Source organism: Chelon labrosus (genome assembly GCF_963514085.1).
Source record: "Chelon labrosus genome assembly, chromosome: 1".
Taxonomy (NCBI): domain Eukaryota; kingdom Metazoa; phylum Chordata; class Actinopteri; order Mugiliformes; family Mugilidae; genus Chelon; species Chelon labrosus.
The window spans coordinates 33,734,857-33,806,945 of record NC_140337.1 but is presented as its reverse complement, the minus strand read 5'-3'; the positions used below and the strand labels follow the sequence as shown (position 1 = coordinate 33,806,945).

Sequence of the window (72,089 nt, the reverse complement as noted above, 5' to 3'; positions counted from 1 at the left end):
ATATTAGAGCGGAGAAAATCTATTTTACCGATATATTTTACATTTCTTATCCAAACAACGTCAAACTTAGCAGTGCACATCTTCGTGCCCGTAGCGAGACACCTGCCCAGTTTCAAATCAATCGGGACAACGGTTCGCGACATATGCGTGCCACAGACACACAGACACACAGACGCTTCTTGATAGATGCGCGAAAACTACGGGAGCTCGTCAAATCCAAAAAGGTAGATTTTTGCAACTTGGGTCGGATCGAGGTCGGGCTGCTTTCACACCATAAAGGAACCGCACCAGGGTTCGGTAGGAACCGCTCCGAGACCACCTCCTCAGCTGGGTCTCGGTCCGCTTGTTTGGTCCGCACCAGAGTTCTAGTGATTGTATTCACACCAGTCAAAAAGGTCCGAACCAAGCAGGGAAACGAACTTGAGTTCGTTTTAATCGAACTAAACAAGGCAGGTGTGAATACGCCCTAAATTGGACGTAGGTGTGACTGTCTCTCTGTGTAAGCCCTGTGATAGACTGGAGACCTGTCCAGGGTGGACCTGGATAGAGGGGTGCTGGGATAGATCACCAGGAACACATCATCCTGACTGAACACAGAACGTTCATTAATGGAACTCTTCTGTATTTTATTTTCCAGACAGTGATCCAGCTGCAGTCTACTCAGCAGTAAGGGCAGACAACATCACTTATGGACAAATAGACATCAGACCAAAAAGGACCACAGGTACAGCTGCTCTTTACTTTCTACTGTGGACAGAGATTCCAGTCGCTAAGCTAAGCTAAGATAAGCTAAGCTAAGCACATCTTGACTTGAGTTCTGAGCTGTGAAAAGAGTTGTGATATGAGACTTGTCTTTACATGAAGGTTAATGTCATTAGAGTAATAAACTAAACACTAAACATAAACTGTCTCTGGCAGCAGGTCTCCATCCAAATGTAGCACAAATCTGAACCAGTTTCAACAAAGGTGTTGGAGTCACATTCTTTACTGACATGTCTGGACTGACGGACTTCTGGCTCCAAAACTAGAACAAGATGGTGGCTTTAAACACATTTTTTGTGTTTGTCAAGTGTAAAGACTTTCAAAACATTGACAACTTTCAAAACTGTTTCCTCGTGGTGACACATGTTCAGTTTGGTGTCTTGTTGACTCTTCATTGTAGACAGTTCCTGTTTCTAAGTGTCACAGCTTTTCTGTCAGGGTGCTAGAAGCTCTGACCAGTTGTCTGACCTCATGCAAAGATATTCAGTTTATGGCTCCCACCCAAACTGTCAGGGAGAACAAATGTCACTGTGATGCCCAGGGTGACCCACTCAGTGTGTTAGTTAACATCAGTCAGTGTCACATTTCATGTTCAACATATGAACAGTACCACCTATAACTACTGGATGGCTACCATTTAAATGTTCAGCAGCTTTGGACGTAAGACTAACATACTCGTAAACTACTTTAGTATTAAAGTAAAATAAAGAGACTCCTCCTTTTCAGTTCCTCTCATTTTAGCTGCAGTAGCTCCAGAACAGAGAGCAGAGGACATGGGCCTCGTGATGATATACAATAAATTGACTGGATTCAACAATAACTCACTATTTCAGTGACTTTACTCACAGATATTGAAACTCTCATTGAAATCAGACATGTTCCTGACTAGTTCCCTCTCCATGTAGACCAGAGCATTCAGGTAACAGTCGTCCATGGAACACAGCTTGATGCTGAATGGACTATAATCAGAGGAGTGAGGAAAATGTCAGTGACAGTCCCTGAAAAGTGGACAAACACGTGGACGGTTCACACAGACGGTTGAAGAGAGTGTCTCTATGGAAGCATCAGGATTGTGAGTCTGTGTTGCAGCTGTTCAGGTCTGAATTCATTAATACACAGGATAAGATGTTACAATCCCTTGTGCCAAGATCCCAGGCAAAACACATTTAGAGGCCCTGTTCAACTGAGAAACCCTAACAAACCTACGGTCATGTGACAATTAACCTACAATCTAAATGAACTAAGTAAAAGCTGCTGGCTTGTATGGCCTGCTCAGCATCTAAACAAACAAAGAAATATTGCTACCAACCAACATGAAGACATCAGGAACCTGGCCTAGTCAACAGCAGTATGCAGCATGTCATTGGGGTTTTCAAGTGGGCACCTCCCTTCACCGATGTTTCGTTAAGTTAGGCCCACGACACCTCGAGAAGGCTTAACAGTGAATTCCAGCGTCCTGGAGTCACCCCCCTCCACACTGCCACTGCACAACCCTGTTTATCTCACCATTCAGTGACTATCAACAACTAATATTTCAATCATTAGCCTAGTCCTTTTATGAATCACGACCCAAACAAACAAATCTATCATAATTTACAAATACTAAAGTCACGCAGCCATCCTTACCTTAGCTAGTTCCCCAGCTAGCATGCTTCCTACGTACCCAGAGCCACTCACTCGCTCTCTCTGCTGCCCGAGACATGTTGCTAACCGCAGTCCTCTGGCTTCTTCCACGTATGCCCAGCTCGCTCAGAAGAGCAATCGCCGATTTTGCCACAAATCCACGGCAGCCCACTTCTACCGGGTGGAGATAAGCCTTCCATCTATTCTGCTCTGCATCTGCTGCTAACTCTGCATACTTAGCTCTCTTGCGCTCGTTATCCTCCTCAACTCTATCTTCCCATGGGACAGTCAGCTCTATGAAATAGACTACTTTCTCTGGCTCAGACCACAACAGCAGATCTGCCCGTAGTCGAGTGCTAACTATCTCAGTTGGAATAACCAGTTGTCCATTTAAGTCCGCCCTCATCTCCCAGGCTCCTCCTACTCTTAGCTGTCCCGTGTTATGTCTGATACCTGCTGGTCTAGCCTTTTCTCCCTCCCGTACAAACCTAATACATCTATTCTCTCTGTTAACGGCCATGGAATTTACATTCACCCGTTTTTCCTCAGTTGCAGCTGCTAAACATTTCAGTACCTGGTTGTGACGCCAGGTATAACGTCCTTGGGAAAGACTAACCTTACAACCTGTCAGAATATGTCTAAGCGTGCAGACACAAGTGCACAGTGGACAGGCATTATCCTCACCTACCCACTGGTTTAGGTTCTGGGGAGTTGGCAGCACATCATAAGTAGCCCCTAACATAAATCTAATCCTGCTAGCCTCCATGCTCCAAAGCTCTCTCCACTTCAACTTCCTTTTCTCCACACTCTCCCAGTTCACCCACTGACCCTGCTTAGCCTGCGACACTGCCTTCGAGCATCTAACTGCTTCCTGAATTCTGATCTGAGGTCCATGTTTAATCTGTGGTAGAAACCCTGTGATCTAACAACAGTGTTTGATTTACTCTGAACTAGAGATGCACCGGATCCTGATTTTTAGGATCCTGCCGGATACCGGATCCACTGCTTAAGATCCTGCCGGATCCGGAACCGGATCCGGATCCTACTCCGATCATCAGCTTGTACATTATAATGCAGTAAAACAGCGGAGATGTTGAGTACACTTTAACGTTTTTACCTCGAGACAAACTTTGACAGCAAAGCGTGCATATCGCATGACTTGAATCTCCCTCTACCAGTTTAAAGTACTGCCACACAGCACTTTTTCGGCTCCCTGCTTCCATTTCCGACGAGGACTGCTAACACAATGTAGTGGATGGCTTCTCTAAACATTAACCGCGTAATCACGTTCTTCCGGGTCCGGATCCGGTTGCCACGCTAGGTATCCGGCAGTAACCGGACCCCATAAAAACGCCATTATCCGGCCGGATCCGGATCCGGAACCTGGATCCGGTGCATCTCTACTCTGAACTGTGTGTGTCTGTTTTCAGAGGTTCCACCAGAGCCAGAGGTCGTCTACTCTTCACTGAAGTAGTCCACCAGTCCACCCACTGATGTCCAGCTGCTGGACTCTGACTGGTCCCCTCAGCCTCTCACACCACGTCTAAGGGTCTCAGTAGGTAGGGTGGTCTTGTCAGGCAGCAAGACACTGAAGTCCAAGTAGCTCCCAGTGTTGAATGTGTGGATAAATGTGACTGTACCAACAGGTACACAAGTCCTGTGTACTGAACCAGACTCGTACAGATTAACAGCTTATTATGAACATGTGTTTTACTGCAGTAGTATGTGAATACATACAATGATCATCCATAACATTATGACCCATGTCCTAATATTGTGTAGGTGACTCATCAAGGAGTGTCATTGCTATGGGGTGGGGGTGTCTGGTCTGGTCTAGGTGGGTGCTACATGTCTAAGTTGCATCCACACCAATGAATGCCAGGTCCAGAAGTTTCCCAGCAGAACACTGAACTGTCTCCTCATCATAATGTTGTGGCTGGTTGGGGTATGTCATAGTTGTCCACTCTTTCAGTGCTTTATTATTCACTTATTGTCAAAAATAAACGTTGGTCTCATTTGTTGTTTTGTTCTCGTGTGGTTCTGTGGTTTTAACCAAAGTGTCAGATGGAAAATTTGATATGCTCCATTTTGGTTATGGCTGACCGATACACACTGATACACACTGACACACACTGATACACACTGACACACACTGATTAACACCTCTCTGCAGTGAAGAAAACAGACCCACAGAAACCACAGCTGCAGACAGAAATAGCTGGAGCCTCATTGAGCTGCTGGCCACTCTGCAGAGAAGAGCTTTAGATCTGTGTCCCTGTGAATCTAAATCAATCTTCCTTGTGTATTTCTGCAGCTGTTTGAACAACAGTTGTTCTAAATAAATGTTTTCACTCTGACCTGTTGTAACACTGATCATGTGCTGCAGAGTCTGATCTGTTCTCTGCTTTTGTTTCATTTAGTTTAGCTCCGTCCTCCACAGAGTTCTGATCCTGACATCAACACTGAAGCTAAACCAACTAAAAGCATCAGTTAAGAACACTGAGGACAGTAGTGTGAAGGTCATGTGACTCTGGTCCTGTCTGCTTAGAGACACCTGGACGTTAACGATGTCCTTGTGCTTTGTGTGTGTTAAACTCAGATTAAATGAAAGACCTTCAAACTAGATGCTGACAGTCCTCTTGAAGACTGATCAGACATGATGGATGATGAAGGACCTGTCGTAGTCGTTATTCTACTTTAGGACAGTTAACGTCATTAAATGAAGCAGAGAGACATAGAAACCTGTCCATGGTCCCAGTAAGTGATCCAGGTTTGACTTATGAAGCTTCTCATGCTAAAGCTCCTCCCCCGGTAGACGCCCATAGTGCTGCTGTCACAGGGTGTTTCTGAAGTCATTTCCTGTTTGAAGCCTGTGTCTTTGTCCTCGTGTCTCTTTGTCCTCCTCAGTGTGTACGTGTTGGACGCTCTCTGTTTGCTCCTCCTGCCTCAGTGTCCTGTGTTTGACTCGTGTCTCCTCTCTGAGACACTGAGACAGTAGAGCTGACAGAGTGAGAAGTGATTTGATCTCTGATGAACTACAAACTCCTGAATGTGAGACTCAGACTGGATTCTGGATCTGCTCTCATGCTCAGACTCTGGCCTCTTTAAACAGTGAACCAGGAAGTGTCCTTTAATCACAGGTGGAGTCTGCTGCCATCTCCTGGTGATCCTGAGTATTACAGCTGAGTGCTGTGTGTAAAGTCAATCGGACACTGACTGCAGCTCCTTCAGTCTGTTACTGGTTCTTTGAGCCGTGAAAGCTTTAAGCTCCAATCAGCTCCTTCTGAACAAACATCAGTAATAAACCTGATCACATGGAGCTTCATTAACTTTACTGTTTAAGGTGAATAATAGATCTGTTAGGAGTGAAATGACCACTTTATTAGACTTAGATCTAGATCTCAGAACTTTATTGATCCTCAGGGTAAATGTTTGGTCACAGAGCCTCAGCTCCACATAAGAAACATCGTAAACCTGAAAACCACCAGTAAGAAGAAGAATAGATGTAAGACAGTTAGTAAAATAAAATAAAAATGAAATAAATAAAATACAATAGTATTAGCAAAATAAATTCCAGACGTACAAATCTCCAAGAAATAGAAACAGACTTGGGTAGACTAGTGAAACAGTCCAAGTGTAATCTTCATGAAGGTTCTGGTGTTCAGCTTTAGTTTCTAATAACTGAGAGAAATGATTATCTGTTAGAAGTATTCCTGTTATCTGACTCAACGTGTTCAGTTATACAGCAGATGATGAGAAGTAACTGAACAAACACACATTAACTGAAAAAACATGAGGCGTTGTCACTGTCTGCTGAATTATGAGCATCTAAGCTCCACTCAGAGATGCTGCGATCATCATCTGAGCAGTCTATTGGTTGATCATACTGCTGGACCATAATTTCAGAATAAGGCTTTCTACAGCTCCGACTATGTGAATGCCTATCTCTGGGAAGCTGGTGGACATGGCGGTTACCCTCAGTGTCCCTGTGTGGCCCTTTGTCACCCCCCTTTGGTCTGTTGTGAGGGTGATGTTTAAAGGTGGTAGATCGGGGTGATGCCTTGGTGTTTGAGCTGGAGGGCTCAACTGTCTTCCCTCTTGTTTTGGAAGTGACAACAGTTTCCCAAGCCACCTGTGTCATCTTCATGATGTCCTGCATGGAGGGGTCACCTTGGCGTGTCATGAGTACAACGTGAGTGCGTACACATGGGTGAAGGTTCTGCAAGAATAAGGACTTGAAGGTGGAGTTCTCTTCTAAGCCTGGTGCATTCTTGCCCTGGAAGTACACATGTCTCAAACGTTTGTAGTAATCTCTGGGATGCTCATGACAGGTATGTTTAATTTGGAGGGCTGCAACCATTGAGTCAATCTCATCAGCAGTAGAAGAGAATTCTTCTAGCAGTGCTTGACGGAGCTCTGAGTAGTCATCTCTGACTGTGGGAGGTTGTGACTGGATAAACTTATGGACAGCTTTAGAGCTTGTTTTCCATACAAGTTTAACCTTCTCCCTTTGGGTTGCATGGGGCAAACCAATTAGGGCGTGGTCTAAATCCCTAACGTAATTGTCAACGTTATGATCACAACTGTCTGGATCAAACTGTTCAATGTCCTGAGCAAGGAACTCAAGCACTTCAAAGCGGGGACACTGTGGGGTCCGGGCAGATGCATCACATGCAACAGTTATTGCTGATGGAAAGGCAGGGACTGAGCAAACCTGGGATGTTCTGGTCCCCCCTTCGGAGAGATGGGCACGGATGGGAGTGTCAAGCGTCACAGGCTGAAAAGAAGATTGGGCAGAATATCTTCTGGAGGATAAACTACATGTCTCTTCACGATCTATATCAGAGAGATGGGAAGTCAGGTAACTGTTACCACCAGGTTCATGTCCCAACACTCGATATAGCATTTGAAGGAAAGTGATGAAGATGATACCCAGAGAGAAGAGCAGAGAGCAGGACCTCTCACAGTACCACAGTCAGTGAGAAGAAATGACAGGATTATTAGACAAGCTCCCCTCTCTCACACACACTGTCAAACTAAACTACTGCCATTCTCTGTGTCCCTCCATCATTCTTTTTAGAGATGGACAGAGAGATGGACAGTTGACAGATGTCTTCACGTCAGCTCTGCTTCTCTTCTACCGCCCATAGTGGCTCGCTGCCATCAGTCCAATATCCATTCCATCAATTAAGTCACTGTTAGATGGCTTCAATCCCATCTCTAATTCTTTGATTTCTTCAACAAATGATGGACTTGTGTTCCTCTCAGGAAAGTGAAGATGCCACCCAAAGAGATGAGCTGGAACCAGAGCAGAACCTGTCACAGTGCCACAGGTGAGACAAAACTACAATATCAGACCACTCTACCTCTGTTGCTTACTCTAACAGTCACATTACAATTCTTCTCTCTGTTCTTTGCTTGTGTCATTCTGAGGAAAGTGATGAAGATGATGGTCAGAGAGAAGAGAGAGCTCTAATCAGAACTCAACTGAGCTACATGTCATCTGTCCACTTTCCCTCAGGTTTCCACAAAGCCATAAATGCCACTCTGATTGTTAGACCATGTATTTACACACAGTGTCCACAGTCCATCTGGATGCTACGTCTCTTACTGAATACCTATTACTGGAAATGAATGAGTGGAAACTAAACCTGAAGATGGACTTATTGATATTTGTCCAAACAATTACTACTGTAACTAATTCAATGCATTCATTCATTCATTCATCTTCTGTAACCTCTTGTCCAGCTGTCATTGGCTGGGGGGGGGTCCACCCTGGACAGGTCTCCAGTCTATCCCAGTTGTCATTGGTCTAGAGGGGGGGTCCACCCTGGACAGGTCTCCAGTCTATCACAGGGCTAACACAGAGAGACACTCACACCTAGGGCCAATTTAGAATCACCAATGAACCTAACCAGCATGTCTTTGGACGGTGGGAGGAAGCTGGAGAACCTGGAGAGAACCCACGCAGACACAGGGAGAACATGCAGACTACACACAGAAAGGAACCAGTGGGCCTGGATTAGAACCCAGAACCTTCTGGCTGGGAGGCATCAGTGCTAACCACCACACCACTGTGCCGCCCTACAAATTCAACTCTAATACTTATTCTAATGTAATCTGATGATCTTCTATTTCTACTAAAAGAATGGAATGAATATTATTGGATGGAATTGCTCCTAAAATGTTCAACAGTATTTTTCTAAAATGCTTGACTCAGCAAAAACCCAACAAACTATTGTGTGTTCATCAATTGTAAACAATACCTGAACCTCATTTGTGCTCAGGTAGGGGGAGGAGCCTATATAAGGAGGGGGGAGGAGCGGTGTGGGGGTTTCTCTCTTCTCTCTCTCACCCTTTTTTTCTGGTGCACTTCGTGACAACACCAGGGGCCAGGTTGTGTTTTAACCTCATGTTTCTTTGTCCTTAAGCTGGTGGTTTATTTCTTTTCCTATGAAGTATTAAAAACTTTGTAGGCTTTATTATTTTAGTTTGGGTTGTAGATGACCAGTAGTCCTGTTTTCAGTTTTTGTTCATTTTGTTTAGGTTTAGTTTCTTTAAGTAATTTAACTGTTTAGTGGAATAAGGTCGGGGTCCTACGGCCCTATGTGGGCTGGCCCTGGTCCATATTCGTCTTTTGACGGCCATGTGTTAGTGTCTCAAGTCACAACTTATTCTGCTCACTGTGCACTTATTTAGCTGCTCAGTATTATGTAACTGAAACTTTACTTCTATACTTTATGTTGCTGCCCATAAACTGGGCAATGACCTTCTGGGAAAACTCCACCATGGAGGCAGTCATTTGGGAATTCTTGAATATCCCAACACCTGCACAGCACCCCTCATAATGGACAACTCCAGAAAAGGAAAGAGTCCAGCCCCTCTCTAGGAGTTTGGCTCCAGATACTGGGCGGCTGTGACTCGATAGGAAGAGAAGGTTAGAGGTTCCATCACCAGAACATGCCACATGCTGAAGTGTCCTTGAGCAACACAGTGTGTGTGCTTGTCTGAGTGAACAGGTAGATGTGTCTGTGACTGTAAAGTGCTCTGAGTACCAATAGGTAGAAAAGCTCTATATTAAAATCATTACCATTTAACATTTACCAAACTCCATGTAGCTTCTTCAGGCTGTGTCTGTGGAGGTTCCCTTTCACACCCTCGTCTGAAAGGGAACCTTAAAGTAAAGGGAACCTTAAAGTAAAGGGAACCCTAAAGTAAAGGGAACCTTGAAGTAAAGGGAACCTTAAAAAGTCTTATCAGAAAGAAAATAGTTCATTTACTGGGGACAGAGTGCTGCAAATGTGACTCTCAATTCATTTTAAAGTCAGTTAATGAGACTTTATAGACTCATTAGAGACAAATGTGACAACAACTATAGAAACTAAAGTTGTCAGGGAAGCAACACAACTTTCAGACTTATCTAAGGCTCCAAATTTAAACATCAACTTTCATTCTGACTTTCAGTGTGATTCACTGTTTAACTCTGAGCTCTGGTCCACACTCAGTAGTAGTTGAACTTTTGAACTCTGCATGTAAAACCACAGCAGCAACTTCCTCCTGCTGACTGCACTGAGCTGTAGTCTGATCAGATGGAGCTGATGTCACTATGGATATGAAGGAAGGGAACAGAAGGAAGTCTATGGTTCTGGTTCCTGTTTTTAAGTCTCACACCACGGCTTCCTGAGACAGTTTCTGTCAGGGTGCTGCTAACTCTGACCAGTTGTCAGACCTCATGTGTTAACTGCTGACTCTCCATTTATTCATGTGGTCATGGGAGAGTCCATCCCCACCACATGTGTTTGTGGACACACGTCCCCTGGGAGACCTGTGGGGGCCAGAGGTCGTCTACTCCACCAGTCCACCCACTGATGTCCAGCTGCTGGACTCTGACTGGTCCCCTCAGCCCCTAAAATATATTTATACAGTATGTTTTAAATGTCTTTAAATTAAACTAATAAAGCTCTGTATTTTATTACAACATCAGCACTATGTAAATATATTAAGTGTTAAATTTAAGTTTATTTGTGACTGTAACAACATTCTGGTTTCTCTGCAGGATCAATAAACTTTGGTCTCATTTGTTGTTTTGTTCTCGTGTGGTTCTGTGGTTTTCACCAAGATGCCAGGTGGAATATTTGACTTGTTTCATTTTGGTTTGGGCCGATACACACCTCTGTGCTGTGAAGAGCTTTAGATCTATCAATAAAGTTGTCTATCTATCTAGATCTGTGCTTGTGTGATCAGATGGTGTGATAGTGTCACTTCTCAGTACAGTGTGGTCTCCTTTGGCTGCTCTTAGTGTGTACATGTGTGAGTTTTGTATCTTGTGGTCAAATGTGCCAGTTTGTACAAAAAGCAGCAAACTGTTTGTGGTCGTCTACTTCTCTGTTTCATTTCCATCAAAGGTGCTGAGACGAGAAAACAAACATGAAACCCTTCTGCCTTCCATTTAATCTCTTCTAAATATATAATCTATTAATTCATGTGCTACAGGAGTGTTAACATAAGCAGTAAATAAACAGGACTGCTATCGTGTCCTGAATGGAGGAAGGATTCTAGACGTCAGAGTTAACAGATCTCAACAAAGAGATATTACAGAGTCTGAAGCCAGGGGACCAGAGTTTTGTACCAAACCAGTCTTGTTTGAGCCGGCTTTGGTTACATGCAGGTCATCAGATCAGATCTTACCTGATGGGCCCCCACACTGCAGATCTCTGGACATCTAGAGGGATGAGGTGGTGGTGATGAAGAGGAGGGAGGATGATTGCACATTAGGACCTCTGCAAGGAAGAGTCACAGAATTACACAGATATTCCATGAAAATGGATGCAGAACAGCAGAACGTTCATTAATGGAACTCTGTGTGTTTTATTCTCCAGACAGTGATCCAGCTGCAGAGAACGTCACTTATGGACAAATAGACATCAGACCAAAAAGGACCAGAGGTACAGCTGCTCTTTACTTTCAACTGTGGATAGAGATACCAGTCTCTCATAGAAATAAACACTAGAAGTCGCGTTGAGCCTCTTGGAATGCGTCGATACGCCCGCCATCTTGGTACAGGGGTTCAGTCGTTTGACTACGCATTTTCACAGTGTGAAAGCGAGTGAAGACGCCGGACTTTTGTGCTGCATATGGCTATAAACTATAACAACTTTCAGTCATACTGATACTACGGCACCAGGCCGGTATTTAGTTATATGCTACTACTACATTGTGTGATTTTTACAAACTTGTGCTAGCAGCCTCACCATACCTGCCAACATTGAACTATGAAAAAGAGGGAGATTTTCTGGGGAAGCGGAAATGTGCTACAACGTACGTCCCGAAATGACTCTACAGCTTCTTGGAGGCAAATATGTGTAATTTTATTCGCAATAAAATACAATATATTATACATGCAATAATAACAGAAAACCTTGCTGTCAAAAATTTCAGTTTTTAAACCACACACATACTAATATAAATGTGCATTATTAATTGTAACTGAAGAAAACCAAACATATTTCGTTTGTGAATTAAAATTGAAAATAGCAATTTCCAGTCTGTAGAGCACTTGCGTTAAATTACATTAATGGAATAGGTTGTTTTGTAAAATTTTTTTAAGGCCTGACTAGGACTTTGAATGGTAACGCATTGTGTTATTCTGTATTGTATGTATTTACATTGTTCCGCACAATCGGAGTTTGTGTTTATTTGAGTTTATTTGAGTGGAAAAATTGAATTATGTCCAGGGACGTGCACAGGGGGGTTGCTCAGGTTGCTCGGGCAACTGCCCATATGTCCTTCTCGACTCACGTTGCCCTTCTGAGGGGAAAAAAAATAAATAAATTGTACAATGGATGCAGAATTTCACGTAGGCCTAGATAAAAAATAAATAATCGCAAAGCCTCATTCACTTCCATTCGGGCACCGAAAGTGAAAGTCAGTAGGGGCAAACTCTGTTTACGTGGCTGCAGCGCTGCACGCGACCGGCAGCGGCCCTAGTAGGAGCACGTCGAGGTTGTCGCATAGACAGTAAAAGATAGGGTTGTCGGGTGAGACGACTCAACGTTGTCGGAGAAGGTGAGTTTGTGATGTATAACAAACGAACGATCATCATCATCAAGTTTTATTAAATGAATTAAAATCTTCATAAATCCAGGCTGAGTTTGCCACGTTTAGCAGACAGATAGCTTGCAGACAAGCAGCCCGTTATCACACAGCCTAGGCTATTTTTTAGGCATTAGGCAAACTAAGCTACATGTCAGCTGATAGTTTCTCACATTTCGTTTTAGCAAGAAGAATGAATGATGGAAGTAATGCATCACATTACCGTAAATTCCGGACTATAAGCCGCTACTTTTGTCACTTGCTTTGGACCCTGCGTCTTATACAACGGCGGACGGTCACCAGGGGCGCACTATCATGTCATGGACGATGACACGAGGATTAAGAACTGACTTTTCTGGTATAGTAGGCTGGTTATTTTGATACAGTAAACGGCCGTGTTACTGCACCTTTACTGCTGTGTTGGCTGTTTTCGAAACCGATGTAATAAGATGCTGGTTATTTAGTTGAGCAGCCGGGTTACTGCACTTTTGCTGCCGTGTTACAGGCAAGCACTTTTACAAACAAATTAAATTTAGCCATTTAACGTTATTGCCTTGTCAAGCGTTGTAAGCTTTGTTTTTTGTTATACTGCACTACTACGGTACTATGACTGCAGGAAGTGCGCTAGGAGCGCACCGTTGTATTATTTGTGCACTGCACGAATGCTGTTTGTAATGTCAAAGATGTGAAAGTTTGATCGATTGATTTTTTGTTTGATTGATCGAAAGATTTATGTTTGTCAAAAGTAAATAAATGGGACGCTTTGCGTTTCCAAACAGTCATTTCTGTCCCGACAATCCCCTCCGTGGTAGAAGAAACCCTTACGGTAATTAAACATTAAAACACCAGCGGTTTATAGTCGGGTGCGGTTTATATTCGGGTGCGGCTTATAGTCCGGAAAATACGGTAATTATTATATTCTGAGTTTGCCACGTTTTGCCTAAATAATCAGACAGATAGCTTGCAGACAAGCAGCCCGTTATCACATAGCCTAGGCTATTTTTTAGGCATTAGACAAACTAAGCTACATGTCTGCTGATAGTTAGTTTCTCACATTTCGTTTTAGCAAGAAGAATGAATGATGGAAGTAATGCATTGTATTGTAAGTTTTCATGTTTAGTATGTAAATTTGGAGAAACCTACAGTATCAGTGACTTGATAGGATATTGATAGGGATATTGATGTAGGGATTTTCATGACTCAAGTCATGTTTTTCTGTGTTATTATTAGTAGTAGTTAAGGTGATTGAGTGCTGTATTTCAGTGTTTTACTTCTTTGTGTATATATATTTTAATAAAGACCCTGTTATTCTCAGTCCTTCATATAGCCCGTGAGTTTTTTGTTTTTTTTTTTTGGGGGGGGGGGGGGTGCCCTTTTTTCAGGTCAGAGCGACTGCCCCTCAAAATTCCTGTGCACGTCCCTGATTATGTCCATTAGATTTTGAACGTTATGTTAACAAAAACCTATTATTTTATTTTATTCTGACATTCGTAACGAAACAAGAAAATAAACTCGCCGATTTAAGGTATTTTAATTATGTATGTATGCCTTGTCCCCCATTGACGTTCGTCATATAGAAGCTGCATTCCCCTGTACCAAGATGGCGGTTCTGTTGACGCATTCGTTCCAATAGACCGTGGTAGTCAACGCGACTTCTAGTGTTTATTTCTATGCCAGTCTCTAAGCTAAGCTAAGCTAAGCTAAGCTAAGCACTTCCTGACTCAGCTCAGATCAGTATTCCTGGCTACAATCAGACTGTAAGGACAAAAGAACTCTCCCAGTTACTCAGAGAAAGGTTTGTTGAACAGTCACAGGACTGTTACACCAAAGGTTCAAGTCACTGAACATGTCCTGGAGTTCAGTTAAATTCACCATTAAGAAATAGAAGGAACATGGCACATGTGGAGACCGTGCTGACAATCTGAGTGGTCTTCTACGGCTACTTGTAAATGTAGAGGGTAAAATGAATGCAGCAAATTTTAGGGAAATCCTTGAGGACAATCTGATTTAGTCTGCAAGAGAACTAGGATTCAGGACAATGAACCAAAGCAAACAGTAAATGTAGACAGACAAGGTTTAAAGACAAAAAGGTGAATGTTCTGCAGGGGCCTGAGTCAAACCTAGAGAAACAACTGCTGGGAAATCTACACAGTATCTTTTCTGTCATTGTCAGTTGTCGATTGTCATTGAAGTATCATAAGACAACACTAAACATAAACTATCCTGCAGAGTGGAAACTGATGTTTCACTCATTGCTGCTGAATCTGAACCCAATTAAAAACTGGGTTTAGAGTTACCCTCTGGACTGACATGTCTGGAGTGACGGGCTGCTGCCCATGGGTCAGTCAGATCTGTTTCAAATATGCTTCAATCAAGTGTAAAGACTCTTTGGTCAATATTATATATAAGCTGTTTTAACATGGTGACATGTGTTCAGTTTGGCGTCCAGCTGACTCTGCAGAGCTGACGGTGTAGAAGGAAGTCTATGGTTCTGGTTCCTGTTTTTAAGTCTAACTGATGTGTAGTTAGTGTTTAACTCTGAGCTCTGGTCCACACTCAGTAGTTGTTAGTAGGATCCATTCATCACTGGTTTGTTGTGAGGATGGAATTAGACTTTCTGAAACCATGAGAGAATAAAGAGACAGACTGATGAGAACAGAGATCCTCTGCTGGGAGTTTTCAGCCTCTCAAACTGTCTCTTGATCCAATTATTAATGTAGAACTTTAGAACTCTGCATGTAAAACCACAGCAGCAACTTCCTCCTGCTGACTGCACTGACCTGTAGTCTGATCAGATGGAGCTGATGTCACTATGGATATGAAGGAAGGGAACAGAAGGAAGTCTATGGTTCTGGTTCCTGTTTTTAAGTCTCACACCACGGCTTCCTGAGACAGTTTCTGTCAGGGTGCTGCTAACTCTGACCAGTTGTCAGACCTCATGTGGACACTGCTGACTCTCCATTTATTCATGTGGTCATGGGAGAGTCCATCCCCACCGCCATGTGTTTGTGGACACACGTCTCCTGGTGGGGAGACACTATGAGTGACACTTCACTTCCTTGTTCCACCAGAGCCAGAGGTCGTCTACTCTTCACCCTTAAAGGTTTAACCTCATTATGTTTGTACAACAATAGTTGGTTTAAACTCACCAGCAGAGACAGACAGGACGACGCTCAGTAAAGTCATGCAGAGAGACGCTGATGTGACAGCAACCATCTTGTCTTGGCAGGAAATGAAGCACAACTACATGACTCCAAAAAAACAAAAGATGAACTGACAAAGGAAAAAGGAAAAATGGATAACAAGAGACAACTGAAATAATGAAAAGGGAGTGCACAATACTGAGGAAGGAAATCACCTGCGGCAAAAGTTTTCTTTGATGATTCTTGTTTTGTGGAGAAGCTGCAGCATTCAAGACGTTAGCGCCACCTACTGTTAAAACTAAATAGTTCAATACAGTTCATTCATTCATTCATCTTCTGTAACCTCTTGTCCTCTGGAGGGTCATGGGGGCTGGAGCCTATCCCAGCTGTCATTAGTCTAGAGGGGGGGTTCACCCTGGACAGGTCTCCAGTCTATCCCAGCTGTCAGTAGTCTAGAGGGGGGGTCCACCCTGGACAGGTCTCCAGTCTATCACAGGGCTAACACAGAGAGACACTTCAGACCCAATGTTCATGTGTTGATGATTAAATGAATGAAATAGCTTTAAATCAAAGGACTTCTTTCTATTCATTCAGAATAAATGATGACTGTATTAACATGTATCAGCTCATGTTCAGATAAACCAGCTGGAGTCAACCACAGTCTGTATGAACCATAGACTGAATAAAGATGGATGTAGGAACAGCTCCTCTACAGTGAAGACAAATCAACTAGAGCTCCCCCTGGTGTCTGGCTGCAGTAACTGCTGGAGGTAGAGCAGAGCGTTGGATTCATTCAATGAAAACTGGGACAAATGTTCAGGTCAGACTGGATATTTATTGAAACATTCAACAAAACTCATCATGTTTTCTCTCCACATATTTAATCAGAAACTTTTTACATTTTTAAACAAACTTTAGTTTCTTAAACTCTGAATGTGGAACAAGCAAAGCTTTATATTATAAACACATGAAAAATCTAATTTGAAATAAAAACACATCAGTGTCTTTAGTTCTTCTTGTTATTTAATGAAATAAATCAATCTCATGCCTCTCTCTGTCTGTAGTCTTTAGAGTTTATTTTCAGTGTAAACCCTTTTTCACAGGCCAACAACAAAACAACCAAAAGAAATTCAAACTATTAACAGTCCTCCCCTTCCAGTGGCAGCAAGTTTCATTCCATCACTGTGATCACGTGAGCCGTCGTTCACAGAAAGCCAGTCAAGCCGTGCTCTGATTTGTTCTTGTGCGTCTACCTGTGTACACAGCAAAAAAGCAAGTGTTAAATCAACTCAGAGTGTTAAATTTAACACCAAGAAAGTGTGTATATGCGTCCACTCTTTTCAGTGTTAATTTAACACTAACACTAGTGTTAATGTTTTTACACTCAGCTATAGTTATTTCAACACTGTAAGGAGTCCAAATTAACACTAGCTAATATGTGTTGTGTCAATAGTACTCTACACTAGTGTCATTTTAATAAAATGTTACACTGACTACCAATGCATTCAGACCAATGGGTGTAAAATTTGACTACCAATAAAACCACCCACCCACCCTTAACCACCACAACCACCCACCAAACCTATCACAAAAAATACACAAGGCAAACACTTCTTTAGAAAAATAGTCTTATTAAATGGCCACCACACCACAATTAACAGTCTGCATGGATTCACATATAATCACAGTATGGAACAAGGTACACTTGGTCATCGGTGTCATATGAAAACTGCCTATCACAAGGTCTGTAATACACCAGGTCATTTACACAGATCACTGTGAAAACCTCATTTTTCTCCTCAATACCAAATGCATTTAAATGATCATCAAAAAAAATATTCCAGACTTTACAAATCAAAAGATAGGCATTGCTGTCTTTAACAATTATACTGTCAATCCTGTTGAACAAAGGCATCTCATTTTCAACTCCAGTAACCACATACATCCCAACTTGATACTCTGTGCCATAGTTTTTGACCCAGGAAGTGGTGGAAACTGACAACACATCAAAAGCTTCATTCAGCACCTCTCCACCCTCTATACTGCTGACCAGGACTTCGGAGATCGGACCAAACTGTAATCTTTGGAAATAAAAGTTCTCAAAATGAAATGCTAACTGAGCCTGATGTTTCTTAACCAGAGTCTTAGCAATATTTTTGAAGTTTTTAACAGATTTCTTGAAGAAATTATGTTTTCCTTCAAATCGCATGCACCAAATGTGTATGAGTGGTCCAATTTTTCTAATACAGCTTGGGTAGTGGATCATATGGTGATGTTTTGGAATGAGATTGTGCTCTGGGAAGATGGATTTAAAAAGTTTGTGATGTTCAAAAATTAAATGTTTCAAATAACAACTCATACCATGAGTTACAGTTGGTGAAAACACAATGTTCACAATTTGAATTAAAAGGAGTAACAATTGCCAACAGGTATCCCCTCTTTTAACTAAATCTCCAAATATCAGTGGGGCATTGCGTAGGAGGCACCAAGACTGAATAGCATTAAGTCCAAGATCTTTGCTGTTGTCATCCAGCTTAAGCCCACCTGGCCTGTTCTTTCTCTGTGTGTATCCATAATTAAAGCTAACAATTCTTTCAGACAATGAACTCAGGGATATTGAATTCTTGATCAAATACTGAAACACAAGCTTTAACTCATATTGGACCACTCCTTCTAGCAGGTCATGCATTATGTCTACAGCATAATTGTTTGACGAATGGAAAAACTGGAGAGAATTGAGTGGACAGTCTCGTTTGACACCAAATGCTGATTTCAAAGCAGGATTTTCCTGGATGACACGAACATGCTCAACATGAAGGTCTTTTGAACGTAGAGTTAAACCTGGGTGATCTTCACTTTTATCAGTTAAACATAACCTACAGCAGTACGTCGCACTGAATGATTCAACAAAACCAAAAAGTGCATGTAGAGCTAAATTGTCTCCTGTAACCTGAATGACTGAACCCTTCACAGGTGTAGCTGAAAAGGGCAACTGTATTCCTTCAGTCTCCAAAATCTTAAGATCATCAATAAGTGGCTTCAGAATTGGCTCAAACTCATATTTCTTAAGATCCTCTGAGTGAAAGAGAGCGACAAGATGAATATTCATTAACACAGAATTGAGCTTTGGTGATAAATTTCTCAAAACGAAATAAACACATCCAAGTTTGTGCACTCCCTTTTTTGAGCCCAATGGATTGGCAGTTTCAAAATCGTCATAGTAGAGCTGGATCTGAAGAGCGGGTTCTTGCTGAGAAAATAAACTATGATTTTTAAAGTAGGACCCATCACTTATATCTCTGTAAAATCCCTCCTGGTGTGGTTTTACTTCTTGGAAACTGTCACAGAGTTCACTGTTACTAAACATAGATGAGAGAGACCCCCGGATAGGTACATACATGAACTTATCATCAACCGGAACTTGCCTGTATGTGCCTGTTATTCTGTCTCTTCTTACATCAAAACGGACACCCAGAACATGCTCTACAGGTTCTACTATATTCCATTTATTTTCAAAATGCCTCATCCTTTTAGATTCTGTGTTAAGACATGAAAATGGGTTTTCTAGTTGATCAAAACAACTCTCAACTCTCTCCAAAGTTTCTCTAGATGCATCAGAAGACAAACAATTAACAACAGCTTCCTTTGTGTGAGCATGGATGTCATTAACCAGTTCCTCCATTGAGCCAACTAAACACTGCACAGTACTCTCTGGAACACCTGAGGCTTGAACCTGAGCAATAACAGAGCTGCACATGTCCAGTATATTCTTCTTTTCAACTGGAACATGTGTAGTGACCCTCACAGGAGGATCCACATTAACTGGTGTGGAAGGTCCAGCTACAGGCTCAAATTCAAAACTGCTGACGGGATCTGGATCAAGACAGTCTTTATGTGCTCGAGATAGGTGACGTTGGTAACCAGAATATGTACAAAAAACAAATGAACAACCAGGCTCTCCACAGTTCAAACGCAGAGACCTTCCGGGATACAATCCATGCTCGAACTTCAAATGTCTAAATAACATTGAACAACTGGTGTGGTGTACCTTGCAAATGTAACATGTGTACATTTCTGGTCAAAATGTATCGGTCTTCAAACTTCACAGGGAAGAAGCCTCGCTCTGATTTCTTTTACCCGAGGACTCTCTTTCACTTTGCCGACGTCGATGCCATACACGGTGGTTTGGATGAAGATGAAGAAGCTGGACAGCGCATCATCATACGACACGGCAAAAGCATAATGCGCCTTGAAGAGCTCATCAAAGACAGCAACTGGGGTCTGCATCCTGCAAGGAATGGCCTTCTGGTCCAGGATGATGTAGAAATCCTGGATGCTGTTGCTTCTTTCTCCGACACCGAGAAGAAAGGGCTGTTTGGGGCCAGTTTCTTTAAGGAAGGTCTCCATGCTTGACCCCACCTGGGAGAGAGGGAGAGAGAGAATGTTTTTACTCAAGTCATTTTAATTCATGTGCGACTGACTGTATGAATGGATGTGCACAATACAAAACTTGATGAATTAATATTTGATAGATAGATGTACACAAGTAATTAATTCAGGGATGGATCTATGAATGTACACAACATTACATTAAGTACATTTTTGTGTGATGAATGGATGGATGACTTTTTAAAAACAATTTAACTGCACCCCCCCAATTACCCTGCCATATTGGCTCCTGAAAACCTTACATCAGCTGACATGAAAACCTTGCATTAGTGATGTACAGTCCTAAGAAAATACCTTCATGAACTTGATCAGGCGTCTAGCAGCCTCCGATGCGCTCATCTTGCCGGCCTTCTTGCCTTTAACTGTTGGAGGCAAGAGGTGAAGCAGCAGAAGGATGGCGGCCATCTCAGAGTCCCACTCTTCAGAATGCCACACTGCAGAATTAGAAGTGACACTATAAAATGTCTTTTATTTCCTTATAAGCATTACAGCATTAGTTATAGTAAAGTTATCTTAAATTACACCATGGATTGAATATGGTTAGCAGTAAGGTGCAGTATGTGATTTGTAGTAAAGGGGCCAAAAACATGAAAGAACACAACAATGTCCTCTTTTGTTGTGTACACTAAAGGCATGTGCAATCTACTGTGTCCACTATTCAGTTAACACTTACCACCATCATCAGACTCCTGTTGTGCAGACAGAAGTAGCTCATCCACATGCGGACTCGGGGTTAGATTCTTGCAGCAATCTGCGATGACTCTTGGTTTGAAAAATGTTGGCCACTTGGAGAGGAATTTACCAGACACCTCCTCACCAAAGATCATTGTGAAGTCTTGGTCGATCTTAAACAGAAAATGTTTGTGTGTGTGAATGAGAACACCATTGTAATGGCGCTATGGGTGTCAATTAATAAACAGTCGTCAGCAATTCATTTTATGTTTACCAAGCCAGGTGTATCCAAGAATCTGGGAAAGAGATCCAGGACAGTAGAGGCAGTATCCGGGTCTTGAACCACCTTTTGCCTGTGCTGGAATGTTGCCTTCATCTTATTTTTGACAAAGGTCGTATCACTTGAGTGTTTCATCACCGATATGGCTTCCCTGCATTCATCACCGGTCAACTGCTTCTCATCTGAACGGATACTGCGTGGAGTCTTGGGGCCCTCTTGGAAAGTGGTCCTGGATTTCTTGCTGTCTTGAGCAGAGTTCCGCTGAACAGTTTTCAGCCTCCACGCTAGGTAGCCGGAACCACTCTGGTGATCATAGAAATGTTCCTGTTGATAAAGAAAAACACATCGACTCACATCAACTGAGGAAAAACTCCAGGAAAACCCTTTAACAGTGAAAAAATTGGAGAAACCTCAGGGTGAGCAACAGAGGAGGGATCCCTCACCCAGGACTGGCAGACGTGCAATAGATGTTATATACAGACAAAAACAGTTTACAACACAGAATGTATGGGAATGCATTATTGTTTATACTCACATAGCCATTCTTGGAATCCGGGTCCTTCAATTTAGGGAACAGTGTTGTAATCCCAAGTGCGTAGAGGATCCGCACATTCACCGGAGGGACCCTCCTGAAAAGAGATAGATCACTCCTCCAAAAACTGCAAATTTCATTTATGAGCACTTGGGTTATTATAGTTAACTAAAACTAAAACTAGCAGTGAAAAAATAATTTAGTAAACAGAAAATAAAAATAAAAATGACATTTTTTCCAAAGAGGAGAACTAAATAAAAACTACAATAATAATACAAAAACTAAAACTAAAGTGAATGTCAGATAACATCAGCTTAGTTGTAGTTAGATATGCTAAAGTTGCAGGAAGAAAAGGCCACAGCTCAATATGGTACAACTTAAGAGTACGACCCACAGGTAGATAAGAGTGAATGGAAACGTGATGAGGACTGATGGGAACATTATGGGATGCAACTAAAAGGGAAAAAGTTCATCTTCAGAGGCTTTCTCCTAAAACCTGAAAAACTAAAACAAAGACCAAGACCAAATAAAAACTAAACTAAAACTGCTTCATCACTTGTTGAACGAACTAAAACTGAACTGAAACAAAAAAGCAAATTGAATAGCTAAATAAAAATAAAAACTAATGAAATACGTAAAACTATAATAACCTTGATATGCACATGGGTGTGGGTGAAGACATAATCGGCAGCGACTTTTGGAGGTGAAAAAACACACACACAAAAAAAAGCACAACCTGTTATTGCAAGTGCATTCACTTACCCATGGCTCTCCACCATATCTGCCACAAGAATGTTTACCATCTTTCTTCTTGTAACATCACTGATGGTGCTTGTTTTCTCATACTCTTTGAATATTTCTTTTCCACCAGGCTTTGAATACAGAGCGACTCTAACATTCTGAAACGACAATTGCATAACATTCACACTGCAGGTACAGTAGGTATTTCAGCCTGTGCCCCGGGCTGATGTAACAGTTGGTTAGGGGGTGCATGATAAATGAGAATTAGCTCACATCACGGAGCTCTGGGTCTTCAGTCCGACACCTACTGAAGCTGCAGTACTAATATACTTATTGTGAAATTTTAATGTAAGGTTTGACATCGGTCTAATTGACATCAGGGTCAATATCAGGTGGTTAACTTACATCTCTTGCAACGTTGCTATCCAGGGGTCCTTCAACCAGCTGTCTTTTCTGAGCTTTGGTAGATTCCAGTATCAGCGTTGAGTCAGAACCTGATGATGACCCTTGGGATGCACGTGATGGTGATGGTGACCAGTCTGATAAAGATGAGCCCTCTGAGAACTCCACCTCAGAATTGCTACCTAAGAAAACACACAGCCTTGCATTGTAAATGACGCAATTGACCACGAGAGGAAACGAGTTACAGCTCAATTTACCTTTTGTAGAAAACAGACTCAAATTCTTTAAAATTAAAAATATAAGCCTGCAACCCCTTACCATCACATTCTTCGGCCTTGAAAGACACCCCAGATGACTTCAAGAGTTCATCAAATATGTCCGAATCCACTTCCACGTTAGAGGAATCCTTCAGGCTCAAGGAAGCAGAACCTGGCAAATTGAATTTTGCCAGCACTGAAACATAAGATACTGTAGATAAGCAAGATTTGGGAGGGACAAACATGCATTAATGAACAGAGCTGATGAACTATAAATACACCGGAGTTAGCAGGAAAGCTAATTTTCATCTGTAGTCTCTAGGAAAAACATTGGAAAACCCTAAATGCACAAATAAACATGACAGTCAAATTAGCCTAACAGTTACCTGCTTGCAAAAACTGGGAGTAATTGTACTCGTCCTCCGCCTGTGGTACCCTGACCCATTTGCTGACTCCTTTATACTCTACAGGAACCAGCATGTCGCTTCAAAGACAAGAATGGCATAATTTATTATTCCTAATTTCTTACATTTACACCCAGTGTTTCCCGCGCTGGCTGGGGGGGTGGGGGGTAATTTGAACACTGTGCAATTGCGACTACCATGCAAATGACAGCGCAACATGACACTGACGGTGATGAAGGAAGGTGAAATGCTGTTTAAAAAAACAAAAAACACTTTTTTTTTGTCATACTATACTCGTATACACTATCGTGTACACTTTTTCAATACATTCCTATTACTCAAAAAGCCATTCCTTTATAGACACTTTTAGGCTAGCGAGCTAAGCTAACGTTAGCTAGCTAGCCAACTTCGCTAGCTAGCTAGCAGCCAAAGTCAACCACAAAAAAAAAAAACCCAAAAAAACCGCTAATATCAATCCAAAAGAGACAATTTTATCGACCGAAACTTAACTTACCGTAGAAAGAAGAGATTTGGACGGTATGACTGCAGTCTGAGTGCCGACTCTGTGTGCGCCACCAGTGTGCCAGTCACTGCCACGGGCAAGCGATTCTAATGGTGGGTGTGAACGAGCCAGAGTGTAAATTCAGAGTGACTCTCAGGACGACGGATATCAACTCTTACACTATCAGGAACGGACTCTAGGGGGAGTTAATTTTGATCAATTCTGAGTAAAATTAATAGTAACCCCTGTTAATTTACACCAACACTAAAAAAATAACACTGGCACATTTGCTGTGTACTTACGGTACAGGTGTCAGGACACCAACTTCATTTGGTGGATTCTTAGAGAGACAGCAAGCTCAAACTGTGGCATCGACACCTAGCAGAGGCATTTCTGGTGGCACCCCCAGATGCCACGGCAGACGCCACTGCTCATGCTGTCAGGATATTAGCTTTATTTTGAAAGGTTTTCTTGATGAACCATCAACCAGGGACCATCTTCATTTGACTAACACTTGCAGGACACTTCACCAGCAGGTTAGTAGGCTATGTCAATGAAGAGTCTCAGTCCTCCTCCTCCTCCTCCTCCTCCTCCTGAAAAGCAAACGTCAGCAGTTCTGGGGGAGAAGACTCGTCCTCATCTTCCTCCCAGTTGCTCAGTTCCTGGAGCATTTCTTGTTTCTCCTCTTCCTCCATGGAAAGGACAGCAGACAGTCTGAGTGTCCCCTCAAACTGTGTCTGGAGGCACCAGTCAGCTGCAGCCACGACATCTCATTCCTGCAGTAAAGATGAAAACATGCTCAAAGTATTTTGTGTGTATTGATGTCATTCCCAACTAAGTCTTAACATTTCCAAAGTATTTCCTGCACACCGTTAACACACAGATCAGATTTAGTAATGAAGAATGCTGTCTTTATCAACCTAAAGTCAAATAATCAATGTGTATGTGATAGAATGAGCACACACTAACAGCCTGTGGATAGAAAATGCCAGGATGTAATATCATGCTTTGTGTCCCTGTTGTCTCGTTGTCTCCCGTCAGTGTCATCTCCAGCGTCTTCCTTTTGTGTGACTTCACTTCCTGTTTTATTTTGAAGTCTTCCTGTCAAGTTTCCCACCTGTTGTGATTACCTAACGTCTCCCACCTGTGTTGATGGCACCACCTGTGTCTCGTTTCCTCATGTATGTAAACCCTTGGTTTCTCTTTGTGTTTGTCACATGGTCTGTACCTGTCACATGCTCTGTACCTGCCACTTGTCCAGCTCTAGATTCTAATATTTTGCACATATTTGTGTTCCCCGGTAGAATTCCTACTCCTGTGAAGCCATCATGATGTTAAACCTGTTTGTTCTTTTAATATTTAATGTAAAGGAGCTGAAAATGACTGGACACATAATAGTAAATAAATGTCTGCTCTACACACCTGCTTGTCGCAGGTGCTCGCTGGAACAAGCATGATTTTAATGTCCAGGCCAGGCAGTGGCTGCTGGACTCTGTCTCTTCTGCAGCTTTGTTTCTTTGACTTCCACCTTTAACAGGTCTTCCTCTGGAGGTGGGACGTCCTGTATGACAAAGAGCTTTGATGTAACCATAGCATCATGACCAGTATAGATCTGGACACAGATGTTCCTGTTAGTAAAACATACAACATTGTAAATGTGTTTCTTCAGACTTTGTTAGCGTAGCATCCATTTAGCCAAAAGTGGACGGTTGAGATCATTTTTCACTTTTTGCTCTATTCTACATTTCTGAGAATCTAATGACTCCACCAGTATATATGACTGACAGATGATCAGACATGTTACAGTTAAACTGAACACTGAACATCATGTTATTTGGAGAGGAAAGAAAGACTTGAAGGGAGCTTTGAACTGATTAAGACTGAAATGAAAAGGTCATGTAGTGATCCAAGGTCAGAAAGGAACCTGAAGAGGAGCATAGATGTAGAAAACCATCAGGTCAAAGCCAGACTCTGAATATCTAGAAGAGTCAATGTCCTCAGTTCCTCTGAAGCCACGTCATTTAGTAGAAAGGCTGCAGCAGAACAGACGCATGCACACTCTCCTCTGAAGACTAGTAGGTCCTGTTGGTCTGGACATGTCTTGACATGTTTGATTTCTGCTAGAGACGTCATGTGACAGAAACCTGGAACATGTTTCCTCCTTCATCCAGTGTTGGAGTTTAATCATTAATATACTAATGTCAAATATACACTTTACATGCTCTTCATTCATTTGGAAGCTCTCTACGTGATGGTAGACAATGATTGACAGGTGAGATATGTTGTTATCGTTGTCATGGAGATCATTATCAGTGACACTCAGAGCGTCTCTTTACTTTCTGTTTGTAGTGACTTCTGTGGTTCTTTATGGTTTGGTTATCGCTCCACCTCCACCTCCATCGCTCCACCTCCACCTCTGTTGCTCCACCTTCCTGGTTGATTGAGCGCTAGCGGCTGAAAGAGAGATGTGTCATCACCGTCAGAGACTTTCAGGTTTACTTCAACCTTCCACTGAATGCGATCTAGTCAGGTTGATAGATTGAAGTCAGGTAAACAGAGGAGGAAGAAGAAGACAAGATGGCTGCTGGAACATCAGCGTGTCTCTGCATGACTTTACTGAGCGTCGTCCTGTCTGTCTCTGCTGGTGAGTTGAAAGCAAAGCGTCTTTAGCTCTGACATGTTCAGGAGACAACGTATCTGACTGGATCTAGAATCAGGGCTCTCAAGTTTATCAACTTAGCTTGGACTGAGATTATTATTTTTTTTTTTAAGGGGGGCAGGGTGAAGTGTGTCTGAAGATAATGTATTAGTATAGTATTAATCTAAAAAAGCACAAATTCATTTTATTTATGTCTTTCAGGACAAAAACCAACAAGTAGAGAAAAGACATTTGTCCATAAGTGTCCCCTTGAACAGCACTGGTCATTGTCTCCTGTGTTTCTAGGAGGTTCAGTCTGAACATGCAGACAGCATACGTGTGTACATTTACATGTTAACAGTTAAAAACAGAAAATCAATTACAGTGGCAGTTCTACATTGAATTACTCTGAGTGCTGTAACGCGGTAATGTAAGGCATTCCAAAAACAAATTGGGTAATATTTTACTCAGGTCAGTAACGCGCGTTACAATGCATTTTAATCTGAAATGAAGTGGTAAAAGATGACTACGGCTGAAGCAAGCTTGGCATCGAACAGTACATTTTCGAGATGGACATACTCTCATTATTTTCAGTTTGTTAGAGACAAAGACATGAGGAGCATAGTAGTGTAATAATTGCGGGTTTTCACTTTTAGCTATAAAAGCTGGGGATGTCAGAACCTCTGAACAAACACACAGACAAGGATCAGGGGTGGAAAGAGTACCAAAAAACCTACTCAAGTAAAAGTACTGTTAAAAGAAGTCCTTCACAAATGAAGTTAATCAGAACCATGTCAACCTTTGCTCGTGTCACATGTTTGGTTCCACCCACTGCCTCCAAGTCAGATAGTCTTCCTTGCTTGGGTTTGTACTGGTACCAGGGTCCACTTCCGTGCTGCCATGAGGTCAGTGTAGACTTTCATCTTTGATGGATGTTTCCTCTGTGAATAAACATCATAAAATAATCAATACCATGTTTTCATTAAACATACAGTTAAAATATTTTTTATATTAATAGATGAATTTATATTTTTCAAAGTGACATGTAGAAAGAGTAGACTGGATAAGTCACAGTTTCCCCCATCTTGGGGAAACTGAACTGTCTGTTGCCGGAAGAAAGCACTGAGAGCATAGAGAAGCACTGAACGAAGAGAGTTCAGTTTCTCCAAGATGGCGCCCGCCTGGATATGCGAGCCAGACGCGAACGGTACTGTGTTCCTTTTTTAATAAACTGCCTGTATACTTGCAAAGTTATCAGTGCTTCGGTTTACATGTAGAGACCCTAGTTATGCTACCGTGTAAGTGTGGTGATATTGTGAGCCTTGTTAGTGGTATAGAAATAGTGATTTCTTTTTATGTGTCGGTGTGCCCCGAAGGCTAGCGTTATACGCTAAATAGCGGTTTGCAAGAAAACTGGTCACATTTGACTAACAAAACAAATGCATGAAAACAAATACCAGAGAACGGTCGAACTCGGTACACATGTGTTATTAACCCCAGGTTCATTTTGCGCCGGAGTTCCCCTTTAAGTATGACCAGATTGACCTCAGGTTCTCCGTGCGTGTCTCTCTGTCCCAAATCCAACCCTTCTGTGTCACCAACGGTCACCAACGTTTCTGACCTTCTGGCGCTGCAGTCGTCCAGAGCCAATCAGATGGACAGTTAGTGGCACGCAGACACAGTGCAAGTTCATTTTTTTTTTTTTACTTTGTAACGGAAGCTATTTAAAATGTAGTTAAGTAAATTATTTCCAATAATATGTACTTAAGTAAAAGTAAAACTACTGATTTTAAAAAGTACAAGTACACAAAAAACTACTCAATTACAGTAGCGAGAGTAAATGTAACTCGTTACTTTCCACCCCTGACAAGGATGATGTATAATAGGGAACAATCTTTATTAATAATTGGCAAGAGTTCATAAAACACGTTGGGGCTCCGATCTGACAGGGAGATGCCGGTCGGGGGCGCAGGCTTCCTTCTGGAGGGTCACAACAACGACAGGCTCGCCTCCAATACCACTCAGTGACAATCCACTACATATCAGGCTAGTATCACCAGCTTCTAAGGCATGCTTTAACACAGCACGCTGAGTCCATACACCACCCCACACATGGCTAACCTGCAGTATATGGCTCCCCTAGACCGCCCACCCACAGGCCCGTCACTCCTGCCCCGGCAACCCCACCACTTCATAGAAAACACACACACACTAAATAACAAATACATACAAACGGCGAGACAGGAAGTGGCGGACGGCCAGGAAGACGTTGTGGCAGCCGCACAGGGAGCGATGGCCGCACGGCACTCTCTACAAAGGGCCCTGATCTAGCTACAGGAGGCAACCAGCCCCCCCCCCCCCCAACATGTGGATCACCAACTCCCCCTGGCTACCTAACTTCGTCGCCGGCAGCTCTATATCACTGCAAACGACGCCCTGCCCCGCTAGCAGAGTACCGTGTCGCCGAACGTGTTGCTCCTCTCTCCCCACGCCACATCTCCCGCCTTATCAGCAGAGGTGGACAGAGTACACACCTTCACTACTTGAGTAAAAGTACAGATACTCCTTGTCAAATATTACTCCAATACAAGTAAAAGTGGCTTAGTCAAAATTTTACTTAAGTAAAAGTATTTAAAAAGTATCTCAGGAAATACAGGAAAGGAAAGTAGCTTTATTGTCATTATACAATCCACTCTACAATCCACAGCCTCACTCTTTCTCTTGCAGACAGCTTCTCTCTCTCTCTCTCTTTTTATACAATTACGTTTAAAATGTTCATCAGCAATTTAACAAACATTAAGCTAGCTAACGTCAGTAGCTACTTTACATACCGTGACGTGCTTTTTCATGTTGGAAGACGAGTTCTTGTAGGCCGTGATATCATTTGTTCGCGGTAAACACAACAAACGTTTAAACTGAAACGAATCAGTTTTTGTGGCAAAAAATCTCAAACATGGGTCTGAGATGAGGCCACGGGTGCTCGCTGGGAGTTTCTCCAGCTGTTTCTCCAGTTTCTTCCTGCATTGTATGGATTGTATGGCATGACGTAGTACAGGTACGGCACTATGACTAAGACAAACCATATGTGAATCAGCAGAAACTGTTTATTTTCTCAGAATTTTGAAAAAATAAAATAAAATAAAAAAATAATCAGCTGACGTAAGCTCAAAAGTAGCGAGTAACGAGAGCATCAACAGAAATGTAGTGGAGTAAAAAGTACAATATTTGTCCTTCAAATGTAGTGGAGTGAAAGTAAAAGTATCTGTAGTGGCAAAATTTTAGTTTTTAGTTTTCGTTCCATTATAAAGCCACTTCCTTCAGTGTTCGCAGCAGGCGGTTTCTGACTCGTATCCAACCCAAAGAAGAAATAATTCACTGGAACACGATTGTGGTGCGTTCTTGAATTTAATCCAACATAAAGGGTCCGTAGTACAAGTTGCATTCATTCTATAAGGCTTGGACACGGTAAAAAGCTGGTTTCATCCAAAAACTGCTCACACTGTCTGAGTAATCAAAAGCGCACACCTGAATAATCAAAAGCGCACACCTGTCTAATCACTAAGAACAGCAGCGTACGTCACCAGGCATCAGACTTCTACAAAAATTCATATTAAACGATAAACTATCATAATCAAATTAGATCTTAATTCAAATGTTAATTGATATTATGCAAACTTCTGAAAACAACATTTTCACTTGATTTGGCTCTTACATTTCCGGCCCCTAATTGGAAGGCAAGCAGACTGACAATTACTTAAACAATAAATAGAGCCAAATATATGTTTCAATGTTAACTATTAACTAAAATTGTCAATTTCGTGTAAACAAGTACCGTTAGTAAATGCAAACAGAAATACTATCACTGTATCATAAATATTAATGTTCAGGTGTCTGTCTCACAAATAAGACACAGCTTGTCAACAGGTCTTTCTAGAATGTTAGTTTTTGTCTTGATCAACACACGCCGTACAAGTCCTTTTGAATCAGGAATGACCTGAACAACTCTCCCCAACACCCACGAGCCCCGTGGTGCTGAATAGTCCATCACCATGACAATATCTCCAGTAGTCAGGTTCTTCTTGATCCGAGTCCATTTTTGACGTTGTTGGAGCAGAGGCAAATATTCACGCACCCATCGCTTCCAGAACAAGTCAGCAAGGTATTGTACCTGCTTCCATCTTCTGCGTGGATATGAATCCTCCTTGTTAAATAATCCCGGTGGCAGGATGGGCTGTTTCTTCATCAAAAGCAAGTGGTTAGGAGTCAATGCTTCAAGGTCTGAGAGATCATCTGTTGATGTGGTCAGTGGTCTGTCATTTAAAATCGACTCCACTTCACAAAGAACTGTCTGTAAACATTCGTCATTGACTGCTTGCTCCTTCAGCACAGACTTCAGGATCTTACGAACAGATCTTATCTGTCGTTCCCAAACTCCTCCAAAGTGAGATCCTGCAGGTGGATTAAAGATCCACTGGATTCCCTTTTGCATAAGAGCATCTTCAATTCTTGATTGGTTCCACTGCTCAATGGCTTCACGCAATACACGCTCAGCACCAACAAAGTTTTTTCCATTGTCTGAACGTATGATGGACACTTGTCCTCTTCTGCATATGAAGCGACGTATTGCATTCAGGCAGGAGTCAGTGTCCAGTGTATGTGAAACTTCTATGTGCACTGCTCGAGTAGTAAGGCAGGTAAACAGTACACCATATCTTTTAACAGTGCAACGGCCTTGCTTAACATCAACTGGCCCAAAGTAGTCAATGCCGACATTTGTAAAAGGTGGTTTGTCAGGTAAGAGTCTGTCTTCAGGCAGATCTGCCATTTTCTGCTCTTGTGCTTTGCCGCTGACTTTTCTGCAGGTTACACATCTTGACAGAAACTTTCTCACCATTGAGTTTGCTGAGGGAATCCAATATTTCTGACGCAGTTGTGAAAGCATATGGTTCCTCCCACAATGTCCAATCTTTTCATGAATATCTTGCAAAATCAATGTTGTGACATGTGAGTTCTTTGGGATTATGGCTGGGTGCTTTGCATACTCTGGCATTGCTGATGCACAGATACGGCCACCAACTCTTATTACTCCATCTTGAATCTTTGGATCAAGTTTTGACAAATGACTACTCCTCTTCACATTTCTGCCTTTCTGTAACATGAATATTTCTTCTTGAAACTGTTGGCCTTGGATGAATTTGATAATCTCCATCTCAGCTTTCATCAAGTCTTCCACAGTCACACTTCTTTTCACTGCTGACCTTTCATATTGTTTCCTCTGGTGCACCATCTTCCTTTCACCACTGAAATCTGCTTGTGATTGTGTTTTCTGCTTCTTACTACGTTGAAGAAGCAAGTCCTTAAGCCAGAGAAACCATACCACAGCTCTTTTCAACAGGTACCAGCTGGAGTAGTGGTTAATCAACTCATGAACAGGATTTGTAACTTCTGCTGCCTGAGTGAGATGCACTTTCACTGAATGTCTCACCTCGCTGTCTTCTCCCACAATTTTCACATCATCAGGTCTATCCGGCCACTGACATTCTGGACCTTTAAGGAATGCTGGACCATGAAACCAGCTTTGGTTTCTCATGAACTTGGTAGGCATCAGCCCCCTGGATGCACAGTCAGCTGGATTAACTGAGGTGCTGACATATCTCCATTGCTGAGGCGTTGTTGTCTCTCTGATGGTGGCAATACGGTTTGCAACAAAAGTCTTGAAACGAAGTGTTTCATTTTCAATGTACTTCAACACAGTTGTGCTGTCAGTCCAAAACATTGAATCAAGCAAGTTCATCTGAAGTTCTCTTTTTAACAGTTTGTCCATATCCACGGCTACTACTGCTGCAGTCAACTCCATGCGTGGAATAGTGGTCTGTTTCAGTGGGGCAACACGTGATTTTCCCATCATGAAGGCACAATGAACACGTTCATCCTTATTTGTCAGCCTCAGGTAAGAAACTGTTCCGTAACCTTTTTCACTGACATCAGCAAAGTGATGAAGCTGTGCTGTAACAACAAGTCCAAAATCCACTGGTCTTACACATCTGTCGACACTCAGCTCTGACAGCTGATGTAGCTCTTGTAGCCACATATTCCATCTTCGGCCAAGCTGTGGTGGAATTTCGTCATCCCATGCGAGGCCTTCTTTACACAGTTGTTGCATGAGCATCTTTGCCGGCATGATAGTTGGAGCTAAGAAGCCCAGAGGATCATAAACTGAACTTGTCACAGACACAATTCCTCGTCTTGTAACTGGTTTATCTTTCAGACTGATTCTAAACTTGAATAAGTCAGACTCAACACACCACAACACTCCTAAAGCCCGTTCCACAGGAAGTGAGTCATGAACAAGATCCAGATCTCTCACCTCTTTGGCTCTCTCACAATCTGGGACAGAAGCAAGCAACACTCGGCTGTTGCTAGTCCACTTCGTCAGGTGAAATCCACCACTAGCACATAGTTTTGTGAGATTTTCACACAGCTCACTGGCCTGAGCATCAGTAGTGACTGATTTTAGGCAGTCATCAACATAGAAATTCTTTAAAACTGTGTCCACTGCCTCAGGTGGTGCGTTACAGCGATTTTCTTCTGCTGTTCGTCGAAGAGCGAAGTTGGCGCAGCTGGGGGAGGAAGTAGCTCCGAAAAGGTGTACAACCATCTTGAACTCAGCAATGCTGTGACTTAAGTCCCCCTTTGGCCACCACAGGAAACGCAGCAGGTCAGTATCTTCATCAGGTACTCTCACTTGATAATACATTGCCTCAATATCAGCCATCATAGCAACTGGTTCTTGTCTGAATCGAGTCAGTACTCCTAACAGAGAGCTAGTCAAATTTGGCCCTTGCAAAAGCTCACTATTTAAAGAGACTCCTTGAAAACTGGCAGCGCAGTCAAACACCACACGCAGATTCTTCTTTTGTGGGTGGTATACCCCATGATGAGGAATATACCAAACTTTACCATCTTGGCGGTTCAGGTGTGTTGTTGGCACTGCCACTGCGTATCCTTTATTCAGCATGTCATTCATGAAACTTGTGTATTCTTTATGAAATGCAGGATTCTTCTTCAGCTTGCTCTTGAGGTTTAACACTCGCTGCATTGCTGCACTTTGGTTGTTTGGCATTTGGACATTTGTTTTCTTCAAGGGAAGATCTATGTAGTAATGACCATCCATAAAGCATGCAGAGTGTGACACAGAATCCATGAAGTGACGATCCTCTTGTGACATTTCTGATTTATCATCACAGTTGCGTTCAGGAAAGTCATGATTATATTGCTGTATGAGTAGTTGTTCCACACTCTCAATGGCGATTCTGTTGACTACAGCACACAGCTGTGTGTTGTCATCCACTGTGGTGTCACTCGGCTCCTTGAGTGGTCCATTCAAAATCCATCCAACAGCAGTTTTTACTGCGTATGGTCCATTGTTCTGACTATGGATCACTTTCCATGGCTCTAAAACTTTATGTTCTTTGCTTCCTATGAGAAGTTCCACTTCTTTGTCAATGAAAGGCAACTTGACTTCACTGAGATATGGCCATCTGTCAACATCTTTTTGCAATGGAATATTGTCTTTTGAAACAGGGATGCGTTTTTGAGTGAAGACTTTAGATAATTCAATGAAATTATTGTTCTCAAGACCACTGACTTCCAAACCTGTGAGGATGTAACTTTTCATTCTCCTTCTGGAATTAATGGTGCTCACCATAAGGTTGGCTTTTCGACCTTGAACATTCAGCTGCTTTGCTAGTGCTTCAGTACAAAATGATGCAGAGCTGCCGGGGTCCATAAATGCATAAGCCTCTACAGTTTTGTTGCTCTTCTTGGATTTCACTCTGATAGGCACAATAGCAAGCACACAGTTACCTCCGGCCCCAGAGCAGGCACTTGTCTCTTGATGGAAAGTTGCAGACACACAGGCAGTGTTTGTTTCATTAGTGGCTCCCTCCACTTCATTCTCAGACTTTCTTTCTTTAGCAACTTTGTCCTGCTTCGAGAAGTGCAGCATGCTAAGATGATGCTGAGAACAGATCTCACATGTCATCCTCTTCTTACAGTCTCTACTTAGATGACCTTTAACAAGGCAGCCAAAGCAGAATCCGTTTTTCTTCAGAAACTCCACTCTTTCTTTGTGTGGTTGTTCTCTGATCCTTTGACAGTCTTCCAGGGTGTGATCCTTTCCACAAAACGCACACGGCTTCATAAATGCACAATTGAATGATGTAACATCAGTCTTTGTCCTTGATAATCCACTTTGTTTCTCTCCAATGAGCTCAATGTTAGTAGCAAAACTACTTCCTTTCTTTGCCTTAATTCCCTGTTGAAACTTCTTTGTCTTTCTTTTCAGGTATTGCTGTGTTGAGATCGCCGAATAGTGGATGAGAAATTATTTTTGCTTGACGATCAACAAAGTTCACCAAATCTGCAAATCTAACCCTTCTTTGGTGCAGCTCCTGAAGGTCAAAGGCATGAACTCTCCACCGCTCTCTTATCTTGAATGGCAGCTTAGAAATGATGATCCTCATATTTGTGGGATTGTTCATCTCTTCCATATAATCTATATCCTCCATAGCGTTGCGACAGCTCACCAGAAATAATGAGAAAGAATTTAAAGCCTTTACATCTTCAGCCTTAATCTGTGGCCACTTGAATGCCTTTTCCATCAAAGCTGCTGCCATCTTCAGTTCATTTCCATATTTATCTTGAAGCAGCCTCACAGCCTCAGCATATCCATGATCGGCAGGCATATGCTGGCAGCTCTTCACAAGGTCCTGTGGCTCACCTCTGGTAAACTGCTCAAGGAAGTACAACTTGTCAGCATTACTGTCGGCTCTCTCATCAATAGCATGGATGAAAGCTCTCATAAAAGATCTGTACTCCAAAGGGTCTCCAGGAAACACTGGAACATCTCTTTGAGGTAAGCGAAACAGTTGCTGATTTTTTGCAAGTAACTCTGTGATATCAGTCTGTCGTTGCATCAGCTGGTACATCCCACCAGCACTATCCACATGATGCGATAAGTCTCTGGGTTGTCGAGACCTCGGTGGTGGTGTATTTTTTATCTTGGGCTTAGCATCATAAAGCACAGCATTTCCAAGCTTAGCCGCCATAGGCTTGTCCATGTTCAATAACTTCTGGCGTTCTTCACATTCCTCATACACTTTAATTTTAGCATTAGCTGCTGCTAAAGCTGTCAAAATTTCCAGTTTTTCCTTTTCAGCTTTAATTTGTGCTTCTTTTATTTCTAATGACTGTCTTTCTTCCAGGGCAGCAGCTTGAGCAATCAGGGCAGCTCTCTTGGCTGCTTCTTTCATGCGTGCAGAGGATGCTGATGACACTTTTGACACATTTGACACACTGTCCCTTGGGGTCACCTCCATGTCACATTGTGCAGATTGTGTCCATGCTTTAACTTTACTCATAAACTGTTGACATTGATCCACTTTAGGCTGGAACCAGAAATCTTGATCAGCCTCCTTTTCTTCTTCTTTCAAGTATAACATCACAGACGAATTAAGCTCAACAAACTCTTCATAAAGTCTCTTATAAACTTTCATTTCCTTTTGCACAATGTCATTAACATCAGACAGAGTGTCATTGTCCATAAGACGCTCAACTTCATTTGACTTAGCGGTCATTTGACCCAGTTTACCTCTTCTTTGTCCTATGAGTTGATGTAATCTTGCCTCCAATCCCTTCTCCGTGAGCACTCTCTGACGGCTGCTGGTCCGGGAGACGGCATCCTCAGCGTCCTCCTCACAGTCCGCCATAATGCGTCCAAAAGTTTTAGATGGTTAAATCTGCTCACAATGGTAACGTTAAACAACTCACAGTTCCATCCAAATAACTTCCAACTTCGTGCGCTTCAGTGGCATGACACGTAAAAGTCCCATTAATCCGACTCCGCTGCGCAATCTCTTCCGGCACGTAAATCCCGATGTCCTCAGGTGCGCTACAACGCTTTAGTTGGATCTTTGTATTTCTTGGCTTGTCTGATAAACAGTCTTAGTTTGACAGCTTTTTACTTAATGTAGTGGCAAAATTTTAGTTTTTAGTTTTCGTTCCATTATAAAGCCACTTCCTTCAGTGTTCGCAGCAGGCGGTTTCTGACTCGTATCCAACCCAAAGAAGAAATAATTCACTGGAACACGATTGTGGTGCGTTCTTGAATTTAATCCAACATAAAGGGTCCGTAGTACAAGTTGCATTCATTCTATAAGGCTTGGACACGGTAAAAAGCTGGTTTCATCCAAAAACTGCTCACACTGTCTGAGTAATCAAAAGCGCACACCTGAATAATCAAAAGCGCACACCTGTCTAATCACTAAGAACAGCAGCGTACGTCACCAGGCATCAGACTTCTACAAAAATTCATATTAAACGATAAACTATCATAATCAAATTAGATCTTAATTCAAATGTTAATTGATATTATGCAAACTTCTGAAAACAACATTTTCACTTGATTTGGCTCTTACAGTATCCCCCAAAAATAATACTCAAGTAAAGTACAGATACTCAAAAACTCAAGTAAATCTACTTCGTTACTGTCCACCACTGCTTATCAGCCTGTCTCTCCCCACACCATCCCTCCCAGCTGCACCACATCAGTAATTAAGGAGTCCTGCTCCTGACGTCACCCACCGGGTCTCTCCTAATGTCACCACAGTAGTATAGTGTACTTTATGTGCAAAACCAAAAAGTCGATCTACGTCGCGAAATAGCACAAGTAACCCAACTAAGCATTTAGAGCGGTGCCACGCTACATTAAGTTAGTGAAAAGAAAGAAAACTGAGGATGAAAACGGAGACAAAGCAGTTAAAGGTCTGTTTTAACTCAATACTGGCTGTGATTGTTCCTTGTATTGCATTACGAGCCATCACTGCGCGTCCACAGCAAATGTTCTAAATAATGTAAGGAAGTGTTTAGGAAGTACAATACAATACAAAAATAAGACAACAGTTCTCCCCTTTAGTGCACTTTTTTCTTCTTTTCAGGGGTCTGTAGGGGCCAGGGGGAGGGGGATTTTAACATTTTCCATCTGCTTTTACAAGTTTGTTGTGTTACCACTGTATCTTACAGCCTTTTTTCCAAGTGCTTGTGCCGCCTCCCCCCCGTGTCATGAAAAAATGCCGCCCCGGGGGGCTGCCCGGTTCGCCCGTGGCTAAAACCGCTACTGCTCAGTTCATTTAATCCTTCTTAAATAGCCCCATCTAACCAGAACCGTCCAAAGCTTTTAAATAAAGTAAAATGATCCATAGAGCAAATATCCTGCATAGCCCCAAGTGATGAAGTGAAACAAGTACCTGATGTCTCCACCTCCAGTTCTTCTTTGACGTGTGTGCGTTCAGTCGCAGCATTCGCGTGCATTTGTGGAAGGCGTGGTTACGGTGCTACTATTTCACCTGGCAACAGAAATCCTATTTTGTGATTGGCTGATAGGTCGCTGGTTCAAACAGAGCAGTCTGCCTTCTCCTCATCCATTCATAGATTATTAATCTGTGTTAATAATGTGAGGTGAGTTTTATCAGGTCTCAGTGTGATAAATGTCCTGTGTGGTGTGTGAACGTTCTACAGCAGCTCCAACATTAGTAGTCATCATTTTACTACATCAACTTCCTCTCTGTTATTTCATCTAATGCTCTTTAGTTGATCCTTCGTCTTGTCTTCCTGTTTACTGCTCACCGTCTCTTTTAACTGCTTCTAAAACATCAGCTATGAATTTTTATTTATTATCGTTTGTTTCACCTTTTTAGTGAACTTGTTTCCAACACGTTAACATAAACTTTACATGTATTTTTTTAATTTATTGTATGATTCACCTGATGGACATAAAATACTTTAAATCATTTAAATAATTTTAAACAATGAGAATGACTAATAATTTTATTTAGTGGTTGTGATCAGAGACATGTGTGTTGATCCATTATCTCATTATCTTTTTTAACAGCAGCATATAGTCACACCTGCTGTCTGTTTTAACTGCTTAGAAAACATAATGTGTAAAATGATCCCATCATTCTGTGTTACATAGTTTTAGACAACTTCATTCCAAGTCATGACCAAGTGTGAAACTTCTTTTACTCTTTTACTTACTTCTTCTAGGAGACAGTGAAAATAAATCCTTAGATTTAGTTTAGTTTACTTTCAGAGTCAGGCTGCTGCACCTGACACAAACTGGATGAACAGGTGTGAAAGTATGAGGAAACTGAACGTCTTTATGAGAGTGAAGCTGAATGTAGAGAGAGACACACCTGGCCCCTCCCTCTCTTCACCTGTCAGAGGAAAGCTGACACTAGGCGCGTTCGACTTGTCTGCGCCTGTCTGAGCCTTAGGTGCATACGTCAACGTGATCTTACGCCGACTGTAGGGGTGGAGCATAAAACGGCTGCAGACAAGTCGGACACGGTCAACTTCGTGTAAACAATGGCGGATCTCGCGGTGTTTGCATTCGTTGTTGCAGAGTGCCGACGAAATAGAAGCTTTGGAGTTACCGGAATTTATACCCGTGTTACAACAAGCATGCTGTATGCAAAGGATTGTGAATAGCAGCAAATCTACTGAATAAGGATTAAGTAGCATAGTGCTTTGGTCTCCAATCTTGGCGAAAATGAACTGCTGATTAGGCTACTTATTTGAATATTTACTTTTACACCCAAAGTCGTTTAGCACCTGTAACTCAACCATGAAACGAATTCACAGAAAGATATTGAGATGGAGATTAAATGCCATTTGTTTTCATTTTTAGACAGACAGGTGTGAAGAAGAACCCCAAAAACCTACTAACCGTTAACAAGATTTGAACTACGGACGGCCGATCGCCAGACTGACGTGTTACCCACTAAACCAATTTAGGATGATGCTAAAGAAGCAGTACTACGATATAAGTAAAGGATAATGGACGACACTTCTACAAATTGAATGCACGCGTTCTAGATGGTAAAACGGCCCAACGCCAAGCCTTAGAATGTAACCTGCGTTGTGTTGAGCTCTGCACACGCCCGGACTCGAACCAGCAGCACCTCGGATCGGGAGGCGAGCGTGCTGACAGTTGAGCCAATAGTCCAGGGTATTTTTATTTTTTATTTTATAGTCTAATGGAGTGAAGTCCATTATCTCTCTTATTCTACTGTTACCAACATGTTAAAAATGCCTTTTTACTGTTTAATCGAAGAAATGAACACTGCATTGAACTGCAGTCAGATGTACAGCGTTTTCAGTAGGCCAGCCTACCATTGTTGCAGAAATCACATATAAGAAGGTATCCCTTCCATTTCTGTTCATTTCGCATATTCCAACATAACGAAGCGAGAAACGTCAAAATCGTCATGAGGAGATTCCTCCCAAACTGCCCAATCACGTCTTTGAACTGACGTCATGAGGGCGTCATTTCCGGCCGTGCAGTTCGTGGAAAGCAACTGCAAGATCTGACTGCAGGCGAAGACTCCCGCGATATTTTAAGGTCATGTGACATGGTGACGTAGTGGTAAGTCCCTCCCCGTCTGACTCAAGTCGGAAAGGATTTCTAACCAGCATGCATTGCGTCCATCCCAGCATGCATTGCGTCCATCCCAGCATGCATCACGTCAAGTCAGACTCAGACAGATCTGCATCAAGTCGAACGCGCCTACTCGGCGCGTTCGACTTTTACACCCATAACCAATGCATGCTGGTTAGAAATTCTGTCCGACTTGAGTCAGACGGGGAGGGACTTACCACTACGTCACCATGTCACATGACCTTAAAATATCGCGGGAGTCTTCGCCTGCAGTCAGATCTTGCAGTTGCTCTCCAACGAACTGCACGACCGGAAACCCGCCCTCATGACGTCAGGTCAAAGACGTGATTGGTCAGTTTGGGAGGAATCTCCTCATGACGATTTTGACGTTTATCGCTTCGCTATGTTGGAATATGCGAAAATGAACAGAAATCGAAGGGATACCTTCTTATAAGTGATTTCTGCAACAATGGTAGGCTGGCCTACTGAAAACGTTGTACATCTGACTGCAGTTCAATGCAGAGTTCATTTCTTCGATTAAACAGTAAAAAGGCATTTTTAACATGTTGGTGACAGTAGAATAAGCGGGATAATGGACTTCACTCCATTAGACTATTTGAAAATAAACGCATCTCGAGCTTGAATAGCCTGGGCTATTGGCTCAACTGTCAGCACGCTCGCCTCCCGATCCGAGGTGCTGCTGGTTCGAGTCCGGGCGTGTGCAAAGTTCAACACAACGCAGGTTACGTTCTAAGGCTTCGCGGTGGGCTGTTTTACCATCTAGAACGCGTGCATTCAATTTGTAGAAGTGTCGTCCATTATCCTTTACTTATATCGTAGTACTGCTTCTTCAGTATCATCCTAAATTGGTTTAGTGGGTAACACGTCAGTCTGGCGATCGGCCGTCCATAGTTCAAATCTTGTTAACGGTTAGTGGATTTTTGGGGTTCTTCTTCACACCTGTCTGTCCAAAAATGAAAACAAATGGCATTTAATTTCCATCTCAATATCTTTGTGTGAATTCGTTTTATGGTTGAGTTACAGGTGCTAAACGACTTTGGGTGTAAAAGTAAATTCAAATAAGTAGCCTAATCAGCAGTTCATTTTCGCCAAGATTGGAGACCAAAGCACTATGCTACTTAATCCTTATTCAGTAGATTTGCTGCTATTCACAATCCTTTGCATACAGCATGCTTGTTGTAACATGGGTATAAATTCCGGTAACTCCAAAGGTTCTATTTCGTCGGCAACAACGAATGCAAACACCGCGAGATCCGCCATTGTTTACACGAAGTTGACCGTGTCCGACTTGTCTGCAGCCGTTTTATGCTCCACCCCTACAGTCGTCGTAAGATCACGCTGACGTAAGCAAGTCAGACTCAGACAGGCGCAGACAAGTCGAACGCGCCTAGTGTCTTCTAGAGGTGTGCGATACCGCTAGATTTGGTATCGATCCGATACCAAGTAAATACTGGGCCAATATCGCCGATACCGATATCGATATCGATACTTTTTAAAAATTAAGGTGGATGCATCATCAATCTGAATCAATCTAAATCTGAATTAATTCTCATGACATTTTAAGTGTTTTCGTGATTTGCCTCTTGGATTGTTAATCAGTTAAAGTCCAGTACAGAATTTGGTTTATAAGTAAATAGAAAATACTTTATCACAATAAAAGTTTTTGTTCAGAAACAAAATGATCACTTGAGGACAAATAAAAACAAATTATTTTTCAGGCAGAGTGTTCAGAAACTACAATAAAAACTAAATCTCTCCCTTCATTGAACTTCTTTCTGGATTTTTTTTTTCTTAAATAAACAAAGTGTAGAAAATGATCACTCCACAACAAATACTATAAATAATGTAAGGACGTCTTTAGGAAGTACAATACAATACAAAAATAAGACAACATTTCTCCCCTTTAGTGCACGGGGATTTCTATATGCTTTTACAAGTTTGTTGTGTTACCACTGTATCTTACCACCTTTTTACAAATAGCACAACTTGCTATCGTTTCATTTTCGGCCCGAAAATATAACCAAACAGCCCTACTCTTTCTCTGTTGTGTGTAATGCGTTGCTGCTGGCCGAGCCTGGCTGGTAGCGGTGGGCTTGTTCGGTCACCTGGTGCCGCAGAGTCACGTGACGGTACAACAAACACACGCGAGGGGGAGGAGGAGCAAAATGAGCCTGATCTGCTCTATGACAGCAGCGGCATCGAGACAAACAGAGTCAGGTCGCTTCTTTAATGAAACGAGAGAAACTGAAACTATCGATCGATGAAAGTATCGATCTCATTACATTGGTATCGATCAATCTCGATACCAACGTTGGTATCGATATTATCGATATTTGGATCGATCCGCCCACCTCTACTGTCTTCACAAACGTGGCTGCAGAGAAGTGTTGTCAGAGAGTCAGTAGATGATCAGCTGCTGTGAGCCTTAGTTTGACAGGAAGATGAAGACGTTGGTGGTGTTTGTGATCCTCGTTCACGGTAAGATATCTTCTTCCTGGATCTGATTCTCACTTCAGTCTGACATCATTTCTCTCACGTCTGTCTCTTTAAAGAAAGTCAGTGATGACCTGTTTCAACTTTGATTAGTTCTTAGTTTGTCTGTGAGGGACACGTCCAGAAGCAGAGTCTGATGTTCTGTTCACGTGGACTGTTTTCTAATCACTGATTCTTTCTTTCTTGATGTGATTTTACATTTACAGCAAACAGATTGAAGGTGAGCTCAGAGCTAACGACTGCTTGATGATCTGGCTGCAGGTCAGGACTTCACTGTTGGACACAAACATTTACAAATGTCAATGTGTTTGAAAGTCAAACTGTCAGCTAGTGACTTCTTCATGGGGGGATGTTGACGACTAGTTTCCTCATCCAGATACCACATTACTGAGAACAAGCAACAGAGACATATTAAAGGTTAATAAATGTTAACCTTATTAAACAGCAGCTGTTTTCATTCACCCTATCTATCCTGATGTTTCCAGTGGTGAATGTGGGACAGGTTTTCAGTGACTGGAACAAACTGAATGTCCTGGTCTGGACTTCACAGCCTCCGTCCTGTTTATTTCTGTCTCTAGACAAAAGTCTGAACATTCACACATTAACAACAGGTCAGTCTTCAAATGGGTTCTTACTGGAATCAACACAAATGATCCAAAGCTTTCTGAGCAGCACAGAGGACAGAACGTTGACTATCACATGTCTGGATGTATCAGATGATCAGAGAACAGTCGGTCCAGTCTTCTGTTCCTGACATTGTGAACTGGAACCAGGTCAGTGGTTAACTATCAAACACAAACACAGTGAGCTACGGTGTCCTGGAGTGGACAGAAAGACAAACATCTGTAGAATGAGGCCATGTTTCCTAAGCTGAGTGCTAGAAATGCTAGAAAGAAGACAAGAGAACAGAGCATTGACTTAGGACCCAGCCCCCCTGGACCTTATGGACAAGCAGACCATGAACATGAAGGATGTTTCTCAGTAACATCTTGCTCCAATCAGTAGATGTTCTCTCTGTGTTTGCTGCATGTTAGCTTCCTAGTGTTCCAGACTTGTAAATCTGTGAAAGCAAGAAGCCATCTCTGAATACTTGACATGAATAACACGGTTGGTGTCTAGTTTGGACGATGAGACAGTTTTTGGTTTAGATTGGTGCTGTTAAAGAAGAGATGTGTCTCTGTGTTAGTATCAGGACCAGAGGAGGCCTTTTACTGATGGAGTGTAGTGCAGAGATCAGTCCTGAGAGATGGTGCACCATGAGTTCATTCATCAGTTAGAGCTAAAAATCATCTTCTGCTTGACTGAACTCTAAACTGTTCCAGGACTGGAGTAGAGGACAGACCTGATCAACACAATCTTACAAATGTCATTACTCATTACTTTGAGCAAGAGAGGAAGTTTTTCAGCCAAATCTATGAAAACTGTCTAAACACATTCAGTGATCTGTTCTTTGACTTCAGTCTGTCAATGAAATGTAGTTTTTCATTGACTGACTGATAGTTCAACTGGTTTCTCTGGTCCCTGTAGATAATGTGACCTACAGTCAGTCATGTGTCAAGTCAAACCCACAGCATGCAGCTGATTTGTGTTTCTCTTTGTGTGTCCTCTCAGTTTCCCAGCATGCCCTGGCAGGTGTGGTGCAGGTGAATGAGGGGGCGGAGTCTGTCCTGCTACCCTGCCAATACTTGGATTCTTTACGTAACGACACCACAGTGATTTGGACCAGGAACGATCTCAGTCTCAAATCTGTCCACAAACGAGGAGCAACAGATGAAGTTGAAGGTCAGAACCAGGTTTACAGGGGGAGGACATCGATGACGCCTGATGCTCTAGACACTGGAGACTTCAGCCTCACTCTGACAAAACCCCACCTCTCTGACAGCGGCAGCTACACCTGCTCCATCAGTAATGGAGGAGAAGAATGGAGAGTGACAGACGTACTTCTACAGGTCAAAGGTCAGAAACAAACCTCAACATGTGTTCACTGTTTAAATATGAGGAGGAAGAAAAAGACTCAACTGAACCTTTGTGAGGTTTCACTTTCTGTAGCAGAACATTTGACAAACAGCAGTGGAGACAAGAGCAGCACCTCATTCATTCATTCATTCATTCATTCATGCTACAAGATATGACAGAACCAGTATTAACTCTGTCAAAGACTGGAAAACCTGAAGGAAGGTGATGGGTCCTTCTAAGAGTGTTAGAGAAAAGTGTAAGGAAGAGTTTCTCACAGACATTTAGCAACGATGAAAGGATGAAAATCTAACTCAGGTTTTTATGTGATCCAGGAATGAAGTTTGAAAGCAGCAGTGTTTTCATATTATTAGGAACAGTCTGGGGAAACATTCCTGTAAAGATGATGTGTTGTGTTTCTGCTAATGTGATGAGATGCTTCTAATTAGGGCTGTCAATAGATAAATATTTCATTTCATACTTACATTCAAATGAATCACACATTCTTTTAAAGTTTGTTTCAGATAAACCTGAAAGGTACATTTGAAAGTTTTTAATACTCTTCTCAACATGTCAGCTGCTCAGAAAGCTCTGTGCTCTGCAGAGAAGTCTCAGCTCTCAGCTGTGTTCTTGGTCCAGTGGTAACTCTGTTCACATCCACAGTAAATGCAGATAACTTAGTTCTAGTAGAGAGGAGACTCTGACAGGACGTTGAAGATGAACTTATCGTCCAAAAACCCATTCCTTTATCAATTACTGCTCCTTTTTCTCTGCTTGACTTCATCCTCTTCTTCTTTGGGGAGTTTTGTCAGTTTTGATGCTACAGGGTGTATTACTGCCCTCTGCAGAGTAAAATGATTTACTATGACCACTGTGTTACTGCTGCTTTAATCACGTCCTGATTTCAGTTGACTTTAATGATGAGCTAATCCCAGAAAACTCAGTGTGTTTGTCAGTGAATGTAGAACTCACCGACACACTGATCATTTATCATCAATGATTCTATGGATCAGTTTGAAATATTCAGGGAGTAATGGAAGAGGAGGGAGCAGCTACAGTGAGCTGTTAGATGAAGAGCTGCAGACTGAACACCTCCAGCTTCTCATCCAGGAAACAAACACCTGCCACTACAGTTTATCTGCTTTATTGTCCTCTCAGACCAGCAGGTGGATGTGAAGGTGCAGGAAGGGGCGGAGTCTGTCATCCTACCATGCAGAACAAACGCTGACCTGCCTGAGGACACCTCAGTGGAGTGGACTCACTCTGAGCCAGAACTCATCATGGTCCATGTGTATCGAGACGGAAACAACCAACTTAACAATCAGGACAGGTTTTACAAAGATAGAACAAAGATGAATGAAGACCTGCTGGAAACTGGAGACTTCAGTCTGACCCTGAAATACCCCACAGAGAGAGACTCTGGATCATACATCTGCACCGTCTACAGAGGCCAAGACATCCTGAGAGAGAAAGTAGTGCTGCACCACCTCAAAGGTACTGTAAGGACTGTAAATACAGGTCAGAGGTCAGAGGTCAGAGCTGTAGATACAGGTCAGAGGTCAGAGGTCAGAGCTGTAGATACAGGTCAGAGGTCAGAGGTCATGTTTTTCTTTATGTTTCTCCACAGTACTGTTTCCAACATGGGCCATAGTTCTCCTGGTTCTCCTGGTTGTACTTGGTGTTGGGGGTCTTTTGTTTCATTGTCGACACTACTTCATGTCAGGTGAGTCTCTACTACACTACCCATAATGCTGATGGTAACATGTGTCCTGTGGAGGAGACTTGTTCCAGCTGCTGAAAGAGTTCAGAGTTCAAACAGCTGCTACAGAGAGCTGAAGAGAAACTTCCAGGTTTAGTTCCAGAAGTCAGAAACTCTTCATCAAACATGTCTGCAGCACTTTACAGGACGCTTTGACTAGTTACCAAGGAACGAGTCAGGAAGACATCAGGAACAAACGGAGACACAATCCAGCTCTAATCAGAAGCTCCTGACGTCCTCAATCAGGACCTGAGCTCTGAGCTCATGAGTCCAGGTCTCTCCCAGTCCCAGTAAAACCAGAGCAGAGGGTTAGGGTTCTTCCTCATCCATTCATCTGATTGGTCTCTACAGCTGATGATGGGATTTGTTGTCCTCTCAGTCTACCAGGTGGAGGTGGATTCAGGGGTGGAGTCTGTCCAGCTGATCTGCAAAACCACAACTCACCTGCCTGAAGACGCTAAAGTGGAGTGGAAGGACAGAAAAGACAAGAAGGTCCATGTGTATCAGAACGGCTCTGACCAGCTTAAAGACCAGAACCAGATTTACAGAAACAGAACGAAGATGAAGAAAAACCTGAAAACTGGAGACCTCAGTCTGACCCTGAAATACCCCACAGATGGAGACAACAGCACCTACACCTGTACTGTCTACAACAAGGAGGGAAACATGCTGATGGAGAAACAAGTGAAGCTCAATGTCAGAGGTCGGTACTGCAGATACAGGTCAGAGGTCTTCCTGAACATTAATGTTGTAAACATGTTACTCCACCTACCACCCATTAGGGCTTCCACATGGGTGGTAGGTGGAGAAAGGCTGCAGGGAGGGCTTCGCCTCCCCCCAATTAGGGCCTACATGGACAACATGACGACAACAACGTCAACCGCTCCTTGTACCAGGAGATTGCTGGATAAGCTAAACAGCAACCAGCAGTGGGCTAGGATGAAAGTGAAGCCTATTAAATCTCGGAGTATTTCCATTGTTAAAGGAAAGGTAGTAGATAAGAAGTTTGTTATAAATGATGAGGTAGTTCCCACAGTGCTGGAAAAGCCAGTGAAGAGTTTGGGAAGATGGTATGATGCAAGTCTTAGTGATAAGGTGCAGTTTGAAGGGTTGAGGCAGGAAACGGTTCGAGGTATTTCAAGCATAGACCGGTCAGGGCTACCAGGGAAGTTAAAATTATGGTGCTTGCAATTTGGTTTACTGCCCCGGCTAATGTGGCCGCTAACAGTTTATGAGGTTTCCCTGTCAAAGGTAGAAAAGTTAGAAAAGTTGATTAATTTAATCTATCAGAAAATGGCTCGGTGTCCCACGCTGCTTAAGCAGCACAGCCTTGTATGGGAAAGGTATTCTGGAGCTCCCAGTTACCAGCGTAACAGAGGAGTTTAAGTGTGCTAAAGTTAGACTGGAAATGACTCTTATTCAGTCAAAGGATCCAGTGGTTAGGAGTGCAGCGCCCACTGTTAAGACAGGGAGGAAGTGGAACCCAAAAGAGGCAGTACAGCAAGCACAGGCAGCTCTTAAACATAGGGATATCATAGGCCATGTACAGCAAGGGCGTGGAGGCCTAGGGCTGTGTGCAGGGAAACCTCTGTGGAGCAAGGCATCAGCAGTAGAAAGGAGAAAGATGGTAGTGGAAGAGGTACGGAAGCAAGAGGAAGCAGTTAGATGCTCGAAGGCAGTGTCGCAGGCTAAGCAGGGTCAGTGGGTGAACTGGGAGAGTGTGGAGAAAAGGAAGTTGAAGTGGAGAGAGCTTTGGAGCATGGAGGCTAGCAGGATTAGATTTATGTTAGGGGCTACTTATGATGTGCTGCCAACTCCCCAGAACCTAAACCAGTGGGTAGGTGAGGATAATGCCTGTCCACTGTGCACTTGTGTCTGCACGCTTAGACATATTCTGACAGGTTGTAAGGTTAGTCTTTCCCAAGGACGTTATACCTGGCGTCACAACCAGGTACTGAAATGTTTAGCAGCTGCAACTGAGGAAAAACGGGTGAATGTAAATTCCATGGCCGTTAACAGAGAGAATAGATGTATTAAGTTTGTACGGGAGGGAGAAAAGTCTAGACCAGCAGGTATCAGACATAACACGGGACAGCTAAGAGTAGGAGGAGCCTGGGAGATGAAGGCGGACTTAAATGGACAACTGGTTATTCCCACCGAGATAGCTAGCACCCGACTACGGGCAGATCTGCTGTTGTGGTCTGAGCCAGAGAAAGTAGTCTATTTCATAGAGCTGACTGTCCCGTGGGAAGATAGAGTTGAGGAGGCTAATGAGCGTAAGAGAGCTAAGTATGCAGAGTTAGCAGCAGATGCAGAGCAGAATGGTTGGAAGGCTTATCTCCGCCCGGTAGAAGTGGGCTGCCGTGGATTTGTGGCAAAGTCGGCGATTGCTCTTCTGAGTGAGCTGGGCATATGGGGAAAAAGCCAGAGGACTGCGGTATGTAACATGTCTCAGGCAGCAGAGAGAGTGAGCGAGTGGCTCTGGACACGTAGGAAGCATGCTAGCTGGGGAACTAGGTAAAGGTAAGGATGGCTGCGTGATGTTAGTGTGTTTACAAATCATTATAGATGTGGTCTATTGGTTCGTAGTTCAGCCCGCATTTCGGCGATTCACGATAGATTTGTTTGTTTGGTTCGTGGTTTAGTCCGCATCAATGGGGCAATTTGTGTTGTGATTCATAAAAGGACTAGGCTATTGAAATATTAGTTGTTGTCTAATATTAATGGTGAGAAATGGTGAGATAAACAGGGTTGTGCAGTGGCAGCGTGGAGGGGGGTGACTCCAGGACGCTGGAATTCACTGTTAAGCCTTCTCGAGGTGTCGTGGGCGTAACTTAAGAAACATCGGTGAAGGGAGGTGCCCACTTGAAAACCCCAATGACATGCTGCATACTGCTGTTGTTTAGGCCAGGTTCCTGATGTCTTCATGTTGCTTGGTAGCTATGGTTACCTGCTGAGCGGGCCATACAAGCCAGCCGCGTTAGGTTAGCTTATGTTTCACAATGTTTGAATTATCCTCTGCTGCTCTGTGGGCCTACAAGCCAGCAGCATTTGGTTAGCTTATATTTCACAAGGGTTGAGTTAGCGTCTGCTGCTGAGCGGGCCATACAAGCCAGCAGCATTTACTTAGTTAATTTAGATTGTAGGTTAAGCGTGACTATATCACATGACTGTAGGTTTGTTAGGGTTTTTTTCAGCTGGACAGGGCCTCTAAATGTGTTTTGCCTGGGATTGTGGCACACGGGATTGTTACATCTAATCCTGTGTATTATTGAATGTCACATGATTGGACAGACACCAAAGACAACACTGTCTCTGTTCAATGGAGAATGGGACATATTTCAGACTGGAACCAGTCAAACATGTTTCACTCCAAATATTTCTCTTCAATGTGCTCAGAGCTGCTGCTGCTGTCTCTACAGCTGATGATGGGATTTGTTGTCCTCTCAGTCCCCCAGGTGGAGGTGGATTCAGGGGTGGAGTCTGTCCAGCTGACCTGCAAAACCACAACTCACCTGCCTGAAGACGCTAAAGTGGTGTGGATGGACAGTTACAGGAAGGTCCATGTGTATCAGAACGGCTCTGACCAGCTTGAAGACCAGAACCAGATTTACAGAAACAGAACGAAGATGAATGAAGACCTGCTGGAAACTGGAGACCTCAGTCTGACCCTGAAATACCCCACAGATGGAGACAACAACACCTACACCTGCACCGTCTACAACAAGGAGAGAAAGATCCTGATGAAGAAACAAGTGAAGCTCAAGGTCAGAGGTCAGTACTGTAGATACAGGTCAGAGGTCAGAGGTCAGTACTGTTGATACAGGTCAGAGGTCAGTACTGTAGATACAGGTCAGAGGTCAGAGGTCAGTACTGTAGATACAGGTCAGAGGTCAGAGGTCAGTACTGTAGATACAGGTCAGAGGTCAGAGGTCAGAGCTGTAGATACAGGTCAGAGGTCAGTACTGTAGATACAGGTCAGAGGTCAGTATTGTAGGTACAGATCAGAGGTCAGAGGTCAGTACTGTAGATACAGGTCAGAGGTCAGTACTGTAGATACAGATCAGAGGTCAGAGGTCAGTACTGTTCATGAGACCGAAGACATGTTTATTAATCCCACATATGGAAAATTACCTTGTCACCGTAGCACGGAAATTTGGCAAAAATATATATACAAAAACAATAACGACTTTATGGAGCCCCACAGGGGACAAGGGGAAAAAAATATGATGGGTGAAGAAAAAAAAAAGGACGGACTTTTGCGAGATCTCGCAAAACTATCTTGGGATCTCGGAAAACTTTTGCGAGATCTCGCAAAAGTTTCTCAGGATCTCGCAAAAGTTTCTCGGTATCTCTCAAAAGTTTTGAGAGATACCGAGAAACAAAGTATTCTGGACCAGACTGGTGTTTCTATGACGAAAGAAGAGGAGCAATGGAGGACGACTTGGAGAGCTTCTTGAATTCAAGAGAGGTCCCAAAAGAGGACATAAGTCGAATGAAGAGAGACAAGGTGGGCATAGTAATAGGCTAATATTATATAATAATTCATTCATGTTTATTAAAAATTAATTAATGTATCAACGGACGTGACACACGCATTATTTTATCATTTTATATGAGATCTCGCGAAGCTTCACAAGATTATAAGAGATCTCGCGAGGTCGTATTTAGATTATAATATTAATCCGGGTCAGCTAACGAAAACAAATACAGACACAAACATGGAGTGGGAGAAGTTTATTGAATTTTATTTTGAAATGGGCCTAAAATACAGCGAGATATAAATGCCCACCTTGTCTCTCTTCATTCGACTTATGTCCTCTTTTGGGACCTCTCTTTTGCGAGATCCCGAGATAGTTTTGTGAGATCTCGCAAAAGTTTTGCGAGATCCCGCAAAAGTCCGTCCTTTTTTTTTTTTTCACCCATCATATTTTTTTTTTCCCGTGTCCCCTGGGGGGCTCCGTACGACTTCGACGAGGGAAATTGCCAAAAAAACACAAGTACTAATTTGAAAAATGTAAACAAAAAATAACAACACTCCAAAAAATATACCGCGCAATATAAAGACATTCTGTATATACAGTGTGGTGGTGGAATAAACTTTACAAATAAATAATTGCTAAAACTTTAAAAACTATAAGATGGTGAGGTAGTGGTTCGTACAAAATGACAATTTTTATTGTCTCAGGCTGGTGTTGTACAGCCTGATGGCAGCTGGGATGAAGGACCTGTGGTAGCGTTCCTTCTTGCAGCGTGGATGCAGCAGTCTGCTGCTGAAGGAGCTGCTGAGGTCTGAAACAGTCTGATACAGTGGGTGAGAGGGGTTGTCCATGACTGATATCAGCTTGGCTAACATCCTCCTCTAACCCACCTCCTCCATGGAGTCCAGAGACCAGTCTAAGACAGAGCCGGCCCGTCTGACCAGCTTGTTCAGTCTCTTCCTGTCCCTCTCTGAGCTTCCACTGCTCCAGCAGACCACTGCATATAGGATGGCAGAAGCCACCACAGAGTCATAAAAAGTCCTGAGCAGTGTCCTGCACACTCCAAAGGACCTCAGTCATCTAAGCAGGTGGAGACAACTTTGGCCCTTCTCGTTCAGGGCGTTTGTGTTGTGTGTCCAGTCCAGTTTGTTGTTTAGGTGAACACCCAGGTACTTGTAATCCTCCACGACCCCGATGTCCAAGCCCTGGATGTTCACCAGTGCAGTCAGATTTGGTTTCCTGCTAAAGTCGATCACCACCTCCTTTGTCTTGCTGGCGTTGATGTGCAGGTGGTTCAGAGTACATCAGTCCACAAAGTTGGTGATGACCTCCAGGTACTTCAGGTCGTTTCCCTGAGACACATGCCTGACAATGGCTGTATCATCAGAGAATTTCTGGAGGTGGCAGCTGTTAGTGTTGTGTCTGAAGTCCGATGTATACAGGGTGAAGAGGAATGGAGAGAGCACAGTACCCTGTGGCGCCCCCGTGCTGCAGACTACCACATCAGACACACAGTCGCGAAGCCTCACATACTGCGGCCTGTTGGAGAGGTAGTCGGTGGTCCATGCAGCCAGGCTACTGTTAACTCCAGCTCCTTCCAGCTTCCCCCTTAGCAGTGATGGTTGGACGGTGTTGAAAGCACTGGAGAAGTCGAAGAACATGACTCTCACAGTGCTACCGGTGTTCCCTAGGTGAGAAACACATCTGTGCAGCAGGCAGATGACAGCGTCTTCCACACCTATGCCTGGACGATAGGCAAACTGCAGCGGGTCCATGTTGTCGTTCACCAGATGACGGAGGTGGCCCAGGATAATCCTCTCCATGGTCTTCATCAGATGAGAAGTCAGGACTACTGGCCTGAAGTGGTTCAGCTCACTGGGACGCGCAGTCTTTGGAACTGGAACCACGCAGGATGTTTTCCACAGGAGAGGAACTCTCTCCAGACTGATGCTCAAGTTGAAGATGTGCAGAAAAATCCCACAGAGTTGATCTGCACAGTCCTTGAGGAGTCTGGAGCTGATGCCATCAGGGCCAGTAGCCTTCCTTGGTTTGATCCTCCTTAGCTCCCTCCTCACCTGATCTGTGGTTATGGAGAAGTTGGGGGGGTGGTGTGAAGAAACCCCTGTTGGGTTAGGTGTCAGTTGGGGTGAATGGATCTCCCCAGCAGAGAGTAGTGGGAGGAGGTGTGTTGCTGGTGACAGTCCAGAGATGTTGTTGCTGACAGAGATGTTCTGGGGGGGTGGGGATAGGGGGTGGTTTATGGGTGCCGTTTGGTCTGGGCTGTGGAGGGTGGGGGAGGAGGCAGGAACACAGTCAAACCTATTGAAGAACAGGTTCAGTTCATTGGCCCATTCATGGTCTCCTGCTTCTGGGCCCCTTCCACTGTCCTTCCCGTGTCCAGAGATGGTTTTCAGGCCTCTCCAGACCTCTCTGGTGTTGTTATCCTGAAGGCGCTCCTCCAGCTTCCTCCTGTAGCTGTCCTTGCCCCTCCTTATCTCTCTCTTTAGCTCTTTCTGCACCCTCTTCGGCTCCTCTTTGTTCCCAGTTTTAAAAACCCTCTTCTTCTCCTTCAGCGGGGTTTTTAATTCCGGGGTCACCCAGGGTTTGTTGTTGGAGAAGCACCGTACCTTCTTCATAGGTACAGTGTTCTCCACGCAGAAATTGATGTAGTCTGTGATGCAGGTTGTCAGACTGTCGATGTCTTCCCCATGTGGCCTGCAGAGCACATCCCAGTCTGTGGTGTCAAAACAGTCCCCAGCGCCATACTGGCCTCCTCAGTCCATCTCCTCACATACCTTTTGGTGGGTGGTTGTTTGTTTACCATAGGTATGTAGGCAGGGAGCAGATGAACCAGTTGTGGTCAGAACGACCCAGTGGGGGGAGGGGGGAGGAGCTGTATGCATCCTTGGTGTTTGCATACAGCAAGTCCAGTGTCCTATTGTCCCTGGTGTTGCATTTAACATATTGGGTGAATGTGGGGAGAGTGGAGGACAGGGAGGCGTGGTTAAAGTCCCCGGAGATTAGTAGCAGGGCCTGGGGGTGCGATGTCTGGAGCTGTGATACAACAGTGTGTAGGAGCTCGCAGGCTGCAGCAGCGTCGGCAGAGGAGGGGATGTACAACAAGCCCTGGATCACCAGCCAGCTGAAGGATCTGCTGAACAAGAAGAAGCAGGCCTTCAGATCTGGAGATAAGGAGAGTTGAAGAGGATACAGTGGCAACTCAAGGTCCAGCTGAAGGAGTGTAAGGACGCCTACAGGAGGAAGTTGGAGGCCAAGCTCCAGCAGAACAACACCCGGGACATGTGGAGGGGCATGAAGTTGATCACTGGCTTCAATATCAAAGCCAAACAACAGAACAGTGGCCCAGACAGAGCCAACGAGCTTAATGTCTTCTTCAATAGATTCACCACTGGACCCCCTGCTGGCCCTCCACCCCCCACCACTCCAGTCTTTACACCCCCCCAGACGGCCAATCAACAACTCACCACTGATCCCTTCCTGCCTATCACCTCTGCTCTCCCCCCTACTCCCACCCCCACTGAGAAGACCAGCCCTATGACTGTGACGCCTGGCCAGGTGAGAAGACAGCTGGAGAGAGTCAAGCAAGGCAAGACAGCAGGCCCCGATCGTGTCAACCCCCGGGTCCTGAGGACTTGCGCTTCACAGCTGTCTGGCATCCTGCACTTTATCTTCAACCTGAGTCTGAAGCTGGAAAGGATACCGGTGCTATGGAAAACATCCTGTGTAGTGCCGGTGCCCAAGAAGCCCATCCCATCTGGCCTCAACAACTTCAGACCGGTTGCACTGACGTCACATGTCATGAAGGTCCTGGAGAGACTCGTACTGGCTCAGCTGAGACCCCTGGTGACCCCTGTCTTGGACCCTCTTCAGTTTGCGTATCAGCCTCATGTTGGTGTGGATGATGCTGTCATCTACCTGCTGCACCGTGCTCACTCTCACCTGGATGGTGGGAAGGGCTCTGTGAGGATCATGTTCTTTGATTTCTCCAGTGGTTTTAACACCATTCAGCCCTTTCTGATGAGTGAGAAGCTGCTCAGGATGGGTGTCAGCTCTTCCATTGTCTCCTGGATTATTGATTACTTGTCTGACAGGCCCCAGTTTGTGCGGCTGGGGGACTCCCTGTCTGATACTGTTGTCAGTAATGTGGGGACACCACAGGGGACTGTCCTGTCTCCATTTCTGTTCACTCTCTACACCTCTGATTTCCAGTACAGCTCTGGGTCCTGCCACCTGCAGAAGTTCTCTGATGACTCTGCAGTGGTTGGGTGTATTAGAGATGGACGGGAGGTGGAGGACAGGACACTGATCGCGGACTTTGTGGAGTGGTCCCAGACAAACCACCTACTCCTGAATGTGGACAAGACCAAGGAGCTGGTCATTGACTTCAGGAAGAAGAGGACACCAGTAGAGCCCATCACCATCCAGGGTCTGGAGGTGGAAGTTGTGGACCATTATAAGTACCTGGGAGTCCACATGAACAGCAGACTCGACTGGAGGGACAACAGTGATGCTGTGGACAAGAAGGGACTGAGTAGACTCTACTTCCTGAGGAAGCTTAGGTCTTTTAACGTGTGCAGCAAGTTGCTGGAGATGTTTTACCAGACTGTTGTTGCGAGTGCCCTGTACTTTGCTGTGGTTTGTTGGAGGAGCAGCACCAGCAAAAAGGACATAAGTAGGATCGACAAATTGATCCGAAAGGCTGGTCATGTGATTGGCAGTAAGTTGGAGACGTTTTTTCTCAGTGAGGGACAGGAGGACACTGGACAAACTGCTCTCCATCATGGACAATCCGTCACATCCATTCCACCAGACTATAGAGGGGCAGCGGAGCTCATTCTCCAACAGGCTGATCCAGCTCCGCTCCCACACTGAACGCTACAGGACGTCATTCATACCATTCTCTGTCCAGCTGTTCAACAACTCACCTTTCTGTGACAGATAACTCCGTGTTATTCATGTTAATGGACACTACTGCACCTTACACCTTACCCTGTATATATCATTTATATTCTTCCACTTCTTGTACATTTCTTCATATTCTAATATGATAATTTGTACATTTTGGCTTATACTATTTCTATTTTATGTTACTAGATTTTATTCTACTTATTTTTTATTTCTATTTAATTTAATTTAATCTTTTCTTTTTATCTGAGGTTCTTAAGAGTGTGTTTTTTATGTACAACTAATCTACTGTAACCAAGCAATTTCCCTTGTGGATCAATAAAGTTTATCTAAGTCTAAGTCTAAGTCTAAGTACGTCGTTATCGCGATGACGTGCGAGAACTCCCTCGGGAGGTAATACGGCCACATGCTAACAGCTAGCAGCTAGCAGCTCAATGTCCCTGTTACAGAGCTGGTCCTTTACCCTGATGTGTCCTGGGTTACACCATCTGTTGTTAACAAACATCACAATGCCCCCTCCTTTCTTCTTACTGCTCTCCTTTGCCTTCCTGTCCGCTCTCACAATGTGAAATCCGTCCAATGAGGCGTGCGAATCCGGTGTCAGTTCGTTCAGCCACGTCTCCGTGAAGCACATGATGCTACACTGCCGGTACTCCCTTTGCAGCCTGGTTAGCGCCGTCAGTTCTTCCATCTTATTGGGGAGAGATCTCACGTTCCCCATAATAACAGACGGTACGCATGGTTTATACCGTCTGTTCTTCTCCCGGCGCTTCACACCAGCTCTGCAGCCCCGTCTCCTTCTCCTTAATTCCACGGGGATCTACGGTCGTTGTCCTGGGAGCACCCTCGTGTTGCACAGTGCTAACAGCTGATCTCGGGTGTAAACAACAAAGCCCTGGCTGAAGGGGTCTCCGGATGCCGTATTTAACAAACAAATAAGTAAAAGTACACATATTCCAAACCTCGCCAGATGTACATCCATAGGATTAAAGAGCCAACTGAGATTGGCGACAAACATGACACGAGACAGAACGAAAATACACAAAAACAGCTTTTTTTTTTTTGTGTAACTAGCTGCTGGCATGTCCGGCGCCATCTTAGAAAAAAAATACAGATACAGGTCAGAGGTCAGAGGTCAGTACTGTAGATACAGGTCAGAGGTCAGAGGTCAGTACTGTAGATACAGGTCAGAGGTCAGTACTGTAGATACAGGTCAGAGGTCAGAGGTTAACTGATGAACTGATGACTCTCTAACAGACTGATCAGCTGACTGACCTTAGAAATAATGTCCATGTCCTAATGAGTCCTACAGTAATCAGTCAGCTGCTGATCCAGCTGTGGTAAAGTAGGGGGGGGGGGGGGGGGGTTATCTTCCTGAACATTAATGTTGTAAACATGTTACTGATGTCACATGATTGGACAGACACCAAAGACAACACTGTCTCTGTTCAATGGAGAATGGGACATATTTCAGACTGGAACCAGTCAAACATGTTTCACTCCAAATATTTCTCTTCAATGTGCTCAGAGCTGCTGCTGCTGTCTCTACAGCTGATGATGTGATTTGTTGTCCTCTCAGTCCCCCAGGTGGAGGTGGATTCAGGGGTGGAGTCTGTCCAGCTGACCTGCAAAACCACAGCTCACCTGCCTGAAGACACTAAAGTGGAGTGGAAGGACAGTGACAATGATGTGGTGTATGTGTATCCGAACAGCTCTGACCAGCTTGAAGACCAGAACCAGATTTACAGAAACAGAACGAAGATGAATGAAGACCTGCTGAAAACTGGAGACCTCAGTCTGACCCTGAAATACCCCACAGATGGAGACAGAGAGACCTACACCTGCACTGTCTACAACAAGGAGGGAAACATCCTGATGAAGAAATATGTGATGCTCAATGTCAGAGGTCAGTACTGTAGATACAGGTCAGAGGTCAGAGGTCAGTACTGTAGATACAGGTCAGAGGTCAGTACTGTAGATACAGGTCAGAGGTCAGAGGTCAGTACTTTAGATACAGGTCAGAGGTCAGTACTGTAGATACAGGTCAGAGGTCAGAGGTCAGTACTTTAGATACAGGTCAGAGGTCAGTACTGTAGATACAGGTCAGAGGTCAGAGGTCAGTACTGTAGATACAGGTCAGAGGTCAGAGGTCAGTACTGTAGATACAGGTCAGAGGTCAGAGGTCAGTACTTTAGATACAGGTCAGAGGTCAGTACTGTAGATACAGGTCAGAGGTCAGAGGTCAGTACTGTAGATACAGGTCAGAGGTCAGAGGTCAGTACTGTAGATACAGGTCAGAGGTCAGTACTGTAGATACAGGTCAGAGGTCAGTACTGTAGATACAGGTCAGAGGTCAGAGGTCAGTACTGTAGATACAGGTCAGAGGTCAGAGGTCAGTACTGTAGATACAGGTCAGAGGTCAGAGGTCAGTACTGTAGATACAGATCAGAGGTCAGAGGTCAGAGACCAGAGACCTTGTCCAACTCCTACTGTTCTCAGATCAGTTCCAGCAGATGTGAGGTGATTGGTTTGGATTCATGTTCTCAGTAAACTGGATAAGACTTTGATTCCAGTCTCATCCTAAATGCTCTCTGAAGAACCCAGGCTGGAAAGCTCCTTCTCTGATGTGGGATGTCACTTTATGTAGTGCAAGGTTGCCCAGTACGTTGATTGTAATAGACCGTTAGATCGTGAATGTAGTAGAGATAGATAGCGTGCTGTCGAAGGAGGAATTGTTCCCTCTCCTTCAGCCCAGGTTCTTTCTACCTATTGGAAAGGTTCGTCTGACTATGAATAGACCACCTGACAACTTCTCTCCAACTGACAGTTTATTTAGCAGCAGAGAATAGGTCCAGAGTCAGAGCTGAGACTTCAGCTTAACCACCTTATGGCTAGAAAAGGAGAAGTTTGATTCTATCTGGGCTCCACCCGAGGACAATAGGAGGAGCGCCGCCTTTAGTGGATCAGTAGTTTTCCATGTGTAGCCGCGGCCGGCTCTACCTGGTTTCTACAAGGTGAAATATTAGAGTGTGGTGCATCTGATCCAGTGAGCAAAGCTGCAGCAAAGTAGTCAACAAGCCCGTATCTGGTATGATAGAAGAAGAAGACTTCTTTGTGCTTTTGACCTCACATAACTCTTTAATATCCAACAGTGCCATTAAAAAAGATGTTAGTCTAATCATTTATCTGTTGCACCACCAACAGCAAGACAAGCATTCGTCTTCTTTTTTTTTTTTTTACTTTTTATTGCAACGTGCCCTCAGTTCAGCAGGACACATCCACAGCCATGCACAACTTCTACAACAACAACTCAAGACTACTGCCTTTCTTAAAGGGACAGCACTATTTCCGTAAAGGGGCAGTGCAACAAGTTTTCTTAATAAAACTAAAACTAAAGATGAATAGAGCGTTAGGGCAGTGGGGGGCCGCCAGGGGGCGCTATGGGAGCCTCAGATAATTGGAGGGAAGATAAGAAAAAAATTGCAAAACTAAAAAAATAGAATCTAATTATTTAATCATCATTGTAAAATATAATCAAATGTTAACGGCTGTTAAAAGTTAACCAAACAGGCCAGGTTGCATGCGAATAAACATGTAATAAACATGTAAATAGCAGAGAAAAAAAAAAAAAACAGACTTACTTGTGGTTTGGATGTTCCCGGTGAACAGGACATTTTAGTAAGGCCACCATGCCAGAGGCTTCAGAGTGGACTGCGGATTCCGGGAAAAGAGATGTACTTCTCCAGTATGCCAATATGTAAATGATATGCAAACCCCTCCCCTCAGACCCCTCCCTCTCGACGCCAAAACAGCGACAGAAAGTTGAAACTGAAAATCAGTGACACCGAAAAAAAACTGACATCGTAAAAAAGTCTGTCTCTGAAAAAAAGTGACATGAAGAAAAAAATCTGGATTGTCATTGAAAAATACAGTAAAATCTCAATAAAATAAAATAAGATTTTCAGATTTGAATTCTTTTAATTAGTTTCTTTTTTCAGTGCCAATAGTTGTTTCAGTGCCAATGTTTCCTTCAGTTTCCTTTCAGTACTCGTTTTGTTTTCAGTGCCAATTTATTTTTATTTTTTTTTGGATACCAAATATTAAAGTCACCAGAGAGCAGCAGGTGAGCCTGTTGAGGAGTAGAGAGTAAGGTGACACCAGTAGAAATATGGAGGAATAAAAGAGATGATTTAAAAGAAGAACGCCACAGCCCCAGTGTGGGAACATCTGGGATTTAAACTCAATCAACAAGGTGAGTCCATCAACACGGACGAGCCAGTACGTCGTGTTTGTTTGAAAGTAGTGGCAACAAAAAAAGCTGATACAACCAACTTGTACGCACCTGAAACACAAGCATCCAGTCCAGTTTTACAGCTGAGAATAAAAACCTGCAGCTCTAGATTCAGAGCAGGAGCCTTCACCCCGACAGTCAACACTCACTGAGACGTTTGGTCGACAACGTAAATAGAAACCAAACACAGTAAAATGGTGTGTGCTCACAGAGAGTGGAGTTCACTACATTACGTTTGTTTGATTTATTTAGGAGATTTAAAAGTTCTTGGCATTCCAGTTACAATGTTAAATACTCCTAAAAAAAAAAAAGTGTATTGCTTTTGAAAGGGCATACTTGCATTGTTATGATATTATCATTACATTAGTGAAGAAATGGTCTCAGAATAATATCGTTTATCGGCAATAAATTGTGGGGTAATACATCGTCCAGCAAATTGTGTTATTGTGACAGGCCTAATAGAGCGAGATCACTTTGACCTGGTCATTGTAAAAGTAGCTCACAAGCCAAAAAAGTGTGGGCACCCCTGATCCAGAGGCTGCTCTGCTTGAATGGAGTGGATTGTGAATGGAGTCTGGTGCAGTAGCTGCAGTGTTTGATTGATGTCCAGTCAGTGTTGGAGCCAGACTTTCTGATCAATGAGAGAAGATGAGAAACACTGACAGTGATCCTTCAGCAGCAAACATGTGATCAGAGCTGGACGTTATTGATCCAACACTAATGTAGAGCTGAGCTGAGACTTTGATGAGATGAAGGGTTCTGTGTTTGAAATAATGGTGGAGCTGAGATTCATTGACACCACAGAGAGACAAAGAGACTGAAGACATGTTAGGATCTGAACTCTTCTTCTCTTCACTGTCACATGTTAGATCCACAGATAGAAAAGCAGCAGACAGCAGCTCCACACTGACAGGAGACATTACTGTGAAGCAGCACATGGACAAACAACCAACCATCAAGACTCTGATCATCTGCAACACCTTTCTAGATCTCTGTCCTGTTCCTTCTGCTCTCATCTGCTTCTGTCCTTCAGCTTTCTCTACAATCATTCAATAAAGTCATGAAAACCTGCTGCTGCTGCTGCTGCTGCTGTCTCTACAGCTGATGATGGGATTTGTTGTCCTCTCAGTCTGTCAGGTGGAGGTGGAGGAGGGGGTGGAGTCTGTCCAGCTGCCCTTCAGAACCACAGAGCTGCCTGAAGATGCTAAAGTGGTGTGGATGGACAGATACAACAGGAAGGTCCATGTGTATCAGAACGGCTCTGACCAGCTTGAAGACCAGAACCAGATTTACAGAAACAGAACGAAGATGAATGAAGACCTGCTGGAAACCGGAGACCTCAGTCTGACCCTGAAATACCCCACAAAGAGAAACAGCGGAGAATACAAATGTGGAGTCTACAACAAGGAGGGAAAGATCCTGAGATGGAAAACAGTGGAGCTCAGAGTGAAAGGTTTGTCTCTTTCTTTCTTTCTTTCTTTCTTTCTTTCTTTGTCTCTAACTGTCTTGTGTCTCCTCTGCAGACAGAGTCCACGTCCAGGATGAACCAGTGAACTCCAGGAACAGAAGCAGCTCCATTGATGTAACGTCTCCTCTGATGGCTGAAGAGTCAGTTTGATCAGGTTGTTGATCTTTGATTATTGATCAGTGAAGGATCTGATGGACGATGGATGAAGAGAGGAGGACGCTTTGTCAGCTCCTAGTCCTGGTCTGAAGACTCTTTAAGGATCAGTGTTGATCAACATGTTGTCTTCGTTGGTCTTAGACTATAGATCAGGAAAGCTGAGCTCCAGATATTTGTCCTGATCAGCTGAACACTTCCTTCTTCTTCTTTCATATCAGTCTTTGTGGATTTCCACCGTGTCCAGATGGTTTCATTGCTCCCTCCCATCTTCAGCTCCGTCTGGATCTCTTCCTGCTTCCATCTGAATGTGGATCCTGGAGGAATCATCAGCTGCTTCACTGCTGAGCAGGAGGAGAAACATTTAAGATTCACCTTCATCACCTCAAAAGACTGACTGGAACTCCTTCAGACTGATTCTTCCTCTGCTGGTTCATTGTTGATTGATTTTGACCAAATAAGTCCAAGTGGGAGGAGTTGGTGTGTTTCTATCGTGCAGCCTCTAGGTGGTGCTGTTGTTTCATGCACACAGATGAAGTAGTTCTCAGTACAGTTCAAAACGAGGAAAGTAAAAGTAAAAACTTGTTGAATACAGAATACAATATCTGAACTTGTTTAAAATAAAATGATGTGGAGTTTTGAAACATGAAACATTATTGTGAGACTCTGAAGGATGTGTATTCAGTATATCTGCTCTGTCCTTCCAGAGCTCCTCCCACCTTTCAGAGAACTGACCACATAGTTATGAGCTTTAGAGTCATGTGGTTTTTCTTTCTGCTCTGGTTTGAAACTCTAAAAGTTCCTGGGCTCCTGGAGTCATGGACATCAGCTGTTAACCTCAGATGAAGTCCAGTCCAGTCACATGTCATAGTTTTCTGTCAGGCTGCTCTGGTGCTAAAAGGCTACTTAAACATGAGGAATATTAATGCAGCACTTTCAACAGGTCAACATACGATGTGATCAAGGACCCTGACTTTGCTGAAAAGAATATGTGAATTATAAATTTATTTTTCTTTAAACTTAAACTCCTACATGTTTAATTAAAGGCAAAACAACAATAACACAATCAGACCATTTCCAGGTGACTCTTTATAATTTACTAATAACACACTGTCACTGTCTAATTTAATTATAAAACACATTTAAAAACAACTAATGTTGACAATGAAGAGGAAGAGGTGAAATAAATCAAAAGCTTAAAACACACTGTGTCAATGCTGTGAAGAAAAGAACAGTGTCATTTGATCCTGATTCATCCTTTCACTGTGTCTGGATCATTCACTCATTAATGTTACTGTCATCCTCTGGTGAAAGCTGACACTTAAACTCGAGTGCATGGATTCCCAAAGTGTGGTATTTCCATAACCGCTGTGTTATGATGACGGGGTTGTGTTAACTCCACGGTCATTTAAAGTTGCTACAATTTTTGTTTGCTGAAAATATTCTAACATTTCCTCCAGCTTACCTGCTTTCTGCCTCTGAGCCTGATCCTGTCATCATCCTCTTTGGTGGAAGCTTGTGGTAACTTTGTTACATTATATTAAAAATGTTCCAGTGTTTCAGTTTAAATGTGAGAGTGTGTTGTTGTGGTTGTGATTATTTTCATTATATCTGAGTTCTGGTTGTTTGAGCAAATTAAACATGCCACCTTTAATATAAAAAAGCTTGTTGTGTTTCTTCTTCTGTTTGAAAAGAAAGTACCATCAAGGCCACCACCTCTCCATCTGGGTTCACCCAACGCTCCAAGCCTCTATCATCATGGTGGATTTGTTGGTAGGAACCAAAGTGGTGAACAGAGTTTCCTTCAGCTCAACGTCTAAGGAACTCTGTGTTTGAGTCATATTGCAATCAGCTGGATTAGTCGTTCCCATTGGTCGATATTAGTTCAACCTGGTACCGCCCACCTCACATCACAAGTTTCATCAACATTCATGGTCTCTGATCAACACATTGCTGATCGTCTCTTCTAGTGTTGACGAACTTTTCCACTGTCACTTTAAGACTTTTCATTTGCTGACAATCTGCTACAAAAATAAAAATAACTAGATGATCACTAGCGATCATAAAGGGGTCCATGCCGCGGCGAAGTCATCCCCGAGCGGGACGCAGAGGCACAAGTCACCAGTAGCGCCCCCTATAGACCATATTGCACGAAACTTGGTGGGCTTGTAAGGAGTCATCTACAAATGATTATCGTCAAATTTCAAGCAGTTTACTGTGGTGGTTTGTGAGATATAAACATGTAGTGGTTGTAGCGCCCCATACAGCCCGAATTTCACGAAACTTGGCATGAGTGGACGCAGCCATATTATAATGATGGTTGTTAAGTTTCATAAGGATTGGGTGAATACTTCAAAAGTTATAGGCCTTAAAGTCATATGAAATCTTTCCGCGTCACCTGTAGCGCCCCCTGTTGACGTAATGTAACGCAACTTGATGGGCGTCTACACAATATGTTACAGATTGTGTATGCCAAGTTTCATGAAGTCAGCTATTGCAGTTTTGGAGATATTGAAATGTTGCTTGTGTAGCGCCCCCTAGAGACCAAGGGTCACGAAAGTTGGGGCGCTTGTACAGAATCATATTATTATCAATGATATGAAGTTTGATTAAGTTTGGGTATATACTTCACAAAATATTAGCTTTGGAGTTATACTGTTGGACGCCATAAAAATGAATTATCCTGCGACATCGTTGCATAGACCCCTAATGATTTTTACGTTGTAGTGAATGTTGCAATTCAGCTGTAAACATTAACATATTAGAAGTTCAGCTCCTCAAAATCAACACTTGGTGGCGCTAATTCTCTCAGCTGACATTAAACCAAAGAAGAAGAACGAGTTGAAGTCACTAAAAGTCTGTGGAAATCATTTGTGTCAGTTTGATCAGTGTGAGATCAATAAACTCAATGATACGGTTTTACTCCAACTAAAAACTACAGACCAGGGGCCTCATGTACGAACATTGCTTAAGTACAAAAACGTTACGTACGTACTCGCTCACGTAAAAGTTCAGATGTATCAAGAGTGAAATGTCCGGGAATTTTGTACGTGGCTACGCCAACGATGTGGCTGGCGTACGTAGGATTCTACAGATGTCGATCCTTTGGCGACACTTAGAGGTGATGCCGGGAAACTGTCATCAATGTGAAAACTATTACTCCGACCGATCGGGACTGAGCAGATCCATGCAAGCCGCGTGGGACGGAGTTATCCTCATGTCAGCCAGGTATATCAGATTCCCATACAATGCATCTGAACAGGTCAACATTAAAGAGCAATCTGCAGCGAGAGAAGGTTTTCTGAATGTAATCAGAGCTATCGACTGCGCACACATGGCTATAAAAGCGCCATCACATGAATTTGTAAATGTCAACAGGAAACATTTTCATTCGATCAGTGTGCAGATCATAGGCTACGTGATGCGCAAATGCAAGTAAACATTGTGGCAGCGTGCCAAAGAGGACATTTTACGCATCTCCACTCCAGTGAGTAGCGTCTCCAATTCTCTTTCTGTGAAGTTATTCTTCTTTCCCGTCTTACTCATTCTTATGTATTCATTTTCTGATCGCACAGAGAGGGGAATCTCAGGTGGAGGGTCAATTTAAATATAATTTCCATATTTAAAAGCGGCGTGGACAGGGATTTGCATATTTAAAATGGGCGTGGACAGGGAAGGGTCCGGTACGCTCGATTGGGATGTAAAAAGGAAACGTGCTTCGAAATGCTTCTAAATCTGAGCTTACGTCACGATTTAGAAGGAAATCTACGCAGCTCTTCGTACATGAGGCGCCTGGAGAAGAGTTTGCTACGTCTCCTTTAATGGTTCATAGTTATCAGGATCACAGCACAGCAGATGATTCACCTTTAAAAACTACAAAGTCTTGTGTCTCCTCTGTTCAGCAGTGAATCTTATTATTGATAACATCATGTCTGACCTCAGAGCAGGTGGAGAACTCTGATGAATTTGCTCTATCACTGTGGGCAATATGAGAAACCTTTAACATCAACACACCACCTGCAGGATCATCAAGGTATTCACTCTGGAGAGAAACCATATCACTGTGACCAGAGTAGGAAACCCTTCACTAACCACATGCAGGACCATCAGAGAATTCAAAGAAATGTAGCAGACGGGATGTTTCCCTCTGTCTATTCAGGTCTGCTGCTGTGCTTTTGATTGGTCTGTTGCCAGCCAATTAGCTGCAGAGTCACCATAAAAACAGGAAGTTGATTGCTGAGCTCTTCCCTGACTCTGAGCACATCCACACCTTGTTCCAGGTTGCTTGACCTCCATGAGTGTTGCAGGTATGAGACATTTCTCCTCTGCTGACTTCTGTGTCCTGTGTTTTTAGTTGCCATCGTTGTGCTTGTAGTTTTCTTTTGTCAGTCCAGTCCTGTGGATCTTCACTGTTCACAGAGCACTGCTGGTGACTGTGTTACGTCCTGCGTGCTTCCCCACTCCTGAGTCCAAATACTGCCTATCAGTAGTTAATGTCCTTTATGTGAGAAGATCATTTGTCAGTTTTCTGTAACAAGATGTTTTAATATGTACCACAGGAGTTACTGGGGCCTCCTAGCCATGCTGAATGCTACACAACCTGACTGATGCATTTCCACATGCTGCTGCTTTGCCTTATGGGATTGTCCCTCTTTGTCTTTCTCTTTGTAAATACCTGCTTTTTTTGACTTGAGCGTTTTGCTTTGACTTTGCCTTCTGCTTCCGTCTTTTTACCTGATCTGCCTTCAGAATTAATTTGACTCTGGGATCCTTTTTGCCCATGGATCTCTGGTCCTTTAAGATGCTTTTCCCCTGCTGTGCATGTGCTTTGCGTTAGGAGCACTCATATTAAAGACGTTTTGGGCCTAGTTGTCTGTTTAGCTGACCCAGGCTAACTTACTTACTGTGCATACCTGACCATGTTAGCTGTACTGCTTGGCCTCCAGACAACCATCAGTGTGGTGGTAGATTTAGAAGTGGTTCCTTTATATTTAGTTGAAAAGTTAATTTAGTCTTTAATTTGTACGTTTTGGTTGATTTTGTGTACTTTTACAGATGTGTTTTATATGTAAGTTACTTTGAGAATTATCTTTATTTGCTATGAATATTTTTGCATTTGTTTTTTTCCTTGGAGTCCTAGTGACGGTTTTATCTTTCAGAAGATGGGAGTCTAAAGTGGTGGTGGGATCTCCTTCACTGTCTACTCTCTTGCTAGCCCTCCTCTCACCAGTAAGCCTTAGCTCCAAACCAACTTTTAATGGATGTGTGTGTGACCGTTGGCTCTTAATGTTTTGTCTCAGTAAAAACAATTTTTACGGATGGAACCTCGTGTCCTGCATACTTGCATAATGAATCTGAATGGCTTATAAGAATTGATTGATAATTGATAATCCCTGGGTGAAATTCCCAGGGTGGCGTTGTCAGATTATCCTACATTCAATTGGGGCCGAAAACCTTAGCCCAAGAAACCATGTCGCTTTCAGCAGTACGAGAAAGCTTTCATCTAGTAAGTGTAAGAACTCAACACCTCCCACTCAGCAAGGAGAAACTATGTCGCTGTCAGCAGTATGAGAACATTTTCATTTTGACACAACACCATATGGAATCTGCATGATCACTAAAGCAAAGGGCTCTATCTGCAAATCTGTATTAAAAGTCAGTGATGTCCAGTTACATCCATCTCTGCCTTTTATTTTAAAATTACTTGAAAATCTTCTTTATGATCTGACTGTTTAAAGTAAGTTGTTACTCATCATGATATTTTAACATATTTTCTATCAATTGATTTTGGAAGGGGATGAATCTTCTTGCAGTGAAGATTGGTCTAACCCATAATCATCATGCCGGACCCAGAGAAACAACTGAGAGATCCAGCTACCGGTAAGAATAATCTATCTGCAAATTGTATTTTAAAGATGAATAAATAAATGTCCGGTTATATTTAAAATCCATCTTTTTCCATTCTGAAGAGTCCAGGCCCGAGCCGGTCCGAAGGGTGACACGCTTGACTAGAGGGACAAGCGGTGGTATGCAAATTTAATTTTGGAAGTTGTTAGCCGCATAGACATGTATATTGTATATATGTCTATGGTTAGCTCTGATGTGTTAATCAGTGTACCAGGAAATCATGAACCGACAAAACTCTGCGATGAGAGACGAGAGCCAGTTAAAAAAAAACAAAAAAAAACGGTCAATGACGAAAAATATTTAGTTAACGCGACCCCTGGTGTAGATGTAGGAGGAGGTGTGGAACCAGGTGGAGGAGTGGTGGTGGGTTTCTCTAGAATGAAGCAAAGCTAATAATGAACTGATTGTCTCATTGTGAATGTTGAAAGCTGCTGAAGAATCATCTCTGACCTCCTCACCTGTGACAGTGATCCAGCTGGATGGAGACTCTCCATGACCGCTGATGTGACACTTGTAGAGGCCTTCATCAGACCTGGTAACATGGTGGATGGTCATGTGACCTGTAGACTCAGTCCTGATCAAGGAGCCATCTTTATAGAAACCAGCTGAGAGGATGGAGGGAGTGGTCTCTGTTTTACAGAGCAGAGTGACGTCATCTCCCTCCATCACAGGGAGGACAGGACTCTGCAGGATCACTGGTCCACCTCAACACAGAGACAAACTACAGCATTTCATCCATTTCCACACAGCTTCATCAATACTAACTCCACAGTCTGAGCTTACCAGAGACAGTGAGGTTGATGCTGTTACTGGTTGCTCCCTCTCTGGACTCACACCAGTAAACTGGTGGTGGTGTTTCTCCTCAGAGTCCATCCAGCAGAGCTGTCGTCCTCCTCACAGCTCAGAGACACAGATTGTCCTTTAAAGACCTGAGAGCTGCTGGGACTCACAGTCAGACGAGCTGGGAGGAAGAGGGAAGGATTATGTACGACACTGTTTACTATCACTCACCACTGAACACCTTTGGTGTCCCAATTAGAAGTCATTAGAATCTGAAATTCTGCCAAAATATTGCAAAAATGTGGTGAGACAGAAGATTGAAAATCAAAATGCAGCAGAAGTGGATAAATAAATGATGATGTACATGACTCATGTGACTGAAGCATCAGCTATGCAGGGAATTATGAGGAAACTGTACTGAGCCTCACATTCATACATGGAACCAAAATGAGAAGTTTCCATCATGTTCACTTTCTTTGTCTTCTACTTTCTGGAGGTCGTTTCATCTGCTCATCTAAAAGTGTCATCTTCTTCTGCAGTGGTTTAACGGAGCTGAGAATTAGCTCCACCTTCTTTACTGTGATGAACTAAATGACTCCACCAGTATATATGACTGACAGATGATCAGACATGTTACAGTTAGACTGAACACTGAACATCATGTTATTTAGAGAGAAAAGAAAGACTTTAACCCATTCAGGCCTAAACACTCTTCTGTAAACCCCCTCTCAAAACCTGAGGTTTTTCAGAATATGTCAACACTTACTAAAACCTTAATTTCTCAGGCTCTGTAGCAGATAAAAACATGAGATAAAAAGCATTTGACAGCTTACTTCTTTGGCTTTCAACTTGACTGACTTGCTAGGGCATAATCTTCAAATGCATTTTTTTAAAAAATCAATAAACTCCAAAAATTTTGAAAATTTTGAAAATCAGTAAAGATCTATTTTTTCAATTACTTCGTCAATATCACTTCCTTCACTTGAGTCAGCCGTGACGGATCGCTAGCACGGTGTTTAAAATTTTCGATCAAAACATACTACACGTGTAGGCTTATTTCGACCAATCACAAAGCGTTTTATTAGTCACATGAGTTTAAAAAAAAAATCCCTAAGCATCTCTGTCACTCACCAAAGAATATTTCAGCCAATCACAGTGCATATAATTGGCCATGTGCCTCGAAAAAGACGACAACGCTCAAAATGACACAGAAGCGTTTGCCGGTCTTAATGGTAACTACGCATAGATGCGTGATCCGGTCTGAATGGGTTAAGGGAGCTTTGAACTGATTAAGACTGAAATGAAAAGGTCATGTAGTGATCCAAGGTCAGAAAGGAACCTGAAGAGGAGCATAGATGTAGAAAACCATCAGGTCAAAGCCAGACTCTGAATATATAGAAGAGTCAATGTCCTCAGTTCCTCTGAAGTCACGTCATTTAGCAGAAAGGCTGCAGCACAACAGACGCATGCGCACTCTCCTCTCTGGACATGTTTGATTTCTGCTAGAGACGTCATGTGACAGAAACCTGGAACATGGTTCCTCCTTCATCCAGTGTTGGAGTTTAATCATTAATATACTAATGTCAGATATACACTTTACATGCTCTTCATTCATTTGGAAGCTCTCTACGTGATGGTAGACAATGATGGACAGGTGAGATATGTTGTTATCGTTGTCATGGAGATCATTATCAGTTACACTCCGAGCGTCCATTTACTTTGTTTGTAGTGACTCAATTTTTATGGTTTGATTATCGCCCATTGCTCCACCTCTGTTGCTCCAACTTCCTGGTTGATTGAGCGCAAGCGGCTGAAAGACAGACAAGTTGTCAGCGGCAGAGATTTTGAGCTTTATTTCAGTTTTATTTCAACCTTCCGCTGAATGTGATCTAGTCAGGTTGATAGATTGAAGTCAGGTAAACAGAGGAGGAAGAAGAAGACAAGATGGCTGCTGGAACATCTGCGTGTCTCTGCATGACTTTACTGAGCGTTGTCCTGTCTGTCTCTGCTGGTGAGTTGAAACCAAAGCGTCTTTAGCTCTGACATGTTCAGGAGACAATGTAGAGTCTGACTGGATCTTGAATCATTGCTCTCAAGTTTTGAACTTGTCTTTCAGGACAAAAACCAACAAGTAGAAAAAAGACATTTGTCCATAAGTGTCCCCTTGAACAGCACTGGTCATTGTCTCCTGTGTTTCTAGGAGGTTCAGTCTGAACATGCAGACAGCATACGTGTATACATTTAACATATAACAGTTTGTCATATGAGTGTGGTATCCAGGGGACTGTTTTGTGTATGCGCGCACTGATCTGAGTTCATGTGTACTGATAACGGTAGCGAAAGTAGTTCCGTCTCCAGTCTCTCAAGTTACTGCTGGTGTGTGACACGGGGGGCGAGAAATAAAGAGCGTCAACAAGAAGCAACATTGCCCGTTATTCTTTGGAGATAACTTACACATGGTGTCAGAAGTAAAGCGACTCGGACATGGATCATGGCAAAGTTTAATCCTCCAGAGAAGCTGGACTTTACTCGACCGGAGCTGTGTTGGAAAAATTAAACACCTACTTCATACCTAAAGTGAACGTTATCCACGAAATGGCTCGTTTTTATCTCAGAGCGCAGAAGCACGGTGAATCGGCGGAGGAATATATCCGCACCCTCTACGAGCTAGCTGAGACCTGCCAGTTCGGCCCAGCGAAAATAGAGAATACCCGGGATAGGCTGGTCATCGGGATTGTGGACAAGGAGTTATCCGAAAAACTACAGCTGACAGCGGATCTAACACTGGAAAGAGCAGTGGAGATTGTGAGACAGCGGGTAAAAGGGCAAATAAGCCAGCAGGCTAGAGCCAGCTCGACCAACGCTAGCTACCTCAGCGAAGTGGCGCAAACACATGCACACGCTGGTCCTACCCCACAGCACAGAGGAAGGAGGGAAAAGCATGGCAGTTTCCACACCGCGAGCCCAGGACACTGCGGCAACAGGGGCAAGTGCTTCAGGTGCGGCAAGAATCACCCCAAACATGCAGCCTGTGCAGCCAGAAATGCTCAGTGCAGAAACTACCATAAGACTGGACACTTCGCTGTTGTGTGTCGCTCCGCCAGAGTGAACGAGGTGACCACAGTGGGGCAGGAGGCTGACCACAGTGGCAGACATTTTCTAGGTGAGATCAAAACAAAGTACACCTACATTGCAGACACTAATACACCATGGACTGTTAAACTAGCCATCAGAGACACTCCTGTGACCTTCAAGATTGATACGGGCGCTGATACCAGTGTGATATCAGATGAAACTTACCACAAGCTCAAACACCTGCCCCAGTTAGCAAGCGATGACATGGACTTTGACAGCCCAGGGGGAAAACTTGATGGTCTAGGACAGTTCACAGCTTTAACAAAGTTCAAAGGCCGTCAATACAAGTTCATCATACATGTGCTGCAGCAACCTCTTAGGCCGAGCTGTCGCAGTGGCCATGGGACTGGTGAAAAGAGTGGACGAAGTCCAAAGCACGTTTGATACAGATGTGGGCCTCTTGAAGATAAAGCCTGTTAAAATATGCCTGCGAGACGATGCTGTACCGTACAGCGTGAACACTGCGAGGAGAATATCTGCACCCATGCTCCCCAAAGTTAAAGCTGAACTGGAGAGAATGGTGAAGTGTGGCGTCATTGAGGAAGTAACAGAACCAACGGAGTGGTGCGCCCCGATGGTCCCAGTCCCCAAGCAAACAGCTGATGTGAGAATCTGTGTTGACTTAACTAAACTGAACATGGCAGTTAAAAGGGAGAGGTATGTCTTACCTACTATAGATGACATACTGCCACAGCTGGCAGAGTCCCGAGTGTTCTCCCTGCCCGAT

The 72,089-nt window shown here is 43.3% G+C and overlaps 2 protein-coding genes across 4 annotated transcripts; one reads left to right on the top strand and one right to left on the bottom strand.

The window, feature by feature from the left end:
- Positions 1-20,088: 20,088 nt before the first annotated feature.
- On the bottom strand, positions 20,089-22,535 carry LOC311494081 (uncharacterized protein). Its single transcript, XM_084552941.1, has 5 exons — positions 22,316-22,535; positions 21,557-21,650; positions 21,016-21,345; positions 20,743-20,914; positions 20,089-20,503 (listed from the first exon to the last, which is right to left on the bottom strand). Exons 1-5 carry the CDS (start codon positions 22,468-22,470, stop codon positions 20,352-20,354), a joined length of 903 nt encoding a protein of 300 aa, XP_084409067.1. The 5' UTR covers positions 22,471-22,535; the 3' UTR covers positions 20,089-20,351.
- A 3,782-nt stretch (positions 22,536-26,317) lies between these two features.
- On the top strand, positions 26,318-63,340 carry LOC311493837 (butyrophilin-like protein 2). Of its 3 annotated transcripts, XM_084552622.1 has the most exons (9): positions 26,318-26,503; positions 44,121-44,465; positions 45,621-45,956; positions 46,090-46,185; positions 46,601-46,924; positions 49,672-49,995; positions 57,208-57,534; positions 61,049-61,372; positions 61,443-63,340. In XM_084552622.1, exons 1-9 carry the CDS (start codon positions 26,437-26,439, stop codon positions 61,535-61,537), a joined length of 2,238 nt encoding a protein of 745 aa, XP_084408748.1. In that variant the 5' UTR covers positions 26,318-26,436; the 3' UTR covers positions 61,538-63,340. The 3 variants fall into 3 exon arrangements, with proteins under 3 accessions (XP_084408748.1, XP_084408749.1, XP_084408750.1); XM_084552623.1 differs by lacking the exons at positions 61,049-61,372; positions 61,443-63,340 and adding an exon at positions 60,789-60,941; XM_084552624.1 differs by lacking the exon at positions 26,318-26,503 and having other exon boundaries at positions 44,432-44,465; positions 45,626-45,956.
- The last annotated feature ends 8,749 nt before the right edge of the window (positions 63,341-72,089 follow it).

Coding starts and splice junctions, on each gene's coding strand:
- LOC311494081 (XM_084552941.1), bottom strand. CDS start 22,470: ATGCAATTGTCGTTTCAGAATGTTAGAGTCGCTCTGTATTCAAAGCCT. Junction 21,651..22,315: donor GATATGGTGGAGAGCCATGG/GTAAGTGAATGC, acceptor ATCTCTTTTCAG/GAGGGTCCCTCCGGTGAATG. Junction 21,346..21,556: donor CGGATTCCAAGAATGGCTAT/GTGAGTATAAAC, acceptor CTTTATCAACAG/GAACATTTCTATGATCACCA.
- LOC311493837 (XM_084552622.1), top strand. CDS start 26,437: ATGGCTGCTGGAACATCAGCGTGTCTCTGCATGACTTTACTGAGCGTC. Junction 26,504..44,120: donor CGTCCTGTCTGTCTCTGCTG/GTGAGTTGAAAG, acceptor GTGTCCTCTCAG/TTTCCCAGCATGCCCTGGCA. Junction 46,186..46,600: donor TCGACACTACTTCATGTCAG/GTGAGTCTCTAC, acceptor TTGTCCTCTCAG/TCTACCAGGTGGAGGTGGAT.